A 66,296-nucleotide genomic window follows, 5' to 3' on the forward strand; every position below is an offset into this window, starting at 1 on the left:
GCTCGGCCGGGCTCACCTCTCTCACCCTAAATGACCAGGCTTCACCTGGGACCAGGTCGCGGCCCGTTCTCCAGGCAGGGAAACTGAGGCCCTGGCGGGAGAGGCCCCGTTCAAGTTTGGAGCCCTGGGCTTGGAGGGGCTCAGCAAGACAGGCCGCTTCCCCCTGAGGGACGGGAGGGGATGCGCCCAGGGGGGCTGCGGGGGACGGCCCAGGGGCCCGGCCATCCCAGCCCTTCCTCCTGCCTCCAGGTGGGCCTCAAGCTCAGGTGGGGAGGGTCTGTCCCCACCCGTCCCCCAGGTGAGGGCTTCAGGTGCCTCACACGGGAGCAGCGGCCCAGGCCCATCTCCTTGCACAAGAACTGCAGGCCTGCGAGACCGCGCTGGGGGCAGTGGAGTCAGGTGAGGCTTGGGCTCATCGGAGCTGCATCAGCCTCAGGCTCCGGCTCCCATCTCAGGGCAACACTGCAGACCCCGAGAGGGGGTGGGGCGGGGGGGCTTCCCAGGCGCACGGGGTCTCGGGGTAACCAGGGATGCGGCAAGAAGGGCCCGGCCAAGTGCCCAGGGACAACCGGGGAAGGCGCTGGGCAGCGGGGAGCGTGCTCTGACACTTGCCCTCCCTGGCGGAGGGCCCCTTCAACCAGAGCCCCGTGGTGACCCATTCCTGCTCCAGCTCCGGCGAGGCCACCAACCCCAACAGCACTGGGGCTGCCCACCCCGCCTACTGCTGCTTCCGTGACTTCTGCAGCCCCACGGGGGCCGCCAGGCTCAGCGCCAGAGCCCTGGCCACTCTGGGGCCCATACTCCTAGGCCACCTCTTCCTCTGAAGGGCCTGGCACTGGCGGCGGGCACACCTCCACAGCCCGGGCTCACTGGACCTCAGGTTATTCCCAGGACTCGGGCAGAGAACCGCACTGGACGCTCTCTGCACCCCACCCCCGTACCTGCAGAAAATAAATCAGTGGAGGCTGGAGATGACCCCTTTCCTTCCGGGGCTGAGACCACAGAACCGCCTTCAGGCAGCTGGGCGGAACTGGTGGTGTTCTGGCTCCTTTGTTCTCACCCAGGCCGTTCTGAACCGTTTCAGATGGGAAAACAGAGGCTTAGGCAAAGACATGAATCAGGACCCAGTCTCCCAGCATCTCAGACCAGGACCAGCTCCCCAACCCAAGGAAAACCTGCCTCCATTCCCAGAATATTCCCTGACACCCGTAGGCGTCATCCCTGCCCTCCCACCAGGGTGGGAAGGAAGCTGCCGTTGGAATCATTTTTTCCATCCAGCCCGGGCTGCTGCCACAGCAAGAAGAGGCTGGAGAAGGGCTCGTGGAGCTCAGCCAGCCTGCCCGCCGGGGCTGCACCTGGGCCCATGGGACAGCTGAGAGCAGAGACTGTGCACAGAATCTCAGGCTGGGCCAGCTCACCCCAGATGTCCAGGGCTGGCTCAGGGCTCCCAGTGGGCACAGTGTCCTCAGGGACTGACCACCCCGGGAGCTCAGTGTCTTGAGGCTCCAGGAGACCCAGCCTCAGGCTCCTGGTCCCCCGTCTCATGGCACACAGCTGTCCTGGCTGGGACCCCGCTCCAGCCCTGTCGTTGGCAGGCAGAAGCAGGAGCCAGGTTGGCCAAAGGGTGTCACTGCTCATGCTGTCATCAGGCCCCCTGGACTGGGCAATTTGCACCTTCCGCAGGATGGCCAGCCTTCCAGACCGCCCCTGCGGGGCCCTGTATTTGGAGGCCCGGGGCTAAGGCGACCGCCTCACTTCAGGGGCTTGGCAAAGGACATCACCACCCCTCAGTCTCACCAGCAGAGCAACAGGGAGGGCACCTCTGGGCTCTTCGGGGGTGCAAAGTGGGTGAGTGCCACCCAAGAAGGTGTCGGCAGGGCCAGCAGAGGGCACAAGCCCCTTGCCCCCCCCACCCCCCGGGCACCCGGGTCATGGGTCCTCCCCTGCTGGCACCCCCACCATGAGCTCGGCAAGGTGGCCTGAGAACGCCCACTGGCCAGCGCTCCCTGAGGGAGCTGGAGAGGCCACGGGGGCCTCGGGAGTGGCCACAGCGGGGATGGGGGACGGGGGCCGCTCACACCGTCTGTGAGCACGTGGGGCCTTAGAAGCAAGGAGGTGGCGCCAGATGGCCCCCCACCCCCTCCAGTCATGGGGAGCTGGTGGGTGGCAAAGAACTGCAAAGGGAGGGGAGATGCCCGCCGAGGGTCCCCAGGGGCTACTCACCCCCCCACCACCACTGGTAAAGAGGCCACCCTCGTCCATCACCTGAACATCAAATGCGGGACACAGATGGGTGTGGAACGTGCCACTGCCCACACCCCCAGAAGCTCCGGCTCCCGACGGCAGCCCACAGGCAGGTGACAGGCAGAGAAGTCACCTGGGGAGCATCGGCCTCACCTGGGACATGCCAGACGGCTCCTGGACAGTAGGGACTGGGGAGCCCCGTCAGCCTCAGCGGCGGAGTGGGGGATACGTGGCCAGAGAGGGGACCCAGGCCTGGCTGGTCCCTGGGGTCAGAGTGGGTCCTGCCAGGACCCTCTGCAGATGCACTTCCATCCTGGCCCTGACCTGCGCCCTCTGTGCGCGGCCCGCCCTCCAACCGCCGTTCAAGAGAGGCCCTTCCCCTGCCCCAGCAGCGGGGTGTCTCCCTGAAGTGGACAGAGAAGTCCCCGTGCCCCTGGCACACAGCCAGCCCAGATGCCCTCACTGCCTCACAGCCTTTCTCTCTCTCTCTCTCACACACACACACACACACACACACACACACACACACGGTGCCCAGTGGGCAGACCACACCAGGGGCCCTTGTCCAGCCTCCCCAGCCCCCACCCTGCTCCACAGGCCCAGGCAGCACCACCAGTGGGGCTGAGACACCTGTGCACACCCTTCGCTGTAGCCCCACCTGGGACTCTGTCCTGACGACACGCAGCTCAGACACCTGCTGTGAACCCCCAACGCCCCCAGCCCAGCCCCAAGTTGCCGAGCAAACGCCTCTCACAGGAAGAGGACGCATCTTCTGTGCACATGCCACGTGCCTCCACGTAGCCACCAGCTCAGAAAAGGTGCAAGGCACAGCCCGGCAGGCCCTGGGCCTCTCAGACCTGCTCAGGAGGCAAAAAGAGCCGAGGCTTCAGCCAACCACCGTGACGGCAAACTGCTGGCCTGCCTCCCACCTCCCCGGCCCCGCCACCCCACTGCTGGACGCCCGTGGCCTCCAAGCGCCCCTCTTCCCCGTATTTCAGCACAGGGGCCTCCTAGGTCCTTCACACGGCCCTGCCTTATGCCCAGGGGTCCCACCCCTGGCCCTCCTGGAGCGGCTGCAGAACAGCCCTAGGCTCACCCTGCCCCCTACCCATTAAGGCCCCCTGACCTCTGTCCACGTGGCACCCCCAGCCTGCCCAGTGACCCCAAGAGTCTGGGACCCAAACCCAGAGTCCGGGGCACGACCCCAGGCACCTGGTAGAGGGCTGCAGGGGACAGGAGCAGGGGCCGAAGGGGCTTGGGCAGGTCCTTTCCGGCCCTGGTCCCATGTTCGGTGGAATGGGGACAAGCCCTGCCCTGCCAGCATGGCCTCAAGTTTACCCAACAATCCCCCCTGACCCGCTGGAAAACAGCCCCGGGGAACCCGGGCTTCAGAAACCAGGACTCCCCAACACCTTCGCATCGAAGACCCTTTAATCTTGGGCTTTCTTTAAATAGACAGAAACACCGCAGCTTCCCCAAGGCGGCTGTAACACAGGCGACGGCGCGGGGGCAGCGACAAATCAGGGGTGAGCTGTACTCCTGGCTCCTGCTGGCAGGGGGAGCCCGGATGGGGCGACGAGGGGGCAGTTCCTGGCCCTAGCTACTCTGGTCTGCCCACGGGCTGTGGGGGGCAGCAGCAAGCGCGCGGGCAGGCGGCACCCCCCCCCACACACACACACAGACGCATGCACGCTCACACGCGCATGCACACGCGCCCACAAGCAAACAGCAATCTCACAGGCAGAGCCCTGGCCTTGGTCCCCAGCCTCCAGGGACTGGGCCCCTCGCTTGGCCCGCAGCCCCTGCCTCTCCCCAGGGTGAGGACTAGGCAGCCCTGGGAGGCCTCGCCCCGCTGTCCCAGCAGGGGCGTGACCCCATCAGGCAGCCTCAAGAGCAACTGCCAGGACAGAGCCGCTCAAGCAAAGCCAAGAAGACCCCTCCCCAGCCTCAGCCCCTTGAGGGAGGCAGCTCTTAGAGCAGGAAGCAAGAAAATCAGCAGCAAGCAGGACGCCAGGCAAGGCCAGCCCGCGACAGGCTGACAGCCAAGGGCGACAGGCTCAGAGAGGGCAGCCCCCACCCAGGTCACAGAGCAGGGCATGTGGGCACTGAGGGGTGCGGATGGGTGGCACCCAGGCAGAACCCCACTCCCACGGGACACCCCCAGCTGCAGGAGCTGGCCCCCTCCACGAGCCCCCCATGCGGGCCGCCCTGCCCTGGCCCTGCCCGCGGGCCCACCCCTCCTGAGTGCCCTTCAGTGGATGTGCCCTGACCCACCTTCAACTGCAGCCAGAGGAGCCGCACACAAATGCTGACCCTTCCTGGCTCCCTGTGCCCGGATCAGACCCCAGACCCCAGCCCTGCCCCCAGGACAGCTCTGACCTCACCCCCACAGCGGCTTGGGCTTCAAGCTCCGGTGCTCAGGGTAACTCGAGCTGGTTCCCTGCTCTGCGTTTGCTCCCGACTCAAGCCTGGCTTCACCTGCAGGGCAGGCCGCCACCAGCACCCCCCAACCCCCGCAGCTGGCTCACCAGGGCCCTGGGCCACCCAGTTTGCCCATCATCACCACCCTGAGGGCAGAGCTGGTCTGGGTACCTGTGCTACCCCCATCCCCTGCTTGGCATGGGGTGGGGCAGAGAGGGGCATCAGTAAGGGGGCCAGGGGGGGAGGGTCCTGAGCTGTGAAGGAGCTGGGCTGGGCTTGTCGCAAGGCCACTTCAGCTCGGAGAGAGCCCAGCCCGGGCAGCCCATCCCGCACTCGCTGCCCCCTGGCAAGCAGGGAAGCGGGCAAGTGCCCCCAGGTCAAGGCTGCTGGGCAGGGCAGGTGGGCCACCGTGGTCACTGGTCCTTGCCGACGTCACTGAGCCCACTCTCGGCCCGGAGCAGCTGGCTGCTGGCCTCATTGTAGGCGATCCAGTGCTGCAGATCTTCCGGCAGCTCAGGGGGCTCCACCTGTGCGGGGAGAGGGGGGTGAGACTCCCACGGGCCACCCGCTGCCTTGGAGGGGGCAGCCGGGGTTGCTGTCTTCCCACCTCTGGGCCTCTGCCCAGGCCATTCCCAGCTCCAGGGCCCCCTCCTCCCCTGCCGGGGGCCGCCCTATCCCAGCTCTCAGGACACCCACCTGCCTCCACCAGGCCTGTCTCCCCCACAGGGCCACGCCTGAGCCCTGTGCGTGTCCCCAGAACCTGGGCCAAAGCCTCCGAGGCCAGGTGGCCATAAGCGCTGTCAAACCCAGGGCAGGGGGCAGAGGCACAGAGGAGGCAGGCGAGCAGCTCTGCTCGGGGAACCCCTCTCTTTCTCAGGGCACCCATGGGAGCTGGAGTCCACTTCCTAGGTCAGTCTGGGCCTGACCACCGCATTCCTAAGCCCACCTGCAGCCACGCCGCCCCCCTCCCTGCAGATGCGGTCTCGGCTTTGTGATGGGGGGGCAGCTGAGAGGCTGGGCCAAGCTGGGGGGTCAGAGGCCTCGCGCCTGGGCTTTGGGGGCTCTCGGGGATGAGGGGAGTCCCAGGAAGTGCCCACCCACCCCAGAGCAGCCGGGAGGTGGGCAGAGGCGCTCCCCACCGGGCCACAGGGCAAGCATGGACAGAGCTGGGCCCAGCCTGGCTCTGGGAGCGCCCTCCTTCCAGCCCAGCTGTCGTGACCAGGTCCAACCTTGGCGGCAGCCCAGCTCTCCCCACAAGGCCACACTGTCCCACGCCAGCCTCCAGCGTGCAGGCCCCTGGGCGCCGGACTCAGCCTCTCCCACGCCAAACCCAGGGCTGCACCCAGGACACTCCGGACCCAGGGGCTCAGGCTGGCCTACTCCTGGCCATGCCCTGGTCCTCCCAGCTGTGGCGGGCGTCCTGGGGCATCCTCGGGTGCCTCTCACGGGACCTCACCCATCAGCCCACACCTGACCACATGGCACTCTCCCCGCCAGGAAAGCGGCCTTGCTCCCTCTCCTCCGCCTTCTGGCAGCAGCTCTCACAGCCTGGGGCCCGCTGTGCAGCCTCAGGCAGTTCCCAGCACCTCCCTGAGCCTCTGAAATAAAGGAAGGGCTCACCCCCACCACTCAGGTGAGGCTGCGTCCCTCCTCTGGGCCTGTCCAGGGGTCAGAGAGAGCAGTGGCCTGTCCCTCACAAGGGCACCTAGGGGTCCGGCAGATCCTGGCTCCAGCAGGGAGGTCCCAGGCTCGTTCCGAGGAACCCACCAGCCTCAGGAGCTGCCCTGACAACCATCACCGCAGCAGCATCCCCAGGGCCCAGTTGCCATGCTGCAGAAGCAGCTGTCCTGTGCCGGGAGAAGCAGGCCCTGGGGAGGGGCCTTAAGCCCCGGGTAGATGCCACAGCCTTCTGCTCTCCAACTGGGAGAGGCACAGGGCCTGCGGCTCTGCAGGGCTCGGCTCACCCCACCCCAACCCAGGTGGTGGGGACCCAGCACCTCAGCTCTAAGCCAGGGGCTCGGGTCCTGGACAACCTGCAACCTCCTCTCACCGACACCCTCCCCGCTCCATCCTACATCCAGAAGCAAGGACCAGTGAGGCTGCTCTGCCCTCCAAGCCTCCAGACTTAGACTCCTTGGGAGATGCCTGCTCTGGGCTTCCCTGTTCCGGAAAAGGTGGGGGGGGGGGGCGCAGAGCCTTGAGGGGCCAGGTTAGTAAGAGAGGGCAAGAGAGGAACATTTGGGGTCCAACTGCTACGAGTTGATTGGGGACCCTGAGCGATCCCTAGAAAAATGGCATCGATGAAGAAGGCTCTGGGTCCAAAAGACAGGGCTGAGTGTTCCGAGGCGGGCCGGGGGAACCCCAAGGAGGGGTAGGCAGCGGGCCTTCCCCAGGGTTGCGGGCCGGGGCCAGGGATCCCAGGGGTCCAGCGGGAGGAGGGCACTCGGAGAAGGGGAACGCTCACCCTGTGCTTGCACAGGTGCTGCACAACGCGCTCCGGCGAGGTGCCCAGCACGTGCTGGCGGGAGCGCAGCAGCGCGCACACGAAGCCGTCGCGCAGGCTGATGAAACGCGCCTCCAGGTAGAAAGCGCGGTCGTCCCAGCCCAGCAAGCGGGTGCGCACCTCGAACGGCTCGAGCAGGCGCAGAGAGCGGCGGTAGCGCGCACACGACGCGGCCAGCACGGCGCGCGCCCCGAGGGCGCGCAGCGCTCCGAGCACACCGCAGCGGGCCAGATGAGCGGCGCGCGCCACGTCGGCCTCACGCAGGTAGCGCGCGTTGTTCATGTGCAGCAGCAGGTCCAAGTCCGAGGGCAGCACGCGGCCCGCATAGCTCTGCTCAGCCAGCAGGTCACGGACGCGAGGCTGCAGCAGGCGCGCTCGCAGGACGGCGCACGGCACGCGCACCAGGTACCAGCCATCCAGCAGCGCGAAGTAGGCGAGCGACAGGGCCAGCACCGCCACGAGTAGCCCCAGCATCGCCTCGGCAGCGGTGGCGGCAGCGGAATGCGGCGGAACCCTCGGCGCTGGTGCGGACTGTGAGCGCGGAGCTGAAGCCCGCTACGCCGGTGCCTGCGCCCAGCCGGCCCGCCTGGGAACCGCTGAGCGCCTCGCTGCCGGAGCGAACCACCTCCGGAAGCCGGCTGAGGGAGGATCTGCCAGAGGCCGCTGGTACCGCAAGCCGGAGCCCCGCCCGTCCTCCCCCGTCCCCGCTCTCAGTGGTCCGTTCCATCCCTCGCCGCCGGCGCCGCCCAGCTTTCCCCGGAGCGGGCGGGGTACAGGGCGGAGCGGCGCGGGCGACACAGCGGCATCTGGCGGCCACGCCCCGCGCCGCAGATGCGGGAGCGTCGCGGGTCTCGGGCAGCGTCGCCCCTTCGCCAGGAGATCCAGTCCCTCGCGCCTTTCGCTGGCAATTGAAGACTGAGACTGGCCCCGGAGATTACGCCTCCGATGTGGGATGGGCAAAGTCTGTAGCGTTTTCCTGGCCCAGGCGCTGGGATTTGCAGGAGAAACGGACACAGCCCGGTCCCCAGCCACGCTGCTTGGAGGCTACCGGACACCACCCCTTCTCTGCTCCAGAACCTCCAGGGGCTCCCTGCTTCTGCAGGGGGACAGCTCCGTAAGCGGTGGATTCAGGGAGCATCACAGTCTGGCCCCAATACCCTTTGTCAGTCTCCGTCTGTAACCTCATTAACCCTCTGCCCACATTCTCCCCTTCCCTCCTGAAGGTCCTGGTAACCCCAAGTTCATTTCCATGCCCTTTGCCCCTTTAGACGGAGAGGGCGGCGCTAGTGAGTGTAGATGACTCAGCAATGGACTCAGAGCTGTCTGGCCTTAGGCACTGGGGACTCCAAGCCAAGTTCCTCTTCTGCGGGAGGCCCAGAGATGGCCAGGCCCACTCTCTCTGCTGGCCCCCAGGGCTCCCCAACAGCAGCGTTTTGCCAGTGACCCTGGAGGCTGCCTCCTTAGGTCTGTACTGGAGTCCCCGGATGGGTGGGTTTAAAGCGCTCCCCAGGGATTGCTGCCGTCTGGGCTCAGAGAACGGACTGGCAGCAGCTGGACTGAGGCAGCTGGGCTTCAGTCCAGTCCACACCTGGCCTGGGCTTGGGTGGCGGGGTTCCTGAAGGTCCCCTGGAAGAAGGAGCTCCTGGGGCAGCCTCCCGCAGCTCGGTCACTGTCAGGCAGAGGCTGAGTTTTCTGCGTTTCTGGCTTTGCTTCCGGTTTTCCTGGGTCCCTGGATCTGATTGGACACTCCCAGGGACAGGGAGCTCACTCCCTATCAGGACAGGTCCAGCGGCTCCCTCCTTATCGGGACAGGTCCAGCCCTAGGAAGTTCTAGCAGTAAGAAGGCCCTTCCCGCACACGGCTCACACTTGTCTCAGAAGTGATCTCCCTGCCCCGGCTCGTCTCTGAGCTGTCTGTCCCGGGGTGGGCTAGCTTTTCAGTGCAACGGAAACACCTCTGACTCAAACCCAGCCTAAACCCAGACCGGGACGTGAACCCATGGTTTTCTAATTAGAATCGCTCACCTGGCGTCTGGACTTAGGCTCAGGTTCTTTGTGTCTCAGCCCAGAAGGACTTCAGCGAGAGACAAAGTGATAGGCAAGAAACAGATTTATTAAGATGGGACGCCTGTGAGAGATGCAGGCGGGCGGGCGCGGAGGCTCTGCCTCCGGGATGGGGCACACTGCATTTTTATAACCCCAGGAAGTGGAGGGGGAGACTGCATCGTCCCCGTCCCCGTTCTTTGAGTCCATGTCGGCTTCCATCACTGGCTCCTCCTTCGTATCCGGTGAGGGAGTATTTGACCCTATGAGGGCGAACGAGGCCTGGCACGGGACCTATTCGAATCAGCGGGAGGGTGGTAACAGATGCTGAAATCTGTTGACTCATCTCAGGTTTCTGTACAAGGAGCGTCTCCGGCTTTGGAAGGTCTCCTTTCCCTTCAATTCCTGTCCCGGGCCCTAAGGATCTTTATCTTGCTGAACTTGAACGCAGGCCTGATTTTATGTTTCTCTTAATGGACTGAGGCGTGTCTTGTGCTGTGATGTACGGTTTTAGAGTTAAGCAAGGCTGCTTCGTTCTGCTGGCTTTCTGACAGTGCTCTCCCAAAGCTCCCTGGATTTCCCGCTCCGTCTGTGGTCCCGGCTGGGCCTCCTCCAACTACCTGTGAAACTATCCTACCCCATCCCTTCGGCACGATGAAAAAAGTGGCGTGTCCTGGGAGTTCCCGCTGTGGCCCGGCGGTAACAAACCCAACTAGCATCCGTGAGGATGTGGGTTCTATCCTGGCCCTGCTCAGTGGGTTAAAGATCCAGCGTTGCCACTCAGATCTGGCGTGGCTGTGGCTCTGGCACAGGCCGGCAGCTGCAGCTCCAGTTGGACCCCTAGCCTGGGAACCTCCATATGCCGTGGGTGCGGCCCTAAGAAGAAAAAGAAAAAAAGAATGATGTAATGACACATCCTTGGAGCCCCCCGTGGCTGCTGCTCTGAGAACACAGGCTTCTCGTCACCCGCCTTGTCCTGTCCCCCAGGGCAGGGGCCTGGTTCTGCAGGTGTCAGTGCAGGTTGGGAAATGGGGAACCAGCCGGGACCTTCCACGGCCGCTGCCTGCAGCCTCCTCACACCCACACCTGAGCTTCCTCTGAGCTGCTTCTGCCCAGCACGTGTTCGCACTGCACATGCTGTTCCCTCCGCCAGGGCCCCTCTCCGCCCATCTTCCCCTCCCCTGACCCCGGACTGGCTGGACCCCCGGGCCCCGGTCTCTCTGTGCTTTGACACAGATGCCAGCCGTAGCCGGGCAGCGCCGTCGCCCGTGGAGCTTGCAGTCAGGAGGCCGGTGCCTGGTCTGCCTTGCTGTTTGCCCAACCCCAGGGCCAGCAGATGCCCGGTGCACAGAGGGTGCTCAGAAGGCGCAGATGCAGCAGGGAGCACGCCATCTCTGCCCCACCGCCCGCCTGCTTCGGTCCCACACGATGGATGCACATCTTGCAGTGGGCCACTGGCGTTTCCTGCCGCTGGTGGGGGTGCCCTCCCTTGGCTCTGGCTTGCAGGATCCAAGCCCTCGGAACCAAGGAGGGTGCAGGAGCAGTGGAGGGGCACTCCCGGTCCCCTTGGCACCTCAAGGACTCTAGTGTCTGGGCAGTGCCAGGCGTTCCTGCCAGAGGCAGGCCTACAGCCTAAGTTCTAGTGGCCACTGCTTGGGGTCAAGGCTCCAGAGCAAAGAGGAGCACGTGGAGTGGCCAGAGAGTGGTCGGCACCGGTACCATCCCCGCCCCACCCAAGATCTGCCCCAGACCCCAGCAGCGCCCCGAGATGGGCTCAGATCCTGGCGGCAGCAGCTCTGCGGGCTCTTCTGGCCCAGCCCGAGCACACCTCGGTCACCACCACGTTGCCGTGAAGGGGCAGAAGCGGGGTGCTGAGGGTGCAGGCCCATTGTCCTCAGTGCCGGCCCAAGGTGCACCTGAACCTCAGGTCTATAAAAAGGGGGTGGTGGCCCGAGCCGAGGGTGACTCTCCCACAGCCCAGGGGCAGGAAGCCAGTGGTGCCTAGTTCCCCAGATGACTCTGGAGGAGACTAAACCCATTGCGCCCCCACTGGGGCTCTTCTCTGGGTGCCGTCTGGGCCGGGCCCTGAGGTCACGTGATGTTCAGGCAGCGGCCCGTCCTGGTCCAGGAGCAGGGCGGCCAGGCCAGAGGTGGTGGGTGAGGAGCAGTCGGCTCTGGGGCAGGGGTGGGGCTCGGGTGCTGGTACGGGGACTCCGTCTTCCCAGGGTCACCACCCTGGACACAGGGGTGCGTGGGGCTCGCTGGGCCCCTGGCCTGGGCTTCACGACCCTCCCCCCTACCAGGTTCCAGTCCTGCCTCACCCACCACCACCCAGTGTCTGGCAGGGGCGGGAGGGCCGTCCTGAGCCGGGAGCAGGGCCTCGACCCCTGGGGTCCGCCCCGGACACACGGTGTGAAGGGGGCACCCTCGCGAGGGGAAGGGCTGTGCCGTCAGGGTCGGGGGGGCCAGCCGACCCTGGGGAGACCCTTTTATAGTTTGACTGCAGGTGTGCAGCCCTTAAGAGACTGAAACAGCCACCCAAGGGTCTGAGCCCCTCCCGCCCAGAAACGCCTCCACGCCTTGAAGTCTCTGGGTCCGTCCTTATGGCAGAGAGGGGTCCCAGTGAGCATCGAGGCTCAGAGAGGTTGGGCAACACGTGCGAGGCCACACAGCAGGAGCCAGGCGGCCCAGAGATGAGGCCCTCCCTTCCAGGGGTCGGCCGTTTGCTCCCGCCCAGGCCGTAGATCCCCCCACGTGGCCGCACGGCCACAGCCACAGACGTGGGCGCAGGTGCCGACCCCACCCAGCCCTGGAGCCCAGCGCTGACTTCAGCCTGGGGGACACGCAAGGCCAGAGGCTGTGTCTGCAGCCAGGCTCGTGGGCCTTTATTGAGGACCTGCTGTGTGGTGGGGCTGCTACCCCAGGACCCCCGGACATGAGAAAATGGTCTCCCCTCCCATGTTCATCGCTTGGGGCTCCCAGGACCTCGTACCCCTGTGGCCCCAATTCTGCTCAGAGGGGTTCACCCCTGGCTTTTGGGGGCCCTCCTGAGAGGTGCTCCATGCCGGGTGCGGGGGAGCCCACGCAGGGCCCAGCTCAGCGGTGGAGAGGGTGGGCAGGAAGGGCTTCCTGGAGGAAGAGGTGCCTGAGCGAGGGTTAAGGGGTGGGTCGGAGTACTGAACAGTGGAGACAGCTGCCACCCAGGGCCCAGGGGTCTGAGGGGCCGTCTGCGGGGCGTTCCCGCATCACCAGCGCCCAGAAGGCCGGGCAGGGGGGCTGGCAGCCAGGGAGTGCTGGAAAGGGCAGATGGGCATCGCCGACCTGAGGCAGGCCCAGGAGTGTGAGCAAGGGGCACAGCGGGGTCCTCCTGGGTCCTACAGCTGGTGGGGGCCCCCAAGCAGCAGCCCGCCAAGAGCGGTGAGCAGCGCCAGGGCGCCGGCGGCGGCGGGCTGCAGGGCATGGGCCCCGCTGGCGTTGCACAGGTCGGTGGAGCAGCACGTGATGTTCCTCTTGCCCACGTAGTAGTTCTCTGAGTCCTCCACGCAGTGCGCGCTGCAGCCCTTGCTAATGACGGTCAGGAGACCGACAGCACCTATGGGAGGGGCAGGGACCTCGGGGCTGGGATGCGTCCGGAGACTCGCCCAGCTGGCCGCGCCCCAGCTCCCATGGCCCCCACCTGTCCCTGCTCTAACCCCACCTCTGGAGTCAGCCTGGGTCGACCTCAAGACTACAAGCAGGGTGAGGGCAGGGCCTGGCCTTCTCTACAATGGCTGAGTGAATGCAGGGCTGGATGGACGAGTGACGGATGGGGAGCCCGGGGCTGATGGATGGACGAGTGATGGATGGAGGGTGGGTGGGTGGATAAGGAGTCGGGGCTGGGGGACGGATGAGGGATGGGGTGGATGCGGGGGTGCTGGGGGGATGGATGGATGGGGGATAAGGGGTGGGGGCATGCATGGAGGGATGTGTGGGTGGGGGGCTGGATGGATGAAGGATGGGTGGGGGCATAAGGGGTGGGAGGACGAGCACTGTACTGTGTGGACAGGGGGAAAGCAGGCGGGCGGACGGGTGGGCAGAAGGATGAACAGTTCTATTGAAGGGACTGATCTCAGGCTCTCTTGAGTCCCGGCCAAAGGGGGGAAGGGGCACGGAGTTGAGGGGACGGTGCAGGGGGCAGGGCAAGGCGCAGGGAGGCCTGCAGGGGCAGCAGGGCCACTCACGGATGCGTTCGGTCCAGCACTCCGTCTCGGAGCGGCTGCAGTTCTGCACGTGCAGGCAGTCCTCGTTGCTGACCTCGGCCTGGCAGGAGTAGCACTGCAGGGCGGTGCCTGCGGGGGGCAGGGGGCTCAGAGGCTGCCCAGCCTGCCCTCCCATAGAGCGGGGCGGGGGTGGGGAAGCACCTCATTTTCTCATCTGTCTGCCACACGCAGCAGGGAGCTCTGTCTGGTGGCTTCCGCACCCCTGGGGCCTCCAGGGAGGGCGCTACGCCTGAGCCAGTTGCTTGTAAGGGCCTGTCACAATGCCCCAGAGGGACGGGCGCCGGGCAGGTGAAGGCGGGTGGACAGGATCCTTCCTGGAATTGCCTGTGCCCCCGGGCCACCCTGCCTCCCTGGGTTGGGAGCCTGTAGATGAGCCCCCGGCCGGACCTGCTCTGTCCTGGTGGCGGGGGTGGGGGGGGCCCAGCTGTCATGATGCAGGGTCTCCTCCAGGCCAAACAACAACGAAGCTGGGATCCACGCCATCCCAGTGCCAACAGGCTCTGTGTGGCCAACCCTGGGCCCTGGCCCCGCCCACACTGGCCAGCCCCAGTGGCCTCCGGGCCAGAAGAGGACCTCGAGGCCCTGAGAGCTTTACTGGCCACCCAGGGATGGTGGGCTGGGGGAGACCAAGCCAGGCCCGAGTACAGATGGGAACAGTGCAGGCTGCACCCTCCCCCGGGGACCCGCGCTGCCCTCGCCGCCCACCTTGGAGGCTGGTGCTGGGCCTGGGGAGCAGGACCCAGTCATTCTTCCCTCCACGGCCCTTCTTCCCTGTGCCCTGTGTCCCCGCAGGCTCTCTGCACACCCTTGTCCGCCTGCCTCTCCAGCAGCCAGCCTGGCCCCACTGGAGGGACAGTTAGAAACAGACCCAGGGCCCTGGCTGCGCCGAGAGCAGCGGGGCTCCTCCTTCCCGCCGCTGCCCCCTCCTCCTCTCTCTCTGCCTCTCTGCACCCCCCCCCCAGGGGTCCACAGCCCAGCCCGCTCCCCTGGCCCTATCCCGTGGCTGGCGGAGGTCTCACCTGGCGGCAGGGCCAAGCCAGCAGCTAACAGGGCGAGGAGGACAGGCTTCATGGTCACAGGCAGGCAGCGGGCAGCTGACCTCGGGTGGTTTTATACTGCTCTGCTGGGGCGGGGGAGGTGGCTGCCCACGGTCGACACTAAGCGACAAGGGCCGGGGTGGGGCAGATTCCAAATGTCCAGCAGCCGCCAGGCCACACCCTCCTCTCCCTTTGTCCTCTTTCTGCTTCTGGAAGACAGAGCCTGCCCGTGGGCAGGGGCCACACTTCCCAACCGTGGCCAGGTCTCAGCCGGGCCGGGGTGAGGCCCAGGCCCCCATCTCCAAGCGCCCCAGACTCCATCACTCCTTCGCGCACCTCGGCTCGAAGACCAAAAGGCTTAAGGTCCCACGGAGGTGACAGGCCTTGATCAGTGTGGCAGACAATTAGCAGAGCTCGGCCCTGGGCTGGACACTGTCCACCCGGACCCCAGACCCACTCTCCACCCGGCTGTGTCCATAAGGACCCTATAAAGGCTTCCGCCGGCCAGGACCTGAGCTGGGGAGGTTCAGAGGTCAGCCACCTCTCTGCCTCACCCTGACGGCTGGGCCGAGGTGGCAGGGGCTCCCTTTCCTGACGAGCCCCTCCCATCACGCAGGCTCCCGCCAGCCTCTGGTAACCGCCTCTGCCCCTCGTCCCTCGGTTCCTGGGCAGGGGGTCGTCCCTGTTTTCTCTCTCAACCTGACCCTCCCTCTGTCAGCAGCCTCCCTGGGCTTCTGGAGGGTCTGGCCGGGAGCTGGCGGGCACAGGCCACACCTGCTGCCTGCTGGCCCCAGCGCGGCTCTGGAGCTGACAGTCCCTCTCCCGCGGGAGGACGCCGATCAGGCCCTGCGGACGGCCTCAGCGCCTGGATTTACCCCTGGAAGCTGGTCCAGGGTGTGTCAGACACTGGGAGGATGTTGCCAAGGAGTGAGGCAGGGGCCAGGGGCTCCAGCTGGGCGGGCCCGGGAGCAGGATGACAGGGCAGGGTGGGCTGGGGTGGCTGGAGATCCGGGGTCCCCCCACCAGGCCCCTACTCCTCCCACCAGGCCAGGCTCCGTTCCTCGGATCCCAGGGCCCAGAGTCGAGGGGAACACGCTTGAGGTCACACAGGGGTGGGGGTGGCTCCTCACCCGCACCCCTTCCTTGCCTGCTGCCCACCTGGAACTTTCTCTCAGAAGAGGCCCAGCCCCCAGCCCCTCGGCTCCAGAGCCTCACGTGGAAAGTAAAACATTTATGATTTCACTGTTTCCATGTGGGGCTGTCTGTCTGCCCCTCATCACCAGGGCTGGGGTGCCCTGGACTGGGGCCCTTCTTATCTGTTTGTGTTCAGGGCTCTTAGCACCTAGCACCAGGCTGGAACATTCATTCTTTAAATATTGACAGGTGCTTAAATGTTTGTCGATCTGATTTGATATGAAGTGATTCCTGGAGTCTGTAGGTCTCAAACAGGGGTGTTTCTGTGCCAGGGGATACGTGGCTGTGCCCAAAGACATTTTCCGTTGTTCTAACCGGGGGTGCTCCTGGCTCCCAGGGGTGCAGCCCAAGACTGCTGCTCAGCACTGTGCAGGGCACAGGGAGCCTTGGCAGGGCTGTGGGCTGAGTCTGGCCGAACCGACCAGAGCCAGGGGAAGAGGCTGCTCCAGGCCGTGGTGGGGGGAGGGGACCAAGTCGGCAGGACCCGTCTCCAGACTAAATAGCCCCTGACCTCTGCTTTGCCGGGGTGGGACCCACCACCCTTCCTTCTGATTTGTCCCCTTGTGATGGGAATGTTTGTCCCGGGCGGGTCCCACTTGTATCTGGGGGCACGTAGCTTGTCTGATTTCATGGATTCACAGTCACAGAGGAATTTGCCAGAACAACTCCTATCTCGACTCTCAACCACGTCTGGTAGAGATGAGACCTGGGCTTTTTTTTTTTTTTTTGGTCTTTTTGCCATTTCTTGGGCCGCTCCCGTGGCATATGGAGGTTCCCAGGCTAGGGGTCAAATCGGAGCTGTAGCTGCCAGCCTTCACCACAGCCACAGCCACACGGGATCCGAGCTGCGTCTGCGACCTACACCACAGCTCAAGGCAACACGGGATCGTTAACCCACTGAGCAAGGCCAGGGATCGAACCCGCAACCTCCTGGTTCCTAGTCGGATTCGTTAACCACTGCGCCACAACAGGAACTCCAGACCTGGGCTTTTGACGTTGGTGTTGGTGAGTTAAGGCGTTAGGGGTTGCTGGGATGAAAAGAGAGCGCCCTGCGTGTGAGAAGGAGACGGGAACCTGGAGCCGGGGGCTGTGCTCCGAATCGCCTCCTCCTCTGTCCACACGGCGAGGCCCTGCCCCCCAGCGGGTCTCAGAGACCTGGCCTCTGGGAAGTAATCGGGGTTTGATGAGGTCGTGAAGTTGGGGACCCATGATGGGACTTGGTGACCCTGTAAGACGGGCACCAGCTCTCCCTCCACACGTGGGGGTGCAGTGAGGGAGCCGTGTGCACAGCGGGAAGCCGTCCTCGGGGGTCCCTGACCTCAGACCGCCAGCACCCAGAGCTGTGAGAAAAAATGACTTGTCTACGCGACCCGACTGACTATTTTGCTGTGGCGGCCCAGGTGGAGACAGACGGTCCAGTGGTCACAGCTCAAATACGGACGCCCGAGAGACAGCTCTCAAGTGCCGTGCTGATCACAGTGACATCTGACTCGGCCCCAAGCGGAGCTCTCACTGGGATCAAGTCCGAGCCCCGTCCCCGGTCCCACACTGAGCCCACATCCGGGTCCCTCTCTGAGCCCCGTCCCCTGCCGTTCATGCTTTGGGCACACACTGGCACAGTCCCCCCTGAGCCCACTGAGCCGGGGCCCTTTGGCGGCCCTGCTTTCCGGGAAGGCCTGACACAGAGAGCAGCCCCTGCAGTCTCCGCTGGGCGGCCAGGCTGAGGGTGTGGCTGAGCTGTGACTCACCCTTAGCCCCTTCCTTTCCTCTGCCCTGCAGCCACCCCTGGGACTCCAGACTTTCCTGTTCCTTCGTGGCCCCCACCAGTTGCGTTCCCTGGAGATCCTGCCTGTTCACATAGCTCGGGAGTTTCCCTGATCTCCCCAGAAGGGGAAGCCGGGGCAGGAGGACCAGTGGGGGCGGGGGCGGTTCTGGGGAGGCAGGGTGGGCAGCAGCAGACCCCGCCTCACAGGGTTACAGGGCACAGTGGCTTGCTGGGGCTGCCGCACGGCCCCACCCACGCTTGAATGGACATCATTTTTGGATAACCCACTATTTTATGCAGAAGAATTTTTTGCTTTTTGGTCTTTTGAGGGCTGCAGTCCAGGCATGTGTAAGTTCCCAGGCTTGGGGTCGAATTGGAGCTACAGCTGCCGGCCTATGCTGAGGCCACAGCAACGCCAGATCTGAGCCACGTCTGTGACCTACACCACGGCTCATGGCAACGCTGGATCCTTAACCCACTGAGGGAGGCCAGGGATCGAACTTGCATCCTCATGGTTACAAGTCAGGTTCATTACCACTGAACCACCACGGGAGCTCCCAGAGCAATTTTTTAAAAGGAAGATGGGATGTCAGTTGCAAAACCACAGCCGGGAACCCCTTTCACGTTGGGAGACACTTTCCTGTGATTGGTCAGTTGCTGTCTGGGGGCCTGAGCCTGTGCGTTGGGGCAGCACTTGGGGGTGGGGGCAGTGCCAGGCTTCATGACGCCCCAGGGGATGTTCTGCCTTCCCTCCTCCCTCCCTGGTCCCTCCTCTCTGCCAGAGGGGACTCAGTCCTTGAGACAAGGCCCGTGGGTCTGAGCATGATGGTGGGAGCATCTAGGGGAGCCCCTGGCAGGTTCTGGGGGATGCCTATGATCCTGTACCCACGAGGTGGCAGCAGAGTGTCACAAAGAGAGGGCGCGGTGGCGTTCCCATCCCTACAGTGGTGAGCACGGAGACGGAGAAAGGCTAGGCAGGAGGGGTGTGAGCTGAGATTTAGAAATGCTGGGCTCGAGGGGCCTGTTAGAAGCCTTTGTGGGAACGCTGGGTAGGGCTTGGGCGTCTAGAGTTTGCGGTCGAGGTCCCGGCAGGAGACATGAATTTGCGAGCTGCCTGACTTGGCTGGTTTGCAGAGCCATGAGGCTGGAGGTGATCCCAGGAGTGGGTGTGGACAGAGACAAGAGCTCATGTGTGAAGCTGGCAGGCTGGGAATCGGCAGGGGAGGCTGAGGAAGGAGGACCAGGGAGCGTCCTGGGAGCCCAGGGTAGAAAGTGAACCGAAGGGGAGGGAGCTAGTGAAATCTATCTCAGTTCCCCGTTGCTGCTGTAAAGGACTGTAAACTTGGCTTAAAGCACCGCGCATTTATTATCTCATATTTCTGGAGGTCAGCAGTCTGACGTGAGTCTGATGGAGCCTGATGTATTTTATTTTATTTTATTTTTTTAAATAATGGGTTTTGTTGTTGTTGTTTTGTTTTGTTTTTTTTTTTGTATTTTCTAGGGCCACACCCTCGGCATATGGAGGTTCCCAGGTTAGGAGGAGAATCGGAGCTACAGGTGCCAGCCTACATGACAGCCACAGCAACGCAGGATCCTTAACCCACTGAGCGAGGCCAGGGATCGCACCCGCAACCTCACGGTTCCTAGTCGGATTATGTTAACCACTGCGCCTCGACGGGAACTCCGCGTCTGATGTATTTTAATGAAGATGTCAGCAGAGCCGGTTCCTTTCTGCATGGCTCCTTGCTTCTTCCAGCTCCCAGAGGTCCTGCATCCCTTGGCTCTGGGCCCCTTCCTCCATCTTCAAGGCCCACACTCCACCCTGTGTCAGCCGTCACATCTCCCTCCGCCTCCATCATCACATCCTTCTCCCGCTTCTGTGCCCCTTCCTCCTCTGAGGACCCTGAGCCCATCCTGATAATCAGAACCCTCGCCCCTCCCAAGAATTGTAACTTAATTGCATCTGCGAAGTCTCTGTTGCCACGTGAGGTGACCCAGTCACGGGTCCTGGGGACTCGGGCCTGGACGCCCTTGGCTGGGGGAGGGGGCCCTTCTCAGCCCATTACAGGCCTCCTCCAGTCTCTAAAGATTCAGATTGGCCCACAAGCAAAATACACTCAGCCCATCCCAAGCCTCCAAGAGTCTCAACTCATTACAGCATCACTCAAGTCTGAGTCTCACCCAAGCCTCTTCAGCTCAGAAGTTTCAAGTCTCACGCTTCAAGGCATCTACGCAGGTGTGGATGCTGAGGCCCCAGAGGAACAGAGCGCGGGCCGTTGCGCCCCGCCTTCTCCCATCAGGAGCGCCGAGCCGACGCTGCCCTCGTGCCACCCTCGCCCAGGACAAGAGGCCCCGCTCCTTCGGCCCAGCGCTGGACCCATCCCCGAGCCGCAGCCCCTGGACGCCGCGGGCCCGGGAGCCACCGAGACGCCGAGTCGTCCGGGCGGCCTAGAGCGTCCCGGAAGTGGCCGGGGAGGCGGAGCGGCGCGGACCGACGGGGGCGGGGCGGCGCACTTCCGGCCAGCGGCGGCGGAGCGGGGCCGCAGGTGAGTGGGGTGCGGACCTGGGAGGTGGGGGCGGCCCTGCTCGGCCCGCAGCGCCCACGGGGCCGCTGCGCGCGCGGCCGAGGCCCGGGTTCGAGCTGCTGGTGCTGGAGCGTCCCCGGGGGCCCCGAAACGAGCTGGTCCCTCACAGCCCCCCTTCGAACCTGGCGGTGGCTTCCGCCCGAGGAAGGACCGGCCTCGGAGCTGCCTTCCCCCGGAAGGCGCCGGCCTGAGGCTTCGCTGCTTTCTTTTCTCATTGGTTTTTGCCCTTCTGCCCCAGACGTGTCTCTGGCAGAGGAGCGCTCTCGAAACAAGCCTCTCCCCTGACCTGAGGCTTCTTCCAGCTTCGGGCTGCCTCGCCCCGGGGGCCCCGCATCTGCGCCCGCGAGGGAGGGGGTTTGCCTGGGTAGCTAACTGCCTTCCCTCCAGGACATTCTCGGGGCGCACCCCCATGTTTCCACACCCTCACCGATCCCTCTTGCCCCTCGAGACTTAGTCCAGCTCTTCTTCGGGCCAGGATACTTGCTTCTTCAAGTATTGATCGACGCCCCCCCCAACCCCCGCCCCGCCCGCTACACACTACTGGCTGCTCCCAAAGAAAGGTGATTTCTCAGCCGCCCCCCTGCCCCCCTCAATTCCTCAGGCTCTTCTCCAAAGACTTGCAATTCCTCGCTTGCAGGAAGGGGCAGAAGGGTCCCCTCCCCCGCCCCCCTCTTCTCTCCTGCCCCAACTGCCCCCTTCTGCCCTCCCCCTCGGGCACAGGTGGTATTGGTGATAAGCGTCTGAATTTTTCTTGCTGCGTTATGTTATCTTTTGGTTTAAGAAGTTGTTTCAGAAGAAATACCTGAATTTCATTTTTAAAGGAGGGTCTAGGCTTACCAGGGGGCCGGCGTGTGTTCAGCTCCCTTGTATTAGGCTGCACTGGTCAGGCGGGAGAAGCGTCCACAGTGAGCTGGTTTCTGGTGCTGAGGCTCCTCCTGGTGCTTTTTCTGGGCCCTCCTGTTGTGGTTACACTCAGTCCGTCACAAGTGACTGGGGGGGGGGGTTCACCGTATTTCCTCCTGGCTTTTGCATTTGGGCATTAAAAGTCTCTTGAAGGAGGGATTTGGCCTTTAGTGCCCCCTGCTCCCCACAGGGCCCGGCAGTGCACTGTCGCATCGTCACCCAGTAGATAGGATGAAAAGCGGTCCCTGAAGGACCAGCATCCCCACTTTGCAGACCGGGAGACTGAGTCAGAAGAGGGAGAAGACGGGCCTCGAGCTGGCTGCTGACAGGCCTGGAATACGGATGTTCGTTTCTGTCAAGCAGTGGCCTCAAGGGCTCCCTGTTAGTGTCCCACGTGTGAATAGTCCTGCCGCCTCGCCAGCGCCGCCTCGCCAGCCGCGGTGTAAGGGCTTCGGAGGGAGGTGCGGCCGGGAGTCCCTGCCAGCAGTGTGTCTGTGAGCGCGCCTGCCTCTCCGACGTGCGGTGGTGGGCGCGGTAGGCTGCCTCCCGGACCATCAGCCCCTCCCCAGGGAAGGGACAAGCTGGCCGGGAGGGAGAGGACAAGCCTCACTGCACAGGCAGACCAGCCGTGGCCAGTTTGGGCTGGAGGATGTTAGCATTTTGCTGGGCGGAGTGTGGCGCGGCCACGCGGAGTCCTGCAAGTCTGGGGACAGCTTGGGGAAACTGTCCCAAAGGGGTGGGCTTGTCAGCCGGGGGGTGGGGGGGACCAGGACGACGCAGATCTTCTGAGGATGGAGGATCGGCGCTGATGAGGGTCGCTTAGACCCGGGCTCTGCTGTAGGCCCTGTCCTTCATGCTATCTTAGCAGCTCTAAGCAAGGTCGGCGTGAACGTGGACTTTGCTGCTGGCCCCGCGGCGCCGGGAGACACTTCTCAGGCTTTTGTCGCCTGGGTGAAGAACTCATTCGTAGAGCCTCCTAGACCAAGGCTTCCTAGGAAGCCCCGCTCTGGCCTGGCTCTTCGCTGTGTCCTGTGTGTGCGTTGTTTGCATGCTCCCTGGTGACTGTGTGTGACCAGAGGCGTCTCAGCCTCTGAGCATGTGGCTGTGGGGACCAGTTGTCGAGAGACTGGCAGTTCCTCCCAGACCTGTTTTTCTGGAAGCACCTTGGGGCCTGCTGTTGGAGAGGGTTTGAGGGGCCTTGTTTCAGCAGAGGTTGGCGGGCTCCTCAGCCCTGGAAGTCTAGGTGGAGCGCAGCACCGCCATCCCCTGCCCGGCCGCTCTGGAGGGAGCCGGGGGTTTGTGCGGGTGGTTAGGGCAGGTGGCCCGGTGAGCAGTTTGAGCAAGAACGGTGGGAGGTGGCTCTGCCGTCACCCAGCACTTGCAACTTCCTGGCTTCGTTCAGTGGCCTTGCCCTTGGTGTTCTCCCGGGAGGCCAGGCTGTCCTGAGATAGCCACTTGGAATTTGGAGCCGTGGCAAGGGACTCAGAGGTCACTTGTGGAGGCTGGGACGTCCCCCAGTGCCGGCCTCTTCTCTGCATTGCCTGCCGGCCAGCTCACAGGTTCATGTCTCTGTGTCGCTTTGCCACCTCCCCCCTCCCCGTGTGTCTGAAGCACCAGGGACCCGCTCCCAGTGGCCCAGGCGCATGCTCTGTAACGTTTTTCTTTCTCCCCTTTCTGCTTTCCAGCTCCTCGGGCACCACGGGTGCGAGAGAGGCCTGATGGCTCAGATGGTGAAACCTCGCTTAGCCGACGACCAGCTCCCGGGGCCTCTCGACTTTCTGGTTCGAGTTTGAGGGGAGGGGCTGCCACCGTCCCTGCAGAGAGGCCGGAGGTTCCAGCCGCGGGCGAGGGGGGGAGGTCAGGGCGGAGGGCCGCTGGTCCCGTCGCGCAGAGAAGGCTTGGAGCCTGGAGGAGCCGCAGGGAGGGCAGGAGGGCCCTCGGCTCGTGGCGGCCGCACGTCCGCAGGACGGGGGCGGGCAGGGGAGGGCGAGGCGGGGACCAGCCCCCGCCGAGGCGCCAGCGCCCTCAGCCGGGCCAGGCCCCCCCATGGCCGCGAAGCAGGCTGCCGGGAGGAGCCCCGGGGAGAAGCGCAAGCGCGTGGTGCTGACCCTGAAGGAGAAGATGGACGTCTGCCGGCGCCTGGAGAAGGGCGAGAGCCGCAGGGCGCTCATGCAGGAGTACAACGTGGGCATGTCCACGCTCTACGACATCCGCGCCCACAAGGCCCAGCTGCTGCGCTTCTTCGCCAGCTCCGACTCGGACAAGGCGCTGGCGCAGCGGCGCACGCTGCACACGCCCAAGCTCGAGCACCTGGACCGCGTGCTCTATGAGTGGTTCCTGGTGAAGCGCGCCGAGGGCGTGCCCGTCTCGGGCCCCATGCTCATCGAGAAGGCCAAGGACTTCTACGAGCAGATGCAGCTCACCGAGCCCTGTGTGTTTTCTGGCGGGTGGCTCTGGCGGTTTAAGGCCAGACACGGCATCAAGAAGCTGGACGCGTCCACCGAGAAGCAGGCGGCCGACCACCAGGCAGCCGAGCAGTTCTGCGGGTTCTTCCGCAGCCTCGCCGCCGAGCACGGCCTGTCCCCGGAGCAGGTCTACAGCGCCGACGAGGCCGGCCTCTTCTGGCGCTGCCTGCCGGGGCCGGGCGCGGAGGGCGGCGCGGGGCCCGGCCTCAGGCAGGGCAAGGACAGGCTGACGGTCCTCCTGTGCGCCAACGCCACGGGCTCCCACCGGATCAAGCCCTTGGTGGTGGGGAAGCGCGGCGGCCCCCGGGCTGCCAAGGGCATCCAGCCCCTGCCGGCCGCGTACCGGGCGCAGGGCAACGCCTGGGTGGACAAGGAGATCTTCTCCGACTGGTTCCGCCACATCTTCGTTCCCGCCGTGAAGGAGCGCTTCCGAGCCCTGGCTCTGCCCGAGGGCAGCAAAGCCATCCTCCTGCTGGACAGCTCCCGGGCCCACCCGCGCGAGTCCGAGCTGGTCTCCGAGAACGTGTTCACTGTCCTGCTGCCCGCCAGCGTCGCCCCCCTCCTCCAGCCGCTGGACCAGGGCATTCGGAGGGACTTCATGAAAAACTTCGTCAACCCGCCTGGCCCGCTGCAGGCCTTCCACTCGCGCTACAGCGTGACCGACGCGGTGCTCAGCGTGGCCTGTGCCTGGAACGCCGTGCCGGGCGCCGTCTTCAGCCGGGCCTGGAGGAAGCTGTGGCCCGAGGCCTCGCTCGTTGAAGGCTCGTCCTCAGAGGAGGAGCCCGACCGCCTCAGCACGAAGCCTCCCGAGGAGCCCTTGGCGCGCCTCCCCGGGCCTGGGGGAGGCGCCGCCTCCTACCCCGCTGGCGGCCTGCCCGGGAGCACGGGGCCCGCGGAGGAGGGTGACGAGGCGGCCTGGGAGCAGGCGGCCACGGCCTTCGACGCCGTGGTCCGCTTTGCCGAGGGGCAGCCCTGCTTCACGGCGCAGGAGGTGGGGCAGCTGCGCGCGCTACGCTCCGTGTTCGTCAGGCAGCGGCAGGTGCAGCGGCAGCGCGGGGCCCTGGCGGCCGCTGTTAAGCTCGAGGCGCCCCCAGAGCACTGCCCGTTGCCTGGCTCGTCCACGGCGGGCGAGGACTGAGCCCCCTGGGCCCGACCTGCTGTCTCGGGGCCACGTTGCTCAGTCCGGCCGGTCCCGTGGAGGCTTTGCCGTGTTGCCTGTCCTGCCGCGTGGGTGCGAGGAGGTCTTCCTGAGGGGCCCGCCCAGACCGGCCGGGCACCAGAGCCACCAGGGGCCGAACCCAGGCCTCGTGTTCGCCGGCCGAGCCTTGCCGTGTCCAGGGGAGATGTCCGTTTGTCCAGGCGGGAGAAGCCACCTTCAGCTGACCTGCCGCCACCGGTCGGGACTGCCACCTCCCGAGGCCCAGTGCTGCCCCCCACCCCGCGCCCTCGCTCTGCTGGTCTGGGGCCGGCCCTGGTTCTCGCAGGTCCCCAGGGCAGAACTCAGTCAGGAACGAGAGTCCGCGCTGCCCTGCCGCGGCTTTACAAGCCGCGTGTCCCCGTCTCGGTCATGACCCCACTGACAGCACGAGTCTGCGAGGCCCTCCACGTCGCAAGCAGACCCCATTCCTCGGGCTCGAACCCATGAGCTGCGTGCCGACTCCGCCTCACGGTGGAATTGACCCCTTAAAGCCAGCGGGAGCATGCTACCTGGGTGCCTGTCACCCGTGTGGGACCACAGGGCACTGCCAGGGTTTTTAGCGTCTTGACCCTGAGTCCAGCGTACGGTCTGCTGTCCCTTGTCCCCCAGATTTTCGCATCTCCAGCCTCTGCGGTAATAAACCTGGACCAGCCCTTCAGAAGCGAGTCTTGGCTTATGTAACGAAACAGCGAACCAGCTGCTCGGGGGTCTGGCAGTGCTGAGCTTGTCTTTTCAGCCCAGAGCTGCGTGTGGGGAAGCCTGGCCATGCCAGCCAGTGCAGGCGGACGGCTACTTTTCCTGCGGGCTCCTGGCCTCTCGCTGCCGCCGGGGCCCTGGCACAGAGCCGCGGTGGTCGCCTTCTTCGAATGCCCGTGAAATGAGTGGGTTTTTCTGTGTTCTTTTCACTGCTTTGCCTTGAATTCCGTCCCCTTCTTGAAGTCGTGTCACGGCAGCTGAATCAGCACAGTTTGCATTCCTGTTTGCTGTTGTCCCCAGAGCCCCCTGTTCCCCTGAGAGCCGGGGGGCGGCAAGGGCTTGGGTCACCATGGGTTGCTTGGCAATCTTACATCTTTCCGGGCACTGTAGGGACGGCCGTGGCCACGGTGGCTCCACGCCGTGGGCTGGTGTGTTTTTCTGCTTTAAGCGCGTGGGAAGATGTGAAACCAACACAGGTCGTCTCCAGTTCTGTTGCTGGTTCTTTGGGCCACGTCGCCGCCGTGCTGCGCGTCTGGGCTCACGCGTGGGCACCGTGTGCTTTCGTGCCTTTGGGACCGTGTGCGCCCCCTGTGCCCTAGAGGTGCAGCTGCGAGAGGCGTGTTGGGGTGCGATGTCGGGGTCGGGCCAGGCTGCCCTGGCTACAGCGGTGACCGCGTGGAGACGGAAGAGACGCTGAGCCGCCCCCTCCCCGCAGTCAGCCCCTCACCCCAGTGAGGTTTCTTGGGCGCGAACAGAAGGGCAGGCGAGGTGCAGTGCTCACCATCCAGTTTCTTCTAGGCGCCCGTGGTTGGAATGTTTTAGCCTCAGAGTCTTTTTTCCCAAGCAGCCTCAGGGGCCCCACTGGCCCGGGTGTGAAGTCAGAGCCTGGAGGCATATCCGCCTCCCTCCTTTGCTCTCTGCCGGGGGCGCCCGGCCCTCCCCTTGAGCACCGGCCCAGGCCCCTGTAGCTCCCCCCGCAGCCTGCAGTGGCCATGGGGGCCAGTCCCACTGGAGAGCCTCCCCCCACACCCCTGACGGCCACCATCCTGGACGTGCGCACCCCCCCCCCCCAGCGCAGCACCAGTGCACTCGTCCAGGGCTCCGGAGGCCTCCTGGGCCTGTGGTCTTCCCGGTGCTCAGAACAATTCAGCAGCCCCGGGACTGGGAGGAAGCTGCCCCCAGGCTCACGGGGTCGCCAGCTGTGCGGGGGGGATCTTGGCCTCTCCACCCCACAGCGTGAGGAGTCCAGCGGCCCCGGTGCTGGACGGGCTGCAGGTGCCTGCTGCTGCCCACGAATGAAGGAAAGCTATTTCCTGGGCACTGCTGCCCCGCTGGGATCCCAGGGGAGGAGACCAGGTCGGAACAGGCAGTCCTGCCGGGAGCACCCTCCCGAGTGCGGCCAGGCGGAGCCGGCCTTGGGGTTGTGTAGGAGGAGTTCGGGCCTCGGCTGGGAGGTCCCAGCTGCAGAAGGCTGATCCCACTTACATGGGTCAGTAGTTCCTGTTGGGGGCCGGAGGGGGCAGGGGGTGTTGCAGGAAAGATGGTGCAGGGGAAGCAGGTGAGGCCCGGGGCCGGGCGCCTCAGTGCATTGTTTCCACGTAAGTATCATTGGCCCATCTGATGAACGGGGTGGGGGGGCATGGGGGAGGTGGCCGGGGAGGAGGGTAGAGGATGGAGGGATGAGAAAAGGACGGCAGGCAGTTGCAGGCCCTGCTTGGGCCTCTTCCAGTCAGTCTTACGCTGTCAGCAGGCAGAGCCTTTTGGAGGCGGCTTGGGGCCACGGTGTCTCTGGAGGGGTTGGGGTTGGAGGCAGGGATGCTCGCTGCTTCTGTTCCCGGGAGGCTGTGGCTCAGGCAGCGGAAGTTCAAGCAAGCAGGACCCACCCGCACTGCCTCCTCCGAGGGCCATCTGAGCAGCTCCGGGCAGGAGGCGTCCACGGGCACCAGCTCCCGTGCGTCTTCTTGGCGCGTAGATGTGCGTGTGCTTCCCGTGCCGTTCAGCACATGGAGCACTGTGTTATCACATGCCTGCCGTGCGCTGGGCCCTGTGCTCAGACAAAGCCCCATCCTGTTTCCAGGGAGCACAGGTCTCCCGGGAAGGTCAGCTGGGGAGGCCAAAGCTCCGATGGGGACGGGGAAGGCGGCTCGGGGTGGGGGTGTGAGCAGGTCCAGGAGGGCAGTAAAGAGGCCAGCGTCTCCGGTCTGCTTCAGTCCAGCCAGCAAGTCCAGGAGGGTGATCCAGGGTGGGTGGTGCCATTTGTCACCTGGGCTCCCATCACGCGTTTGAAGACAGCTGCTGCAGCCCCCACAGCCGTCTGCTTCCAGCCTGCAGGGAGCAGGAGGCGCGCCTCTTCCTTTGCTGCTTCCGTCCTTGGGCGGGGCCCAGACAAGGCACCCCAGTGGCAGGGGACTGCAGGGCCAGTGTGGCCTTGAGAACGGGAGCGCGTGCTGGGGGGTGCTTAGCTGTGAAAGCCGGCCAGGCCTCCTGCCCCCACACCCCAGCAGTCATCCTGGGTCACAGCCACCATCACTTGTGAGGACACGGGGGCAGTTTGACGGGGAGAGCCCAGGATGTGGAGCCTGGGCCTCAGCTCACTGGGCGGGGGTTCCACCCCGAGAGGCAAGCCTGGGACCCCAGCACCAGAGCTGTGCCCAGAGGGTTTTCCCAGGGGAGAAGTGGCTGTGGGACAGAGAGCTCCGGGTCCTTCTGCCAAGGAAGTAACTTGATTCGCGGCAGAGTGTGGACAAGTCCAAGCCTACAGGTGCTCTCGGAAGCCAGGCGTGTGGAGAAAGGCCGGGCGGGTGGGGTTGGGGTGGACAGCTGCTAGATTTACTGGAGACACAAGCTGGACTGAGCCGCCGACAGGTCCGGAAAAACTGCCAGCTCTGTTCTCAGCATCCTCCCTCAGAGGAGCCAGCTGGATTGGGTTGGTCTGAGAAGCGGTTTGTTATGCAAACCACAGTCAGCCAACAATGAATGGAACTTAACAGCTGGGCGCGTGCAGAGACCACAACCCCTGGCATCTGGGGGGCTCTGGGCCACCCAGGGCCACACCCCCGAGATGCAGCCTCAGGGCTCAGTTGGGCTGCAGGGGGGCTGCTAAGATGATCCAGCCAAACAGTAAACAAAGCAAACAAGATGGTAACGAGTTCCAGTGCGAGGGGACCAGTACCTAGAACTGGCCCAACATACTAATTACCTCAAAGGACCGGCCTCCAACCAGAAATCACAGACCAGCAAAGAAGCAGGAACATAGGGCCACACATCATATCGTTACAAAAAAGCAGGTAGCAGCCACTGCCTGTGAGAGTGAGATGGATTTAACAAGACCAGACCCAAATTGGCCCCTATAAATAGGGTAAAAGAACTAAAGGAAGCCGTGGTTCCAAAAGGGGGAAAGAGGGAGATGCAGGGATGGCGTGTCAAGTAGAGCGTGTCAATAAAAAGGTTGAAGTTACTTTAAAAAGCAGCTTCTGGCGTTGAAGACTACAGTAATTACGAGATGAAAAATTCACGGGAAGGTTTCAGCAGTAGGTGTGAACTAGCAGAGAAAGAATGACGTTAATGCAAATTCAAAGAAGGGGCCAAGGGAGAAAGTGGGAGACCCCGCTGAGCACACCACACACACGTGATGGGCGCTCCGGGAGGGAGGGAGAGAGCAGGGGACAGAAAAATACTCCGAGAAACGGACTGAACATTTCCCGAGGTTCCAGAAAACATTCATCTACAAGTCCAGCAGGCTCATGAACGCCAAGGAAGACAAATACAAAAGAATCCACAAACAAACTCTCCTGTAAACGGCAAGAGAAAAATGACCCATTGTCACGAAAGACACCCAATAAGATTAGCAGTTGACTTCACGTCAGGAAGAGTGGAGGCCACTGGCAGGGGGTCGGGGGATGGGGGTGACTCCACGTTGTCAGAAAAAAGCCAAGAATCCCATACCCAGCAAAGCCGTCTCTCAAAATGGAAGTGAATTAAAGATGCTTCAGATACACAAAAACTGAAAGAACTTGTTGCTAGTGGCCTTGCCTTACAAAAAGTACTGAAGCGCTTTAGGCTGAAAGCAGGTGACCCCAGATGGTAATCCAAATCCACAATTAAAAAAAAAAAAAAGGGAAGTTCCCGTTGTGGCTCAGCGGTTCACGAATCCGACTAGGAACCATGAGGTTGCGGGTTCGATCCCTTCACTTGCTCAGTGGGTTAATGATCCGGCGTTGCCGTGAGCTGTGGTGTAGGTCGCCAACGTGGCTCGGATCTGGTGTGGCTGTGGCGTAGGCCGGCGGCTGCAGCTCCGATTCAACCCCTCGCCTGGGAGCCGCCGTGTGCCGCAGGTGCAGCCCTAAAAAGTAAAACAAACCAACCAACAGACCAGGAGCAGTAACGGTAGTGACGTCATGATGCGAGCCAGCGCGTGCACAGTTCTTAACTGGTCTCAAACAGCTGGGTGAGACGGCGTGGCTGTGACGATTGACAGTGTGTGGCAGGACCCTGTAGAAATAGCCGAGGAGGTGGGTGGGAGCAGGAATCCTGGGCTAAGGCAGCAGTTCCAGGTGGTAACTTGAATCTCCAGAAATGAAGGTTCTGGAAACAATCGGAAAGTTAATATAACAAAAGTTGTAAATACATAGCCTTTCATCTGTCAGCTGCTTTAAAAGGCAGAGGGTTCCGTGAAGCGGACACTAACCCCGTGGTGTTGGGTTTGTGGCCGTCCCGCTGTGAGGTGTGTACGGTGGAAACGGGCGGAGCCAGTGAGTGCCCGTCCCAGGCGCTTCTCACTGGAGGTGTGTGTGTCAGCCTGACCCCGCTGCACCCTGCCCGGCCTGGGCCCACTACAGACGCGGGGCTGAGGCCCAGAAGCCGTGCGCAGCATCCGAGGTGCTGTACTGCCAGCCCAGCTGCCGCCTCCGGGAACCTCTCAACCTGTGAAAATAAGCAGCAGCTCGATCCTGGCCCCTTTGACCTGACACCCAAGCGCCTCATCCTCAGGCCTCCTCTGGGTTCCGGGCGGCTGGTCCCCTCATCCCACTGGAGCATCTGGCCGGGGCGGCCACAGAGTCTCCCGAGGAGCCAGGGGACAGCCGTGCTCGCCGCGGCGGATGGAGGCTGAGCAGGACTGCACAGTTATCCAGACTCTCCCGTCTCAGTAATCTTGCCTTCGGGTTACATCCCTGTTTTGGGGCTAAAACATTTCATTCGATGGTGTGGACCGGGCTGCTCCTACGAGCGCCCCCACCCAGGGCAGGTGCGCTGCCCACGCCCCCTCCATCCGGGGGCCCAGCACCCTGCCTTCACTCTTGCGTCAGCAGACACTGGCCCCCACGCCACCTTTGGGGGTTTCAGGTGGAGCCTCAGCCCAGGGCCTGAGGAGACCCCCTCCCCCCCAGCCCCAGAAAGGAGCTTCAGAGGTGAGGGGCCCCCTCTGGCTCTGGGCACGGAGGGCTGGCTCTCCACGGTGCGCCAGGACCCTCCCCACCGCAGAGGCGGTCCTGCCTCCTCCCCAGCCCCAGCCCTGGCTGACACCCCGTCCTGGGACCCTGGGTGTCCACCCCGGTGACCACCCCTCTAGGTGGGGCTGGGTCCGGGTTCACACTGGTGCCTGTCCTGAGCCGGGCTTGGAGGTCAGCAGGCGCCCAGGACAGCCCCACAGGCCTACACTGAGGCTCCGTTCAGAGCCTGTGGTTGTGGCTGTGGCCATTTATTGGGGCTTTATCGAGGACCTCCAGGTCCTGGGGGCTGCCTGGCCGGTGGGACAGAGGTGACTAGGATGAGGTCTCCGCCCTCATTGTGGCCAGAGGACAGGTAGCTCTGAAGCCACTGGGCAGGGGCAGGGGACTGCCAGACCCCCTCCAGTGGGGCCAGGGGCAGGCTGCCGTTTCAGGGCCTGGCTTCCTCCTGTTGCAGTTGGTTGAGAGACGCCCCGAGGCCACAGCCCCCTCGTTTAGGCAGCTGCCAGCTGGGCTGCTCCTGTCCCGGGTGTGGCTCAGCTCACTGTCCTCCTGGGTCAGCACCTCCCAGACGCTCTCCCGGCCTCGGGGGCATCTGGCTGTGCTGCATCAGCCTGGACCCTGCCCTGAGGGGACTGTGGGTTCTGCTGTGCCTGGGTGGTCCCGCCAGGCGCCTCTGTCCAGGCACCGCCATCCATGGTGCCTTTCACTTTCAAGGGACTGGATCTGGACACTGTGACCCACGGGGCCGCCTTGCTGAGGCCCACTCGTCACATGCGGTCCCGGCCCCTGGTCGAGCAGATGGGCCCTTGCCTGAGTGTCGGGAACCGCTTTCAGGGCCTGGCGTCGCCCAGACGGGGGCAGGTGTCAGCGGCTCTGGGGGCCCCTAGGCCAGTACTGCCCAGTGCCAGCTGGTCAGGAAGGGTGCGGTGGCCGGTGGACACCATCAGGGCGGCCGCAGAGCACCCTACCAGTGGAGGGCTGGGGCCTCCATGCCCGCAGGCTGGCGGCGGAGGCCCAGCGGTGGCCGGTGATGCCAGCAGACCCGGCTCGGGGGGGGCTGATGCCTTTGGTGAATGGTTTCCCAGGACAAAGCAGGGCAACTGCAGCCCCGGTGGGGGGGGGCACTGGAGGCGAGTGTCTGCATCCCCCCACAGCTGGCCCAGTGCCTTGGCTGGGATGCGAGACACCCCTGTGGGAGGCTGAGCCAGGGGGACCCCCTCAAGGCCTCCTTGGTATAGGGGGGCCCCCAGGGGGGTGCTCCCTCCCCCAGGGGCCGGCCTCTCCAGGGAACAAGGAGCAGGAGAGCGCAGATGCCGGGCGGGAGGGGCTGGGGCCCTGTCTGGGTCTCTCCTCCGTGTCCTGGCCCCAGGTCACCCAGAGGGAGGCCTATACCCCAGGGTGCCTGGGCCATGAGGCTGGGGTAGCTGTGGGAGGGGCATCTGGGGCCAGGAGGTGGCGGCAGTTGGCTCAGGGCCTCCAGGCTGGGCTGGGCCACCTCCCTCAGCCACCCCAATACACCAGCCCCCCGGGGACAGAGGCCCTGCCAGCCTGCACATCTGCTCGGTGACCGACGTGTCCTGGCCTGAGGTCCAGGGTGGGTGCTGGACACTGGAGGGGTGGGGCCGGAGCCTGTGGTTGTCCTTGAGCGGTGGCCAGCCTGTACCTGCAGGGGGGAGCTCTGCTGGGCACCCTCTGTGGCCTGGAGCATCTGGGCCAGGATGGGCCTGCGCAGAGGGTCCACCCCAGCCCTCAGTGCCCTTAGAATTGCCCGGGGCTCAGAGATCAGGGACAGTGGGGCCTGGCAGGCAGGGCGGGGGTGGGCCTGGCATCCCGCAGCGTAGCCACTGGGTGCCGCCCATGGGGCCTTCCCCCAGGGGAGTGGGCTCTTCTGGTCTCTTCCTCCAGGGCCCCCCTTCCTCCACCCTCTGGCCCCTGCCCCTGTGGCCCTTCCTGCCCGACCTCGGTTCCACAGAGCAGTTCAGGTCCCAAAGGCTGGAGGCCCTGCTGCCTTGAAGGGCAAGGCGGGGTGTGGGCTTTAGAGGTGTCAGGCCCTGGGGTGACAGAGCCTGGGCACTGAGGAAGCTCTGCTCTCCCCACCGGGGGAGAGGAGCCCGCTGCCCCAGGGCCAGCCTGTGACCCTGTGACTCACACGGGGCCGAGCTTGGGAAGAGGCCGCGTGGCTGGTGGGGCCCTGACCCCAGCAGGGGCAATGCGGGAGGCAGGTTCCAGGGCCTGCCCTCGGCCACCCGGCCTGGGCTCCCGCCTGCGCCTCTGCCAGGCCCTCCACACATCCGTCTTCCCCTTTGGAACGGGTCCTTTTGCTCCTCCGACGGGCCATCCGTTTTAAGAAAGTCTCCCCCCCACCCCCGCCCCCGCAGGCCCAGAGCGCGAGGCTTCCGCTTGGCTCAGGAATGCTTGTCACCTGCTGCTTCGGGGGTGGTGGGGGGACATCCGGAGAGCTCAGTGGTGGCTCCAAAAACGAGGCCGTTGGCTGGCCTTGCGCTGCATTGCTTAGTTTATCAGACATCAAACAACGCGGGGGGCCAGGGGCAGGGCACCAGGTCAGGGGAGCTGGCAGAGGGAGGAGGAGCTGGGAGGCTAGGGCAGGGGGCCCGACCCTCTGTAGGACACTTGGGCCAGGCTCTCACTTCCACTACTCGGCCCTCAGCCCCTCAGCCAGGTGCCAGCCTCCTCTCACTTTGTCTCTAAAAGGGGGATGTCCCCAGCCGCTCCCGCCCCTGGGACCCCCAGCTCCCAGGCTGTCGCTCTGGCTGTGGGGCTCACGGAGGGTCTGCCCGCCCCACGGGCCTCCAAGGACTCTGCCTGTGCAGCGAGACCTACGTCCACCACCCTGGGGACAGAACCTGCGTGTGTACACGCACGCGCGCGCACACACACGTGCGGGCACGCACTCATGCACCCCCTACTGCAGCTGAAACAATTAAGTCAATAACACAGTCTCTGTGTTTATGCTGCTCAAAGTAGCCCGTTAAGTGAATGGCCATTGGCCTTAGGCGTCTTCTTCTCCGGCCTCCGTGTCTTCTGTCCCAGCTCGGAGAGTGGGGGGCGGTCACCGGGGTTCCCCGGGTCAGAGCGAAGGTGGGTCGGGGGCCAGGACCTGCTGGCTGGGCTCTCTGTGGCCTCCGATCGGAGTCTGGGGCCCTCCGTCGCAAGCCACAGTCCCGCGGCGCTGTGCAGGGCTGCCGGAGCACCGGGGCCGCCAGGGCTGGGCGAGGGCGTGGGACCTGCCACTCCAGGGCTCGGAGGGAGGAGAGGTTCCGGAAGCAGTGCTGGTGGTTGTGCAGCATTGTGAATATAATCCGTGCCCCTGCACCGCACACTTAAAGTGGGTGAAATGATGAATTTTAGTGTGCGTGTGACCACAATTTTAAAAAAGTTACACAAGGAGTTGCTGGTTGGGACCTGCAGACTCTGGGCAGAGGGCTCAGAGCCTCAGAGGAGAGGCCACCAGGAAGCTCCAGGAGGGACAAAGGTGGGTGATGTCACCGGAGTCCCCGGGGCACTGCGGCCTGAGAAATCCGCACCGGGCAGGGGGCACGCCGCTGGCTGGCCCTCTCGTCCCCCCACAGCTGCGCAGCGCCCGGATGCCCGGGAGATGCAGGGCAGTGCTCCGGGCGGAGCTTGCAGGAAGGACGGGCGGGCGCCAGGCTGGGCGGGGAGCCTGGGGCCTTGGTCCATCTCTCAGCAGACGCTCGCCAAGCGCCCGCTGCGGCCGAGGCAGGGACACATTCCGATGCCCCGTCTGGGGGGGATTCAGGCCTGGGGAAACTGGGAGGGGCTGGGAGGTCGGACCCCTGGGTTGGGTAGGGCCACGGTCTGGTCTGCGTGCTCGGGCCAGCTGCGTGGGGTTAGGGAGTGCAGGCCAGGCTGGCCCACCACCTCCCCCGTGTCCCTTCATCAACTTCCTTGAGCCTGGCCATGTGACTGGTCATCAGTCACCCTCTTCTCTGCCCGCCCCCCAATCCCGGGGTCCAGGCTGAGGAGTTTCTCCCGCTTCGTTACTGGACTTTGATTCGGTCCAGTGGGCAGGCAGGACCCCGGGGCCCAAGGGACGGGCAGCCAGCCTCGGACCCAGACAGCCGGTCTCTCTGCACAGCCCCACCTGGGTGCCCCCACCCAAGGGCAGCCCACCCTATGGGCGGGGGGGAGGGCCGGGAGCAGGGGGACAACAGGCAGAAGACGCCCCGAGGCGGGATTCGTTGTGGTTGCTTCAGGGCCTGAGACAGCACCTGGCTCGCCACAGTAGGTGCTCGGGACAGGGAGCTTATGGGGGGGGCATTCCTGTCACCTCGTCGCCATCACGCCTTCCCTCTGCCTGGCCCCTGGGGGCCACCTTGAAGGAAGTGGTGCCCAGGGCTCCTGCCATCCTCTGCCATGTGGCCTGCAGTCCAGGCCTGGGACCCCATGGCTCAGTCACCTGGGGCTCACGGGGGCTTGAGGGGGAAGCACCCACGAATCCCCCAGAGGGGACGGGGAGCCGACAGGCCCAGGGTCCTGGTGAGCTGCTGGCAGTGTCAGGGGTGTCTCAGCCGGGAGGGTGGAGCTGAGGATGCCAGTCCCGCCCTCCCTTGTCACCTCCCCTTGCCACGGCGCTGACACCAGTGCTTGACGCTCCAACACCCTGCTCCTTCACGCGTGCTGTTCCCTCTGTCCGGTGCCCCCTTCTGTTCCTCCTCCTGTTGACAGCGTTGGCTGAGCGCCTGCCTGTGCCAGGACCTCGCCGCCAGCTGGGGGCAGAGGAGGAGGCCCCCCCAAGCCACGGGCCAGAGTGTGGTGGCGCGGGACCCTGGGGGCATGCAGCGGGGTGGAAAGGTGTGTCCCTGCCTTGGTCCTTGCCTCTCCTCGCTGACCCTGAGATGGGCCAGGCGAGGCCCTGGCACTTGTCCGGAACACTTATGGGGAGCTGCTGTGACAGGTTTCCTGGGGCGGTGTCTGCCTCGCGGCCACAGCACAGAGGGCACATCTCCTGGCAGTCTCGAGGCCGGGACCACGGGAGGCCGCCAGGAACCAACACGGGCAGTGCAGGCCCGCGTGCCCTCTGGATCTGAAAACACCAGCTGAAAGGACGCTTGCGAGTCACCCGGGCAACCGACGGTGGCCGGGCCTCTGCCCCCACCAGGAACGCGGTGCGCTAGGGTGTGTGGGCGTGTTTTCCAAAAGCCCTTGTGTCAGACATACGATGGGTCCCGGGTCGAAGCGTTGGCTCAGAGATGGGGGAGGGGAGGGGGACGGGCCTGGGGGGCAAGGGAGGGCCATGTGGTCCCCTCGTGGTCTCCCAGCTCCGGCCCCATAGGAAAAAAGCTCTTCAAAAAGGCCCGAGGGGGCCGCCTCCACCATCCACTGCTGCGGGCTGAGCTCCCACAGGCCCCGTGCACGCCCCCTGCCCTGCACACCTGGGCGTCCTCCTGCTCGACCGTGACTGTGACCGTGACCGTGGTGCGCTGGGCCCCAGACACAAGGGCCTGCTTCTGCTGCAGAGGAGGCCGGCGAGCTACCTGGGTCCCGAGTCAGCGCTGCAGGTGGTCAGCGTGCCTGAGCCCTCCTGCCACTCCTGAGGGCAGTGATGGGGGAGGGGAGAAGCTGGTGGGGTGGGGAGCTGTGCTGGGCCGCCCCTGGCCAGCGGGAGACTTGGTGTGGCGGGGGGCAGAGCCCTGGGACAAGCAGAGCCTAGGATGGGGGCCTGTGGGCCGGCGGGCCGGAGGGTCTGCTCTAGGCTGGGTGCTGGACCGCGTGGCCCTGGTCCTCTCCCAGCCTCCCGACCTGTCCCGCGCCCTCTCCCAGCCCCGGCTGACAGCCCCTCCTGTGTGCACGCACCCTCCGCCCCTGCACCGCCTCCCTGACTGTGGCTCCCTCTGTGCCCTTCAGAGCCTGAGGAGCAGGGCCTGGCCGAGGTCACACGGCTCCGTGGGCAGTACTGGCCCGAGGACTCTGGGAGAAACCAGATGTTTCCAGATTTCCCTGCCTGAGACCGAGGAGCAGGTCACCCACTGCCCGTTACCCGAGACCGAGGACAGCAGCCAGAGCAGCTGCCTGGGCCTCCGTCTCAGCTAGAGCTCGTGGCCCTGGGCTCCCCCGCCCTCCGGCCACCTCGCCACCTGAGCGGGCCTGCTGGGCGCACGGCCTCCCAGGTGGACAGGCCAGTCCAGGCAGGTGGGTGCGGGGACCGTGCCTACGGTTTCCCTGTTCACGGAGGGTCCCGAGGCCCACGCTGGACCAGAGACTTCCTGCTGGGTGGTGCCTGCCATATGCCCGCCCCTCCAGGCCTTGGGAAGGAAAGGATTCCTGGGCAGTGCCCGAAGGGTGGGTTGGAGACCCCGGGCTCAGAGGGGGAACTGCCACATCCCGCTGAGAGACTCAGCAGGTACAAAAGCCTGTCGCCCTGGCCCCGGCCGGGGACGAGTCCCACTTCCCTGCTGTGAGTAGCGCCAGTGGGAAGGGAGCCAGAGGCACGAAGGGTGGGGCCCGAGGGGTCTGGGTGTCCCTGGCTGCTCCCACCCGCCCTCAGCAGAGGCCCAGCTGTGAGGTGTGGTTGTCACCCCTCTGTCACACCCTCTCCAGGATGGTCTCCCAGCCTGGGGATAAGGGTGTGTGAGTGAGCGTGTCTCCCCCACCCCCCGGGCCCCCGCAGACCCTTCCGGACCAGGGGCTCTGTGTTCTGTCCGTGGGGGCGGCACAGTGCCCTCTGCTGGATTCATGAGGAGTGCAGGCGGCCCCAACCAAGACCTCTGGGTTGGAAGGTTCCTGATCAGCCTGCAGTCAGGGATCTGCTGCGCCCAGCGTGGGTGAGCCCTGACCCTGGTCACCCCCTGAGCCGACCCTGACCCTGACCTTGGGCCCACTCTGAACCCTGACCCTGGCCCCCGCGTCTGCTTAGTTCAGGAGGAGGGCAAGACCAGCGAGCCCGGGGTCCGTGTGGGTTTCGCTCATATCCCTTTGCCGGCCTCCCCCTCCCCCTCGTGTGACTCAGTGACTCTGTGGCCTCCGCACTCCCCCTCCCCGCCTCTGCCCCAAGCCCAGTGCAGTGCAGGTCCAGGCCACGGTGACAGTGGTGCCGGGGGTGGAGGGGGACGAGGAGCTGACTCACTGCACAGTGTGGGGGTGAGTGTCAGAGCAGGGCTCCGCCAAGTGCAGACTCCAGCTGGTCCAGGGGCTCCTGGGGGAACATCAGGGCTGCGCCCCCGTCACCCAGCAGGCGGGCACACACAGGGACCAGAGCTGAGACCCCTCCGAGGCCAGTTCCGCCCTCAGAGACCACAGGGCCGGGGGCCTAGCAGCCACCTGCCCTGCCTCGGCCCCCTCCCACCCAGGCCCCGGGCTCTGGGTCCTCCCAGTCCCCCCCTGGGGCTGGTGGCTGTAAGTCCCGGGGTGGAGCGGAGCCCAGAGAGCCTGCTGCTGGCTTCCGGCAGGGCGGGGGAGCCCTGTGCTCATTCAGACCCAGCCCCCACCTCCAGGGCTGTGGTCACATGCCAGCGGAGCCCAGGGCTGGGTGTCACAGACAATGGGCCAAGAAAGCTCCTGGGGGACACTGGGGGGCAGAAGAGACCTGCGTCCTGGAGAGGGCAGGACGGTGGTCCAGAGGGCAGGACGGGCCGTGCCGGTGGGGCGCCCCTCTGCCAGGCGCTGGCAACCTGACTCCAGTGGGGAAGCTTCAAACGTCAGGGGCTGGGGCGCAGGTGACGAGCAGGCCCTGTGCCCTTGTCCTACAGGGCTGCCACATCAGCTCAGGCCTCCAAAACTGAGACAGGGGCCACCACGAGGGCACGACCGCCATCCCCTGGAGGAGATGGGTCCTGAGTTCTAGGTCTGGACCTGGCAGCAGCCCCCACCAAGCCTCGGAGGGGGCCCTGCTCCCCATTTCCAGTCAGGACCCCAAGGAGCAAGGAGAAGGTGGCCCAGGCTCAGGGTCCTGACCCCTGTACCCCCGCCCCTCGCCCCATGAGCAGCAGGCTGCAGCCTGGCCAAGAGCAAGTGAGAAGCTGAGGCCTCACCCACGGAGGATGGAGAAGGCGGGCGAGACGGGGCCGAGGGAGCCGGGAGGGCGGTGTACGGAGGAGCCCGCTGGTTCAGGAAGTCACTGGGGCCCAAGGATGCTCCTCTGAGGAGGAGGCGCAGCTGCGGGGTCTCCAGCGAGTGGGCGCCTGTTCCAGTTTTATTCATAAAGCGGAGGTGAGGTCACTGCTGCTCCCCGTGAGCGAGCCACTCCGCTGGCCGGATCTTCCTAAGTAGGAGAAGGGGTCCAGGCGGCCCTGGCAGCTCCGCAGCGGATCGCACGAGGCCTCGAGCCGCCACCGTCCACTGGCCGAGGGCAGGCGCCTGGGCTCCCCGCCATCCCGGAAGGCAGGCCAGCAGGCGGTGTGGTGACCTCTGCACTGAGGCTCAGGCCCGGTGGTCCTCGGCCCCCAGACATGTGCAGCTGGGCACGAGGCCGGCCACGCAGCCTGGGAGGAGATCATGGGGCCGCCCGCCCACCTTCTGCCAGGCAGGAGTGGGGCACCATCTCTGCCACTGTTGGGGAGGGGGCAGGCGCAAGAGAGACACTGACCAGCTGGCAGGATCGTGTCCGCGGTGCTGGGGTCACCTCCTGGGGTCGGAGGGTGTCCTGCATCAGGGGATCTGGAGCCGGCCTTGGCGGTGGGGCCTCAGGGCCACGCATGGCCTTGGCCCATGGGGCTTTCCCGGCAGGAGCCCCACCCGGGGCTGTGCCTCGGAGGGTCACAGCCATCTCAGCAGCTGCCACATTTAACGTTTGGAGCACTCGGTGCCGGCCTGCCCGGTTCAGCGCCCGTCCCTCGGCTTCCGTGGCCCCACTGTCGCCTCCACTGGGCACCGTGCTGGTGCCCAGTCATTGTTCGGCTGCTTCTCACCCAGAGGATGGAAGAGGGGCTGTCAGAACACAAAAAGGGAATTCGGGCAAATGCTTTGACCTTCACGCCCCCCTCAGCTCCACTTCTCACAGGAAGGGGCCTCTTTAGTGGCGGAAGTGTCCTCCAGCTTGTCTGCAGGACTGGGGCCGGAAGCTGCGCTCTGGTGAGGCAGGCGCGGTGCTCCTTGAGCCCTGCCCTGGATCCGCGAACGGCCACCGCGGCGGCTGCATCTGATCCTTCCAATAAAGCAGAATCTTCCAGAGACTGGACAAGGCTTTGCCTGACTGCTGGGTCAGCCAAGCTGCCATCCCGATTCCCACGGCCCTCGGAGACTCTCTGCACCCCCTGCCCTGGCGGGGCTTGGACGTTAAGGCCGCGTCTCCAGTCAGGAAGGGGGTTCAAGTGCTGCGGCGGCCATAACGAGCACGAGTGGAATTTGAGCCCCCATCGGTCCCCCCCAAAGCCCTCCCTCTTCACCAGTGAAGGGCACTGCCAGCCAGAGGGCAAAGCCTGGGCCGGGGTGGTGCTGTGGCTAAGAGTGGTGGCGGTGTTGACGCCAGGGCTGACGGTGGAGCCCTGCCATCCCCGTGCTGGTGTCGGTGATGATGGTGGGGATGCCACGGTCCTGGGGGCAGAGAGTGAGCGTGGCAGCAAACAGTGACAGTGGCGACGGCTGTGACGCTGCGCTGGAGGTGGCGACAGGAGTGACGGCGGGGGGAGGCCATAGTTTGATGATGGGAGTGAGGCAGGCGTGGTGAGGCTGCTGCTGGTGGGGACGGTGGCGGTGGTGACGGTGGGGAGGTCACGGTGAGATGACAGCGGCGGCGGCAGCGGATGGACACACCGAGAGCGGAGTTGGCTGTGATGTGGCTGTTTGTATCCCCCCTCACCCCTGAATTTAAATGTTGAAATCCTCTCCCCTAAGTGATGGTATCCAGAGCTCTGCAAGGTGAGCAGGGCAGGAGGGTGGAGCCTTCACGCGTGGGATTAAGGCGCTTAAAAAAGAGACCCCAGAGACCCCGCGGCCCCCTGTCACAGGCGGACACAGAGAGGTCTTACGTCTGCAGCCAGGAAGGGGGCTTCCACCAGATCCCAGACACGCTGGCACCTGACCTTGGACTTCCCGAGCTGCGAGCCGAACGCCTGTTGCTGAAGCCGCCTGGTCTGCGGTCTTTTGTGGGCCGATGCGTGGGGGCGGTGATGACGGAGGTGATGGGGGGGGCGGTGTGACAAGGATATAACCCAACTCGCAAGTGGGACACCTGGAATTCAGAGTCCGAACCGTGGGCTTTATCTGAGGCGAGGGCCTCTTCCTGAGGGTGGCGCCCAGGACCACAGGGGACGTGTGAGGCCAGGCCCGCCTGGGCGGGGTCTCCAGGTGCCATCTCCCCTGTCCCTGTGTGCCCTCCCCTTGCGGGGGGAGGCACAGATCCTATGGGCTCCTGATATGGCATTTTATTTTTATTTAGAAAAATGCCACGCCTGCCCGGTTCAGGGAAATGGCTTAGGCTGTAAATCCAGGGCTGTCTCCAGTTGGCTCCGGGAGGGGCTGGCAGCAGGCTGCTCCTGCCTGCGCTGCGGGCACTGGGCTGAAAGGGGCTGGTGAACGGGCTCTGGGGATGGGTGGCTTGGATGGGTCCTGGGGCTGCTGTGGGTGGGAAGCAGGGCCAGGGGGCGGGCAGGGGGCTGGGAAGCCTGACTCTGCAGGGGCGAGGCCGGGGGTCTGGGGTGTTGGAGCGCCTTCCCCCAGGCCCAGCCCAGACCCAGGTCTGAGGGAGCCAAGCCCCTGGCCCCACCTGTGGGGACTCATGGGGTCCTGGGGACAGCCTGGCTCTGGGATGGGTGGGGCCATCAGGGCAGAGGGTCGGGGAGCGCCTCCAGGGTGAGGGCTGGTTCACACACCGTGGGTCTGTGTCTCCCATTAGCACCCCGCCAGGAATGGGGGGGTCCTGGGCCCTTACAGGCACAGACCTGGGGGCCTGAGAGCCTCTTGGGCTGCAGGGGTCTGTGGAAAGGGAGGGGCTGTGCCGGGGGGGGGGTGGCGAAGATGGAATGGGTGGGGGCAGCCCCCAGGACCCTATACTCTCTCCTTGACCTCAGGGTTGGGGTCAAAACACCAGCCCCAGAGGCCACATCCTCACCTGCTCTTTTTCCTCGCCTTTCCTCCCCCAGCTCCAAACCACACGCCTCCCGGGGGACAAGGACAGAGCCAACAGTGACCACCTTCTGCAGGGAGGGCAGAGGGGCCGGGGGTGGGGGCGCCAGCCCGGCTCAGAGACTGGAGCAGGAGAGAGCAAGGGAGGGTGGCGGGGGTGGCAGGAAAGTGTCACGGGCCTTGGAGGCACGTGGTCGACCACAGGGAGAGGGGGCGGAGGGCCGGGCAGGGCGGGGGCTGGGAGAGTGGGACCCCTTGGGAGTGCCCTGGAGCCCACCTCTCCCTCCGCCGGAGACCCGAGGGGTCCCAGAGTCCCCCCTCCAGATGGGGGCACGGACAGTGCTTCCAGGGCAAACCCTGTCCACAGGGTGGTCATGGGCAGAAGCCAGCGTGTCAGCGGAGGGACAGGCCTGTTCCCAGAGCCTGGGGCAGTGCCAACTCCGGGCCGGATGGCCCTGCCCTTCCTCACTCTGAGCCCCAGCCTAGCCAGAGCCCGCAGCCTGCTGCGATGGCTGAGAAGGGCACCTGTCCTCTGCTGTGCCACCCCCACTGTGCCCTGGCCCCGATGCCCGGTCTGTGTGGCGAGTGGGGGGGAGCAAGCGTGTGTCTGGAGAAAACCATGAAGAGGGTGGTGGGGGCACCCGTTGCAATTGGGGCTGCACACCCCGCTCCTCTGCCACCTCAGTTCCTGAGTCTTGGCAGCTCAGAGCTGAGGCCGCCTGGGCTCCACCGGGAGAGGGAGTCACACTCATTCGCTGGTCCCAAGCACATCCCTCGCCCTCTGCCAAATAGGTGACAAAGATCACCTGTCCAGCTGTCCCAAGCTGCGGGGAGACGCTTGGCATGGCGGGGCCCCTTCTCCCGCATGCCATCTGTTGACCCTCCGGAGAGATCCCAGAACAGCCCTTGGACACCCCAGGACACCCAGCCCCTGGACCAGGAAGGCGGCCCTAGCTGGGACCAGCGGCATAAGTGGCGGAGTCCAGGACAAAACAGAAGCACAGGCCTGGGTTTGGAGTTAGTAAGAATGGCAGCAGCGGGTGAGCATAGAGCCGGAGAGACAGATGCCCATGGAGGCAGCCCTGTGGGGATAGCCTGTGGTGGCCAGGGACGCATTGAGCTGAGATCTGGGGACCAGGCAGCAGTGGCCCAGCAGACACTGGTCACCTGATGGCCAAAGACCATCATGGGCCATACCTGGCATCTGGGAGGAGGGTGGCAGGTCAGAAGGTACCCACGTTCTGGAGTGGGGAGTGTGGGGGGGTGCCAGCCTGGGACCACAGAGGAGTCTGTGGCTGGGCAGGGCCTTGGGCTCAGGAGCCCAGGAGAGAGGCCTCAGCTGGACCAGGTGGCCTGTGGGAGTGGACGAGATGCTGGGGTAGGGGGCAGGCAGCTTGGAGGGCAGGGGCTCAGCCCCCAGCCCCAAGGCAGGGGAGGAAGAGGCAGCAGAGGGAATGGAGGAGGGACCCCGGCCGTCTGGTGAGCTGGCCGCCACCATTTCCCGTGGGTGGGGGCAGAGTTGGGCACAGAGCCTACCTCCCCGCCTGCCGCCCGCCCGCCCGCGTGGGGAAGCTCCTCGCCCGTCACGCCGAGCTATTCTCAGCCCGTCTCCTTTTATGGCTCCGGAAGTGAGCCGTGCAGGCTGGCGCACTGCGCTCGCTCACTCAGAGATGTAAATGGAAACGCAGGGAACAGCAGGACAGCAGCCGCCACCCCCTCCCTGGCACGGGTGTCCTGAACCCCCAGCTCCCAGCTCTGGGGGCGTTGGCAGGGGCCAGCTGGCAGCAAACCCCCATCCTGGCAGAGGGGCCGGCCACCCTTGGGGGTCCCGAGCACCAATCTGGGGGCTGCTGGGCATCCTAGGAGGCAGTGGGGGCCGGCTCGCAGCCTGGCTGGTCCTGGGGCAGAGAGGAGGGTCGGCCACCCGCTCCAGCCCCACAGGCGGGCGGGTGAGTCCTTCTCACGCTCCTCCCACGTGGGCGGCCACTGGGACCGGGCTCTCCCCTCATCCCGACCCTCACACCAGCCCTTTGCTTCCCCTGCGCACAGCTCAGCCCAGCTCACCCTCTGGCTGTCCCGGCCCCGCAGGCCCCTCCGGGCTCTGGCCTCAGCACACGGGGGTGTGGGGTCCACTCTGACCAGATGGGGTCTCCTTGGGGCGGGAAGCAGGGGGCTCTTGTCCACTCCACATGCCCAGAGCCAGTTCAGGGCCTGGCAGCCAGCGGGCAGGAGCACGCCCTGGCTGGACGAAGGTCAGGAGGTGCCCACGGCCACACTCGCACACACACCACACCCCTAACACTCTCCAACACACACTCATAAACTGGCACACACAGGAGGATGCCGTCCAGGGAGGGCAAGGCTCACAGAAGACTTGGTTGACATGGCACTGGGAGGCTGGGAAGCCTTCCTGGAGGAGGTGACCCTGGGCTCAGATGCTGACACCACGTGAGCCATGCTGAGCTTTTATCTTAGGTTCTCAAACTGGGTAAGGGGTTGCGGGTGGCAGGGCGGCAAGGACATTCCTGTGGTGGGAACAGCATGCTCTGAGGCCCAGCCCACTCCTCCTCAGCACCCCCACTGCCGTTAGCTCCCCGTTGTGTGGTGAGGATGGTGGGGCCAGAGAGGTTAAGTGATCTGCAGGAGGCCACACAGCAAGTGCCTGGCGGAGAAGTGGGGGAGATGGCAGGTGCCTGACTCCCGTCCAGGGCTCTGAGGACGCTCAGACCCGGCCAGCGCACCTGCCGAGCGGAGGGGACGAGATCCACATGCTGTGTGGCCGATCCCCCGGCCAGAGGCACGCACAGGGGTGTCCACCAGCCCCAGCCCCCGGCCGGTGTTCCTGCCCCGCACACCTGCCTCCTGGCCCCCACCCCAAGCCCCAACTCCTGCCGCCACCATGGCCTCCCCCCCACCCCCGTCTGCCTTGCCGATTCCCCAGCCAGCGCCCTGGGAGCTGCGCTGCTTCTTGAAACACTTGAGCGTCTGAGCAGAGGCTCGGCCTGCTGGGGTCTGCAGTGCTGAGCCGGGGGAGGGGCGGCAGCGGGCAGCACGCCCAGGGCCGCACCCAGCCCGGTGTCCCCCGGGGACAGTGTGGGGGTCATGGTGTTGGCTCCAGTCTATAGGGTGTTCTCTACCCCCCTGCACCCCACATGGCCCAGTGCCTGCCAGTCAGGCTCCCAAACTGTTCTTTGATTGACTGACTCACCTCACACTGAGCAGGGCAGAGACGGCTGTACCCACTTTACGGGTGGCGAAACTGAGGCTGGGGTGGGGGAGCTGGGGGGATGCACCCACGGTCGCCGTCAGCTGTGCTCTCGGATGCCACCGGAGGCTGGCAGCCTGTCCCCATACCCTCTCAGCATCCTTTCCTGGCCCTGGCTTCCTGGCTGAGGGGCCTGGACCAGCCGCAGGCCCTCTCGGGGGCCCTGCTTTCCTCCGCCAGGGCTGGGGTGGGCTCTCCATCTGCCCAGTGCCCACGACCATGACCCCAGGGCCCGGCCTCCTGGCCTGGAGGGCGCAAGGAGGAGGCAGTGCCAGGATCGTCGGAAAAATACAAAACTTCCCTTGGAGGCAGGACCAGGAGGCAGGAGGCAGGAGGGAGGGAGGAGGGGGGTCTGGTGTGTGGGGGCCCGGAACCAACAGGCTGCCTGTTCCGGGGACAGGACGCAGCACACGCCCTGCCAAACTGGAGAGAGGAAGCCTGGAAGGAGGGGAAATGAAATGGGAAGAAAATGTCCCCGCAGGGCCCGGCGCGCGGAGTCCCCCACCCCCACTCCCCACGGGGCCCGGCGCCCTGCTGCTCGCCCGAGACCTCTCCCTGCTCTGCTTGGGGCTCCAGGGGTCCTTCAGAGGCCACTCTGCTGCAGCACCTGCATCAGACAGATGTGGCAGAGGGACCTGTGTCACCTGCCGGCTCAGGGGCTGGGGAGGCCCCGCTTTGCAGAACCTTGGTGACAGGAGACCTCCAGCCCTGGCACCTCGCCCTCTCTCGGCCCCTCCATCTCTCACTTCAGTGCCCTCCTCCCCGTCTCAGCCCTCAGCCCTCACCCCGTCCCTGTTCCCCCGGGGCCCAGGGCCACTGCCGGCGGCCTCAGAGGTGGGATGGTGGCTGGACATGGGCAGTGGCAGGGGCATGGCCCGCGGGGACCCTGTGTCCTCCCAGCTGCCTGGGCTCAGCCCGGCCACTTCCCCACATCACCGGGGCCTGTGCGTGTCCCCAGACCCGTGCTGCCTCGGGAGGCAGAGCAGGAAGCAGTGAGGAAGCCCCCCTGAAAGGCCACAGGGCGGGGGTCCTGACCACTTCCCCCCTCCCAGGTCCCAGAAGGGACACTGACCAAAGGCTGGCAGCAGGACGAGTCGGGGGAGGTCCTCAGGCGGGTACCAGGACAGGCAGGACAGCTGGCACTCAGCCCTGCTGGACACCGGGCGGGCACTGTCATGCATGGCACAGATGGAAAGCTGAGGCTCAGGTGGGCAACTGCCAAGTGTTTCACAACCCGAAAGGGAGGGACGTGGGCCCCTTGCTTCGTCTGTTCTGTGACTCACCCGAATGGGTGCGCTCCAGGCCAGGCCCCGCTCCAGGATCCGGCGTCTCAGCTGTGAGGGTGCAGACAGGGCCCAGGTGCCAGAGCTGCCCCCAGCTTTAACCGCCTTGTCCCTGCCGAGTGAGGAGGAGGCAGCCGCTGGGGTGGCCTGGGTTTAGGCAGAAGGGAGAAGTGGCCCAGTGCAGGGAGCCCGGGGCAGGGCGAGGGGCCAGGAGCAGGCTGCGGCCGAAGTGGGCAGATCCGCAGCATTGGGCCGCCGGGGCCGGGATGGCCAGGCGGCTCACCACCAGGAAATGCCAGCCAACAGCCTGGAACGTGGGCAGCTCCTTGCGGGCACATGGCCGGCTCAGTCCTCTGGGGGGGGGCAGCAGAGATGGGATGAGGCCATGTGACCCAGGATGGCCCCACAGGGGGCAGGACAGGCAGTGGGTGCATGGGGAGGGTGGGCTCCCGATCAGAGGGCAGAGCCGAGCAGGAAGGGCGAGACTGAGGGGCAGACCCCGCTCTTTCTCCAGAGGTGGTGCCACGGGGTCCCCCAGGAAGTGGCACTGATCAGGGGATGCTGCACATGGAGAGGTGTGAGGTGTGTGAGCTCGCGGGCGGCGGGCTCTGCCCCTAAGGAGTTGCGTGCACGAGCCGGGTGCTAAGTGGTGCCAACCGCCAACACCAGGTGGGACCCTGCATGGTCAGGATGGCGGCGAGGCTGCTGGGAGGCCACTGGGCTGTGGCCCAGGCCCTGCTCTGGAGGCAGGTGAACTCTGGCTCCCAGAACACACTCTAGCCCCCAGAAGGGGTGCAAGGGAGGAGGCCTGGGGCCTGGATGGCCTGCCCTGCCCTGCTGAGGGGCCCCCCTGCCATCTGGGGCCCAGGCAGTGGGGGCCAGGGGCCAGCCCTGACGGGTCTGCCGAGGCAGGTGTAAGCTCTGGGGGGAAGGCGGAAGGTGGGTGCTGCCGGGCGAGAGGGGCTGCCTGGGGAGGCTGGAGGCCAGGCTCTGTTTGGGGAAAAGTAGGGTTCCCTGAGGCTGTGCATTTGTGGGGAGACCCCATCCTGAAAGAAGATCTTAGCAGCACGTGAGCAGCACTGGGGGTCTGGGAGCCTGGAGCCTAAGGGCAGAGGGTCAGAAGCTCGGAATGGGGGCTGCTTGGATCCCTGCGGTCGCCCCCCCCCCAGCCCCTCCTTCTAAGGCAGGCGAGCCCTCTGGAGCTGTCCGGCCTGAGGAGCAGCAGACCAGCTGGGCTCTGAGAGTTGGGGGGCCGACGTTGCCCCCTCCTTGCAGAGGTCCAGCTCCCCGCTCCACCTGCCCCTCCACAGCCAGCCGCGCTGAGCCGTCCTGCTCTGGGTGAGGCTGGGGGCTGAAGGCCCCCCCTCTGTGCCATCGCCCCTGCTTGCGGGGGAGGGGGCGTGGAGGAGCAGGGTGGGGGCGGCCCCCCCAGCCTAGGGAGCTGGCCAGCCCTCTTTTCCGGAGGCGGAAGAAGGAGCCTAAGGCTGCAATGCGGGGGTTTGCAGAGGGCTTCTGGGGCGATAATTGGGCAGCGATTAAGTGTTCCCTGAGCAGCGGCTGTGGCCTGTCACCTGTCACCACAGCCCTGGCAGTGCAGGCTGCCTTCTGCCGGGCTGTGCCCTCCACGTGCACAGGGTCCCGATGGTCTGGGTCGACCCGGAGCCCGCAGAGAGCCTCTCCCGCCCCCGCCCCCCACCAACAGCAATGCCCCCTTCCAGTCTGCCCAGGCCGCCCAGCAGGTCAGGGGACCTGGGCCTGCCTGGCCGTGCCCTCGGGGGCCACGGCCTGGTGGGGGGGAGGGGTGGCCCCTGGTCACTCACAGAATGGCTCTGGCACTCCCACTGCACAAATACACACATACACACACACACACACACACACACACACACACGAGCACACACGAGCACAAGTGTGGCCCTGTCCAGCCCGCTCCTGGCACGCCTTTCCTGACCAGGGGCCCTCAGACGCAGGCCTGCACTCAGCCCAGACCTGGTGGCAGGCTCTCGGCTGCACTTAGGCCCTGAGGTGACCGGCCCCACTCACCGCTGCACAGACACCTTACAAATGGGCACACGCTGCCTGCGGCCACCTCCTGCTTGGGATTCCTTTCTCGCAGCTTCTTTGTGGGCTCCCCCTCCCCGCTCTGGCTGCCCCTCCACCCTCCCCTCTCTGCCCACCCACTTGCCTTTAATTAGAAATGCCAGGAGAGCGACTTGGGGGGAGTTTTTACCAGAAAGGCATCCCCCCCCCAGGGGTGAAAGCTCACAGAGGAAGAGGAGGGAACAGATGGGCTCCGGGGGTGCTCCCGGGAGGGAGGGGGGCCTCTAAGGGGCTGGGAGCGGGGATTCCAGAGCGTGTGGGAGCGGCCTTGTGTGTGGGGGTGACACCGGGGGAGGCTGGGTGGGGGGAGGGATGAGTATTGCGGGCCGGGGTGGGGATGAGTGTTCCAGGAGAGGTTTGAGTGGGGGGGGGTGAGTGTGCAGTGCGAGCGTGTGAGTGTGAGTAGGGCTAAGGCATCTCCACTGGCCTTGGCTGAGTGTGGCTGTGGGCAGTGGCACCTACAGAACAGCCCAGGCCCCAGGGACCCACACCCATTCGTCACGGGGACCCAGGAGGCTGTCCCTTCCCCAGCGCTGTTGCCAGGGAGGCAGGAGGGGCCTCCCTCCGAGGGAATCTCAGCTTCCGGAGCCCCGCTCCTTATATGGTGTTCTGCTTCTCTCTGCCTCTGCCACTGCACCAGGCTGCCAGCACCCACCTTCTCCCCCTCCTCCTGTTCCCCCCACCCCATCCTATTGGAAGTCTTGGAGCTTCTGAAGGGTTCCCGCTGCGGCCTGGGGGTTCAGGGCCTGTGCCCTGCAGTGGGTGGCAGGACCCCTCCATCTCCCCCACCGCCCATGAGAGCAATTTCCAGATTCCCCTGGTGGCATTGAGCAGAGAGGTCCCCGGCCCCAGCAAAGACTGGGGAGTGGGGGCACCAGGCAGTCCTGTCCAGCTATTGTCACATGGTGGCACACACCCAGACCAATGCCAGGGGCCCTGGGGCGGGGTGGCGGGGTGGTGGGGTGGGACGCATCCCTCACACAGGGCACAGGACCAGCCCCCCAGGGCCTGAACTCAAGGGCCCCTGGGGCAGGGACAGACAGCAGCTCGAGGCCGCACACCTGGGAACACACCTGACACTTGGGAGTGTGTGTGTTGTGTGTGTGTGTGCACAGGCGTGTGTGCACACGAAGACTCCTTGGAGTCTTTGGCTCAGGGAAAGAGGGTCCGAGTGTTGGGTCGTCGCCAGGTCTCGTCTGTGGCCCAGCTTCCTGCCAACGCCGACCGGGCAGGGGCAGGGTCTGCGGGGCGGGCGGTCAGGGGTTCAGCACCACCCGCCCCCCTGCGAGCAGAGCGCGGCCACAGGAGGAAGCCGCCCGACCCTGAGGCCCTGGGGAGGGGCTTCCTCCTTACCTTTGGGTGGGGGCAGCGGAACGCCCGGCCGCAGGCCCCTCCGGGCAGGGCACACCGGGTCGCCCGCCGGGCCGCCGGCCGGGGGGCGGGGCCCGTCCCCAGCTCGGTCCCTTGGGTCCGCGGGGCTGAATGAGTCCGGGGAGGGGGCGGTGAGAGCGAGCGGGCGCATTAGTCACCCCGGCCGCCGAGTGTGCGGGGGGTGGGTCCTCGCTCCGCCGGGGAGCGCGCGTGGGCGCGGGGAGGCGGGCCGGCAGCCGGCGGGGAGGGGGGCGCGGGCGGGGAGCCTGCGCCTGGACCAATGGGAGCCGGGGCTCGGCGACGGGGCCGCCCACGGGCCTCTCCGGCGGCATAAAAGGCCCGGCTGCCGAGGCTGGGCGCAGAGCTCCGGAGCTTCCTCCTCCCGAGCCAGCCCTGCCGCCGCCGAGCCGGACCCTCCGGGACGCAGGCGCTCGTCCGCGGGACCCACCGCCGCCGGCAGCTCCGCCAGCCAGTCCCCAGCAGCCCCTCGTCGGCTCCAGAAGGACTGGGCAGCCCCCGCCTCCCGCCTGTCCGAGCGCCGCGGCCACCTGCGAGCAGATGGAGCTGGACCACAGGACGACTGGCGGCCTCCACGCCTACCCCGGGCCCCGCGGCGCGCCAGCGGCCAAGCCCAACGTGATCCTGCAGATCGGTAAGTGCCGAGCGGAGATGCTGGAGCACGTGCGGAGGACCCACCGGCACCTGCTGGCCGAGGTGTCCAAGCAGGTGGAGCGGGAGCTGAAGGGGCTGCACCGGTCGGTGGGCAAGCTGGAGAGCAACCTGGACGGCTACGTGCCCACCGGCGACTCGCAGCGCTGGAAGAAGTCCATCAAGGCCTGCCTGTGCCGCTGCCAGGAGACCATCGCCAACCTGGAGCGCTGGGTCAAGCGGGAGATGCACGTGTGGCGCGAGGTCTTCTACCGGCTGGAGAGGTGGGCCGACCGCCTGGAGTCTTCGGGCGGCAAGTACCCGGTGGGCAGCGATCCCGCCCGCCACACCGTCTCCGTGGGTGTCGGGGGTCCCGAGAGCTACTGCCCGGAGGCTGACAACTATGACTACACCGTCAGCCCCTATGCCATCACCCCGCCGCCGGCTGCGGGCGAGCTGCCCGGGCAGGAGGCCGTGGAGGCCCAGCAGTACCCGCCCTGGGGGCCGGGAGAGGAGGGGCAGTCGAGCCCTGGCGTGGACACGCAGATCTTCGAGGACCCGAGGGAGTTCCTCAGCCACCTGGAGGAGTACCTGCGACAGGTGGGCGGCTCCGAGGAGTACTGGCTGTCTCAGATCCAGAACCACATGAACGGACCGGCCAAGAAGTGGTGGGAATACAAGCAGGGCTCGGTGAAGAACTGGGTGGAGTTCAAGAAGGAATTCCTGCAGTACAGCGAGGGCGCGCTGTCCCGAGAGGCCATCCAGCGGGAGCTGGACCTGCCGCAGAAGCAGGGAGAGCCGCTGGACCAGTTCCTGTGGCGCAAGCGGGACCTGTACCAGACGCTGTATGTGGACGCCGAGGAGGAGGAGATTATCCAGTACGTGGTGGGCACCCTGCAGCCCAAACTCAAGCGTTTCCTGCGCCCCCCGCTGCCCAAGACCCTGGAGCAGCTCATCCAGAAGGGCATGGAGGTGCAGGACGGCCTGGAGCAGGCGGCCGAGCCCGCCGGCCCCCGTCTGCCCGCTGAGGAGGAGAGGGAGGCCCTCACGCCGGCCCTCACCAACGAGTCCGTAGCCAGTGACCGGACCCAGCCCGAGTAGAGGGTGCCGGGCCCCCCTCCCCCGCCCGCCCACCGTGGCCTTTGCCCACCAGGACTTCCGAGCGGGCTGACCCCCACAGGGGGCGCCCTCGTCTTCACCCAGCTGGGCGCCCACCTTAGCCTCCTAGCCTGGCTTGAACAGACATGTGTCGTCCAGATGTGGGCAGTGTCCCCAAAACAGCAAAGGACCCCCTTTCCCTGGAGGGCCCTGCCCCTCACCCTCTCTCCGTCTGTCTTCCCTGACTCCGAGCCGGTGACCCCCCTCCATACTCTCAGGCCATGCCAGCTTCCTCATTCTGCTCCATGCCCCGGCCTCCTGGGCACCCGGAAACCAAGTGTCCCGATGACCCAGGCCAATAGGCACCGAGCTCAAGGGAAGCTCCAGAGCAGACGCTCAGGCAGAACCAGTGCCCCGGGAGCCTGGGCTTCGGGGATTCCACCTCTCCTGGCAGTCTCCGCGCAGCCGGCTGGCACCCCTGCTGCCGCCCAGGGCGGCTGGCCAGCCTCGGGCAGCCTGGCTCCCTTGTCCTGGAGGAGAGCCGAAGCTGAAAATGCAGCAGCAGCAGTGGCAGCCACAGACCTGGCATCCTGGTGCCTCCTGGCCCCTCAGGTGAGCCTCTGCCCCATGGCACCACCACCAGGGGGCACCGTAGAGCCAGGAGGGCCACTTTCCAGGGGAGCCCGCGAGGCTCAGAGGCTGCCCTGAAAGTTAACAGCTTGGGGATGGGGTGGGCGGGAGGCATGGCGGGGGAGGCGGGGAGGGCGCAGGGACCCTGGGGACCAGGGACCGGGGCTGGGCTGGGAGGCAGGGCCAGGGGAGTTTGCTGAGCCAGCTCTCACAGGGACGGTGTTTTCTCTCTCGCCCCAGCGCCAGTGACTCACGCCAGCCTGGAGAGGGACCGAGCCCCGCTCCATGTCTCACCCGTGGCAGGTGGAAGGTCCCACAGGGCCCGAGTCCTCAAACCGGCTGAGGCAGCAGCCGGCCCTCGGAGCCAGGAGAGTGACAACAGGTAGGGCAGCCCCAGGCCTCCCACCTGAGACCCTGTCCCTCAGCTGTCCTCATCAGCCACCCTCGAGACCCTCCCCAGACCCCTCCCCCAGGCCTCCGGGACCCCGGGAGTCCCGCCCCGGGAGGGCCGCCCCTTTAGGTCCTCGGCAGGAGCTTCGGGCGGAGCATCTCCGGGCCTGCACCCGCCCCTGACCATCGGGTCTCCTTCCTTTCAGGTCTCTAGGCTCCTGCAGAGCCTTCGCTGCTGCGCCAGGCGCCGCCCTCTTCTCCCGCCGCAAGCTGCCTGCCCGGGAGAAGTCCGAGGCCACGAGAGGCGGGCGCCCCGCAGGGAGCTGGTGGCAAAGATGAGCCAGCGTGAGGGCCAGGGCCTGCCACATGCCCGCCCCGCCGGCCCCCACTGCCCGCCCCCAAGGCCCCTGCTGCTGGAGTTGAGTCGGCTACCCCGGCCCCGGTCTCGCTCCAGCCCCGGAACCCCAGCCCGCTGCGCGGCCATCCTCTCCTGCCAGAGCTTTCCACGAGGCCGGGGGCTGAGGCCGCAGCCCCTGCCCCTGCCCGGTGGCCCCGAGCCCAGCCCCAGGAGGCCCCGGAGCCTTTGCTCCTGGGGCCCACATGGGCGCCCTGCGGTGTCGCCCAGGCCCAGACCCCCGCCTCCCCTGGCACCAACACCCTGGTGCTGGCCGGCCGCTTGTGGCTGCAGCCTGAGCAGGCCCAGGTTGAGGGTTCGCCTTTCTGCCTGTCTACTGGGTGTTCCCAGATTTGGGGGACTATCTGCAGGTAACTCTGCCAGCTGCTCCATCCCATGCCCTGCCAGCCCCCCAGATTTTATTTTTGCACATAAGCCATAACCCATACTCCTAGGCTGGCACAGGCTGCAGGGAGGCCCCGGGGCCTCAAGAGGGTGTGGCCAACTCCCTGTCCCCCCACAGATCAAGCCTCGAGTGTCAGGCCAGGCTGTGTTCACCCCTGCCACCTTACTGAAGACAGACTCTTTTTGTAAGATTTTGTTAATAAAACACTGAAACTTCTTGGTGTGTCTGTGCCGCTGTTTTCCTGCGGGCTGCAGCCGGTGGGGGGAGGCTGGAGGGGCCTGCGGAGGGAGGCAGCCGCTGGAACACAAGGAGTAGAGACTGAGGGTCAGCCAGGGACAGCCAGCAGCAGCGGGACAGACTGGGATGGGCCGCCGGTCCTGCCTCCCCAAAAACCCTCCCACCTAAGCCTGCCGGGGACAGCGGGGTGCTGAGAGCTCTCCTGCTGTCAGGACTCGGCCACACACAGACTTGAGGGCTTCGGGGGCGCATCTCAGGCCTAGAGACCGCGGCAAGGTCCCTGCTGGGAGGGGACCCTGGTGCGTCCTGGCTGCAAGGGCATAGCCTTGGTCTCTCTGGGCTTCAGATTCCTCATCGGTAAAAGGGCCGAACCGGAGTTCCCGTCGTGGCGCCGTGGTTGGTGAATCCAACTGGGAACCAAGGGGTTGCGGGTTCCATCCCTGGCCTTGCTCAGTGGGTTGGGGATCTGGCATTGCCGTGAGCTGTGGTGTGGGTTGCACACACGGCTCAGATCCCGCATTGCTGTGGCTCTGGTGTAGGCCTGAAAGGCCAGTCGAGTGAAAATCCGCCTCGTCCAGACTCGGAAGAGGCGACACCCCAAATCACTCACGAGAAGCGGTCTTGATGCAAACAGCAAGAGGATTTTTATTCCAAGCGCGCTGGGGCCCACAGTCGTATGCCACACAGGGGTAGAGGACTGCGGCCCCGAGTGTGAAGTCGGGACAGCTTTTATGGGGTTCACAACAAAGCCCGCGCTTTACAAACCAATCATTTCAAAATATCACAAACCAGCCAATTTAAAACTTCGAGAGCCCGCGCTTCGTGGACCAATTAATTTTAAGTTGTTCTGGAGTTACGTGTTTGTGCCTGTCCCTGGGCGGGGGAGACATATTGTCGCCAAGATATATTTATCAGGATTTTTAACATTTTATGGCGCAACCGATCTTACTGGGGTCGGTTAGGCGATTAACTTCTCTTCTTTTTATCTTATGCAAGCAGCTTTACAGAAGCCAAACTAGCAGTTAGGAACCCTTTTCCCTGTTATCTCAAGCAGTTTTAAGAAGTTTCATGTATAGAGGCACATACTCAGGGGCCTGTTTTTCCCCTTCCACATAGTTTTGTACAGAACAGAAAGTAAGCCCTAAAACAGCAAAAAGTATGATCTTTTACCTATAGGGAACAGGGTCTGGAATTCGAGGGCATTTAGAGCTTCTTATTAACTTCCTGGGTTCTGGGAGGGTCAGGTTGCATTTTCATCCTTTCAGGCCAATGGCTACAGCTCTGATTGGACCCCTAGCCTGGGAACCTCCATGTGCCGCGGGAGCGGCTCAAGAAAAGGCAAATAAATAAATAAATAAATAAAAGGGGCGAACCTTGGCTAAAACAGGCCAGGCCCAGGCTCTCCATGTGAGGGCCATGGATGTGGCGTGGGTGGGCGGCCCTACCTGCTGCCCTCGTGAGGGATGCCGGACCCCTGAGAGAAGGAGAGAAGGCCTGGAGGGGCTGGGACCCCACACCAGCCAGTGCGGAATGAGAAGCAGGCTCAGGAGCTTTGGCGGGAGTGGCCGACTCGACTGCGGCCAGGCCAGAAGTCTCGGGCACGAGCGGAGCAGCCCCCGCACAGGTGGGTCTTTTTCTTCAGTGAAGGCTCAGCTCTGTGGGCGGGCCTTTCAACTGATGAAGCCAGGCCCACCCAGATTCGCTCGGGCCGACTTTAATGTGTCAGGCACACCCACACGAGAGCTTCAGAGCCGCAGCTAGGCGAGCGTCCGGTCCCAAGTGCCTGGGGACGGTGCTCTAGCCAGGCTGCGGTGTGACTGTTCCCATCACAACCGCCCGCTCATCCAAGGGTGCTTGTCGCCAACTTCGCCCTGCGAAGGGGCTGCTCTGCTCGATGGGAGGCCGGGCTGGGTGGCACTGGCTCAGCCCCGCCTGGGTGGGGCTTCTGGGACACAGGGGGCCACCTGGGGAGGCAGGAAACGGGCAGGAGCAGAGAGAACCACCTGCTGCCAGGAAAGTCGTCACCCTCGACGCAGAGACGGCAGAGTGTGACGCTCCCCGGTGGAAGGCCGCCTCTTCCCTGTTCCTTTCCTTTATTTCTTTTAAATAATGAAAGTGCTGACAAGAGCGGGGAAGGAAATTGACAGGAACAGGAGGCTGGGCACCATGGTGATGCCTGAGAGTCAGTAATTTCTCCGGGAGAATCACTACAGCTCACATCAAAAGCCAGGAGCTGGAGAAGCGTTTCCTTTTAATAAAAAGTCACTTTCTGTAATTGGATGGCTGTGAAACAGGCAATCCGAGCACTTGGGGTAATTGAGGTGCAGCGCTGGGGCTTTGTGTCCCAAGACAAGGAGCCGGAAGGTGGAGTGGGGGGGATGCGTGGGGTGGGGGCCGGATCCCAGCAGACGGGTGAACTCCCAGCCCAAGCCCCAGGATGGGGCGCTCCCTGCTCCAGGCCTCTCGGCCCCTCCCAGTCCAGCCCATCCAGATCTCAGGTCTCACAGACCACCCCCCACCTCCTCCTGAGACCTGGGGAGGGGCAGAGCTGGGGCAGGGCCACCAGGAAGCCTCAAGGGGCTCACCCTACGCACCCAGCCTGGAGGGTCTTCTGAGCCCGGGGGGGCTTGGGCTGTGAACTCGAGTCTGCGCACAGAGCTGGTGTGAGGGCGCAAGGGCTGGGCGCCGGCCAGCACCAAGCCACAGGGCTCAGCCGGGGTCCCCGCCCGACAGGCCTTCAAGGCCAGTCAGGGTGCTCTTACCACAGGCAGCTTGACCGGCCACCCCAGGTCCCGTAACAGACTGTACCTTGGGGGTGGAGGGGGCGCAAGGTCAAGGGCTTGCCCACCCGAGGGATCAGGGGCTCCCCTCACTGCGGGGGCAGTGACCCCTGGCCTGGACCACGGCCCTGGGCCCCACACAGGCTCTGCCTTCTCTCTGCCTCAAGGAGCCCAGGCCCAGCCCTCTGGGCCTCTGCTCCCTGGGGTCACCTAAGGCACAGCCCGCGGGCCACTCCCCACGGGGAGGCTCCGGGTGCCCCAGGTACGCCCTGCCCAGGGGACTGGGGCAAGTCCGGCTTGAACCCCAGTCCTCAGGGCACTGGGCCCCCAGTCTCTCCGCGCAGGCCCCGCCCCCTCCTGGGACAGCTGTGGTTCGTCCTCGCCCCGGAAGCTGCCCTCCTCCTGGCCAGGGAGACCCCCAGTGCCAGTGCTGGGGAGCAGCACCCAGCTCTGCCAGCACAGAGGAGGCACGGAGGAGCTGCTGGGGCTCCCCCATGACGCGCCTCCCACAACAGCCCCCCAGTGGCCCCCCCACGACAGGCCTGTCCTCCCAAGGTCAAAACCAAGGCTAGGGAGCCGCGGGACCTGCCCGGGGTCACAGCGAACCCGCCAGCCTCCTGCCCCTCACGCCGCCGTCTCCTGGAAGATGCTTGAAATAATGGCTTTTCTTCAAAGGGGTGTTTCTGATCCCACCTGCATCTGATGCTGAGATCCAAGCTGGCTCTGCCCAGGGCCTGCTGCACCAAAGCCTCCTCTCTGCCCGTCGGGGACCGAGGAAGAGGCAGGACTGAGTTTGCAGTGGCTCTGCCAGGGGTCAGAGGCCCATCTAGGGGAGGACATTGTGCTTCCAGGTCCCCCTGACCCCGTCCCCACTGAACCTGTCCCCCTGACACTGTCCCCCTGATACTGTTCCCCTGACCCTGTCCCCACTGACCCCATCCCCACTGACGCTGTCCCACTGACCCTCCCCCTTGGCCACTCGTGACCCCTGTTTCTGACTGGCCCGAATTACAAGAACCCCTGCGTCTCTTCTTCTCTTCCGGTCCGGCCAGGGGCCCCGCAGACCTGCCAGCACCCCCCAGGGGCTCTCCCACGCCCGCACCAAGCTCCCAGCTGGCGCCCTATTTCCGCAGCAGCTGGGCAGGTGGGCGACAGACATTACCCTGTTTCCTCCAGGAAGGAGGCCAGGCAGCGCCCAAGCCCAGCCCACCCTTCTGGCCCCCCAGTCCCCACTCCTCTCTGTGATGGAGCCGCAGCACTGGCACGGCCTCTCCTACGGGCGGGGAAGCGGAGGCCCAAGAGAGGCAGGGCGTCCCAGCCGCACCAAGTTGCCTCCTCTGCCTCTCTGCCGGCCTTGGGCTGAGCCCATGGGCTGAGGAGGCTGGCAGGCAGAGGCCTTCCTTCCACAGCCCACCTCTGGGTGCCACCGGCCTTCTGCCACCCGAATGGGCATCACTCTGTCCATCCAAGCCAGCCGCCCTCTTAGCCACTCCAAAAACCTCTGCAGAAGGCCCAAGGGCCCCAGGGCCGCCTCCAGGCCACCTGGAGCTCCAGAGAGATCAGCTGGCCTGGGGCTGGAGCTGAGCCAGAGCCCAGGGCTGCCAAGTGGCCGGTGGCCCGCCTTTCTAGACGGGAAGCCATGGCAGGAGTTGCTCTCTTCAAGCCCCCACCCTGGCTGGCCAGTCCTGCTCTCCTCTGCACGCACGTGTCCACCCGAAGCTGCATTGCCACCCCCAGTCCAGGGCTCCCTGGCGCTCTCGATGGCCCCATCCCAGCTGGGATTCTAGGAAGGCCTAGCCTCCCCGCATGGCCCGCCCGCCCTGCCTGCTCAGCCCCACAAGCTGGCTGGCGCTCCGTGTCTCTTCTGTAACTTCCACAGATGACCCATTCGGGCAGCGCGGATGAGCGGCCTGGGAGGGGCGCGCCTCCCCATCTCCCCCAGGCCAGGTCGCTGCCCCTCTCGCTTCCTTCCCGTTGCTGTTCTCACGTACCTGCTCCCCTGGGAGGCGTCACCACACAGGGCAGCCCGCTGGGGTTGGCTTCAGCATTTGGTTTGTGTTGTTTTTCTCCTGATTTCTGGAATAAAAAGATCTTTAAGGAATCAAATTGCTGACGGGGAAGGTCCTGGGCCCAGCACGTCCCCGGCAGCCTCTGGATGACGCCCACACCCCAAGCCAGCCTCCAGGGCCCGCAGGGGCGGGTGCTGCCCAGCCCCAGCTCCCGTGCCCCCTCCTACACCCGCCCCTCTCCCTCTGCCTCTGCCTCCTCTCTCTCTAGCCCCCTGGTCCCCCCGCATCCCACCAGGCACTGTCCTTCCAGAATCCCTTAGAAGCAAACCTCCTCCATCATTCTCTCCCACTGCCTGGCTCTCGTTAGCGGGTTCCTGCCACCCACCTCTGGCCACTGGGCGCTGCAGCAGAACGCTCCTCCCCCTGACCCGCTCTCTTTGTCCCTGGATCTCGGGGCAGAGCCCCCACCTCAGGGACCTCAGAGCACAGCCCCAGAGAGGGCTGGGGCCTCCAGGTGGCCGTCCCCGAGTCCCTTCCCAGGTCCAGGGCTGAGCTCTGGGCTTGGCTGTGATTCCAGGGACGAAGCCTGGAGGCAGCTGGGACTCAGCTGGAAAGGGCGGGGTTGGGTGCGGCCACAGTCCCGTCTCTGAGCCACAGCCCGCACAGAGTGCACCAAGCCGGGGAAGGGAGCAAAGCCTTGCCTGGAGGCGAGCAGCCTCCCAAGGAGGAGAGAGCGCCCCCCACCCCAAGGGAAACCAAACAGCTTAACCAAGAGGCTCAAACCAGGGACATGGGTCCCTCTGACACCACCCTTGGCTGCTCTTCTGATTGTCCCACTGGGGGACCCGAAGCTGCCCATGGTCCTCCCACCGCCACGGCTTCTGCAGGGAACGGCCACTGTCAGCCCAACTCCTATGCATCCTCCAAAGCCCTGCTCTGGTCCTCTCCTCCGTGGCGCCCTCCCTGCACCCCCCCCTTGGTGTCACCTCCAGGACGCTCCCCAGCCCTCCTGGTCCTGGGGGCTGCCTGGTGCTCCCTGAGGATGGAGGCCCCCACGCCAGCCCGGCAAGCCCTCCTCGTCCTCTTCATGCCAGGGGACGCCCCTCCCTCACAGGGACCTGGGCTCTGTGCTCCTGCTGCTGGCTTGTCTGGCATCTTCCGTGCCAGGAGTCTGGGCTGTGAAGGAGGCTATTTTTAGCCTGATATCCCGTAATTATCTTGTCTCTGTTTCGCCCTGGCACTTGGTACGTTTCTGTTGGAAAATGCTCATCCGTCTCTGCATTCAGGGGACATGGGGACGAAGAGGACTGTTTGGAGGGGGCGAGGCGTCCGCTGTGGTGTCTGAGACGCCTCCTTTCATCAGGCTGTTCCGTCCACTGCGGGAGACGTTGGCCCCCATTTAACAAAGGCCAGGAGGGCCTTAAAGGAACTTCTGACACCTTCCAGTCAGAGGGGACTGGGGGTTGGAGGGTGGCTGCGGGTCCAGACCGTGGGCTCCCCCGTCCCCCGACAGCCTCGAGTGGCCTGGGAGAGGAGAGGCTGTGGAGCCGTGTGTGCAATGAATTCTCACCAGGGAGACCTCAGACCCGGCCTGGGAGCAGGCACACGGCTCCCCTCTGACCCCCAGATGAAGCGAGCGTTTGTGGTCCCCTAGACCCCTGCACCGCCTGGAGCCCAGTCCCTGGTGAGAAGGAAGCCTGTGTCCCTGCCCTCCTTGGAGCCTGTGAGGAGACCCCACCTGGGCTTCGCTCCTTCAGCACCTGCAGGAGGTCCCGTTGCCGTGCGGGCTTCCCCGCAGGAACAGATGGGACGTGGGAACCTGCACTGCAGGCCGGGCTGGGATTCTAAGGCCTTCCCTGGGCTGGGGGCAGGCACCCAGGGGAGGCAGGACACGGAGTGAGGCTTCTCCACCGGGGGAGGGGGCAGGTGACCCACCAGGACCTGGAGCCACCCAGGACTCCAGGTCCTGACCCCCAGACCACAACGCATCCCCTGAATCTAATTCCCGAGTTTGTTCGGTACTCCTGCTCCCAAGCTTCCTTGGGCCCCCTTGGCGGGTCTTCGAGGGCCTCCACCTGTTCTGCCCCTTTCCCCCACCGGTGGCAGCCCACACCTGGGACTCTGACACGCTGCCCAGTGGCTTTGCTTGGCCACGCCTTCCCCCACTGCTCCCACCACCGACCCCATCCTTCCATCATTTGCAGGTGGGTACCTGGGCCGCCTCCTCCAGGAAGGCCCCCAGGATGCTCGCCCCAGCAAATCAGTCACCCCCAACGAGTCACCCGCATCACAGCCTTGCTCTCGTCCTGCCGTTTTCCCCCAGCAGAGAGCGGAAGGCCTCCAAGGCTGGCGCTCCAGGCCCCCTCCCTCCCCTCAGGATGCTCCTCCCACCCACCAATCTGGCTGCCCCCACAGCGAACGGTCACCCTGCTCGGGCCTGGCCTCTGGCAGCAATGCTCTTCTGCCATCAGCACTGGCCAGGGCATGTTTGTGTGAGCGATGGGCAGAAGTGCCCGCAGCCCAGGTTATTTCTCCCCGATGCTCGACTTTTAAAGTTGTTTATTTGGTGTCTCTGCCCTCCCCCTCCATCTAGGCGTTGCTATGGGAACGGGGCTGTGGTACCCGGAGCATACTTGATGGACAGATTTCAGGGGCACCTGTGTGTGTCATGTGTATGTGTCTCTGTGTCCGTGTGTGTGTGGGGGGGGTCTGTGTGTTGAGGGGTAGGGTAGGTAGGGGCCTGAGGGTTCATGATAAGGACCAGGAGGCCCAGAGAGGGGAGGGGGTTCTTAGAAACCCCTCCTTGTGGTGTCCCTGAGTCCCACCAAGGGCACAGCCCCATCACTTCCACCCCCTTTACTGACACCCCCCCCGCCCCCCGCCACCGTTGCCACCACCCTGACCCTGGCCGATGAGCCTGGGAGTCCCTCTGGGAAGGCCCTGTCCTCCTGCTCATCTCCTTCCCCTTTCACCCCCCAGCTTTGGCCTCTGGGGGGAGCTGGACGGCCCGGCTGAATCCGGCCATCTCCTCTGGGCTTGGTGACAGTGCTGTGCCCGGCTCCCCTGCTGTACCAGAGGTGACAGGAGCTGCAGGCCACAGGAGTGTCCGACTCACTGCTGGGAAGCTGGCTCGGCTCCCCACGGACTCCCTGGGAACCAGTCCTTGAGGCCACCTTGGCCACCCCCCACCCCACCCCGCCGTCCCCAACCCCCCACCACAGCAGCACTGGCTCGGGGCCTTCGTCAATTCTCCAGAGCCTTCCAGGCTCCCTTGGGACAAAGACCACTGGACGCAGGGGAGCTGAGGGGAGCGGGGCTCGCAGCCAAGGTGAGGGCGGGCGGGAGACACCGGGCTCTGTGCCCGCAGCTCTGACAGCAGCCCCCGCCTGTCATCCGGCCTCCCGCCCACCTGGGAGCTCCGTGCCTGGAGTTCCGATGAGCCGAGCTGCGTGGGTGGGGAAGGAGAGGGGAGCCTGGGAGCTGGGCCTTCCTGAGCCAGGGCTGCGGGGCCGCTCTCCTCCCGCCTCCGCCACCCTCCCCACCTGCCCGGCCAGTGAGGGGGGGTGCCCTGAGGGTGGGATGCAGGCCACGGGGGCTGCTGTGGGGGCTGAAGAGCCTGAAAGTAGGCAGAGGTCTCATACCACGGCAGGGCCCTAGGCCTCAGCAGGACAGGCTCGCAGGACAGGGCCGTGCCGCCACCCCAGACGGGGCAGGGCCGTGCCTCCCTGTGGGGCGCCATCCGTCAAGGTCCCCCCCCCAACTCAGCACACCTGTCTAGAGGCTCTATCTGGATCACACCTGCCCAGGGGCTGGAGTACTTCCCGCACTGGCTAAGATTTTGGATCTATTGTGTTAAAAAATGTGATTAAAATGAATTCATCTCTTTATTTTTTATCGTGGCTACCAGAAAATGTTCAGTCACATTTGTGCCCCCCTCTTTTCTCTGCTTGATGCTGTCGCCCTGCCCAGGGGAGGGAGGACAAGGGCATCACAAAAGGCTGCCGGGAGCCCTGGGCAAGGGCAGGGCCTGGGGAAGGCCAAGAGGCATCCCTGGGGCTGTGCCTTGCCCGCCTGTCCACCCAGGAGCCCTGGGCCAGAGCTCCCATGGGGGAGGGGCATCCAGAGCCTCCCCCGCCAGGGCAGTTATAGCTGGCAAGTGACAGGGACACCAAGGGCAGGGGGCATGGGGTGCAGGCCACCCCCTCTCCCCACAGTGGTGGCTTCCAGCACCTGAGGCCAACGCCACACTTACCTGGGATGGAGGCACGAGGCTAGAGGGCCTGGCAGCCTGGTGCCCCGCTTGCCGCACTGTGGATGCCCAGCCTGGCTCTGTCTGCAGGCTCGAATTGTCACACGCTCCCTCCCTCCTGGAACGGCCTCCACAGTGTGCCCTCCCCACTCAGGCCCCAGTCCCCCCAGGGGTCAGTGTCCCCCCTCGGGGCCTCTCAGCCGCAGGAGGTGTTCCTCCCTCAGGGCCACCTTGGCCTGAGCTGGGGTGGCAGAGGCCGGTTCCAGAGCTTAGCCAGAGGCTGACCCGGCTGGATTCCTTTGGGTGCAGAAGGGTGGCATCGGGATTTCAGGCAGGTGGGGGGCGTGGTCCTACCCCTCCCCACAGAAACCACACGACCCCACGCCTCTGGCCTGGGCACCGCCCCCCCACCGGTCCTTCTGCCCCCTGGGGTCCTGTGGCCTTTTTGTTCCCGAGGCCCGTCTTGCCCAGGCTTGGCCCAGAGGACCAGGAGGGACCCAGCCAAGGATGCCCGCAGCCTCTGCCTGGATGGCGATGCCTTGGTCCAAAGAGATGCCCTGGCATCTGAAGGGCTAGATCCTGGCAGAGGGCTCCGGGCACCTATCACAGAGCGGACCCTCGCTCACGGCCTCCTCTGTCCCGGGCCTTTGGACACCCGGCCTGCTGTGGGGCTCTGTCACCTGTCCTCTGGGCGACTTCTTAACCCAGATGCTTGCCCCCAAGATGCCAGCTGTTCAGAGCACCCAGCCTTGGGCTGCCCCAGCCCCACCCTTGCTCTGCAGGGACCACCTCCCACTGTGCCACAGAGGTGGCCCAACGTCTGGGTGGGCTCTGCCTGCCCCGACGTGAAGCTACTTACAACTGGCCAGTTGTGGAAACCACCCCACATGAGAAATCTGGGGCTGCAGCGCCCCGTGACGCTTGCTGCACCTCTTTGTCACCTCATGTCAGCATTTCCTCCTGGGTGAAACTCTCGGCCTGGTTGTCGAAACCCTGGTTGTTGAAACCCTTGGACTGGTTGTTGAAACCCTTGGACTGGTTGTTGAAACCCTTGGACTGGTGCTTGAAACCCTTGGACTAGTGCTTGAAACCCTTGGACTGGTGCTTGAAACCCTTGGACTGGTGGTTGAAACCCTTGGACTGGTGCTTGAAACCCTTGGACTGGTGGTTGAAACCCTTGGACTGGTGCTTGAAACCCTTGGACTGGTGGTTGAAACCCTGGGACTGGTGGTTGAAACCCTTGGACTGGTTGTTGAAACCCTGGGACTGGTTGAAACCCTCGATTAGGTCCCCCCCAGGGAGGGAAATAAGAGCTTTGACCCACGTGCATCTCGTCCTTGGCCAGAGAACTAGAATACTGGCTTCCTTCACACACAGAGACCTGGTCTGTTTGATCTCAAGCCTTCCTGGAGCCCCACCCTCAGGCGCCTCAGGCCAGGTCAGGGTTGGGGGGTCGCAGCCCCCGTTCCTGCTCCTCTCCCATCTCTCGTCCCAGACACACGAGAAGCCCGGGCTCGGCCCTGCTGGCTGCTGTCCTCACAGCTCTGGGGTGTGAGCCACAGGCTTTGGGCTCCCTGGACAGGTGGGGGCCCCACTCCTGACCTTACTGGACTCCAGCAGCCCCATCCCCAAGTCTCCAGCTCTGGTCCCGGCAGCCTTTCTGCGATGAGCCAGCCTTCCCAGCTTGTTCGAAGGCCCCTCCTGCGGGTCCCTGCTCTTCCTGGAGAGATGAAATTAGGCCTATTTCTGGATTCAAGGCTGGCTCAAGATTTACAAATCACGTGATTTACAAATCAAGTGATGGGGAGGTCCCGTCGTGGCGCAGCGGAAACGCATCCGAGAAGTGTCCATGAGGACGAGGGTTCGATCCTAGGCCTCGCTCAGTGGGTTAAGGATCCGGCGTTGCCAGGAACTGTGCTGTAGGTCGCAGACACAGCTCAGATCTGGCGTTGCTGTGGCTGTGGTGCAGGCTGGTGGCTGGAGCTCTGATTCGGCCTCTGGCCCAGGAGCCTCCATAAGCCGTGGGTGCGGCCCTATAGAAAGACAATAAATAAGTAAGTAAAAATCAAGTGATGCAGTCCACTAATACACGAGCCAAAAAAGTAAAATCGCGAGATCCTATCAACCGATGTGATAAGGTGGAGCAGATTCGATAGTCAATTCATCATTTAAAAGCAAAGCTCAGAAACAAATGTCCTGTTTGCCGATGACACGACTGTCTGCGTACAAGATGCCAGGGAATCTGCAGAAACATCTAGAGCTGAGAAGTGAGTTCAACGAGGTTGCAGGACACAAGGTCAACGCACAAGCAAGCGTCTATTCCCAGGAGTCAGCAGCGACCCCACCCCCCACCCCCGTGCCATTCCCCGGCTGGCGAGACGGTGGTTCCTCAACCTTGGAGGTAAAAGTGGCCGCAAAAAGTCCTTTGCAGGCCTAGGTTTAGGGAAGCCGGGGCAGCTTCTCCCAAGGTGCGCTGGTCCTTGCCACCTGCGGATGGAGGGACGAGCCAGCCTCAAAGAGGCAGCCAAGGGGAAGACGAAGGAATCAGGTGACGGTCCAGCGCCAGGAGATGGAGGCTGCCCCGCCCGCCCCTGGCGGAAACGCCCCCTGCCGCACCCACCAGGGCCCCCCCCCGAAGCCCCTCCCACAGCCGTCGCCTCCCGCGGTCACCAGGGCAGCTCTTGAAGGAGCAACACGGTACCAACCCTGCCACGGGCAGGGACCTGCGGGTTATCTGTGCCAGGCAAGGAGCGTCACTGCCCCCACGTGTGAACGATGGCACTGCCCTGAATTTTGTGTCCGGGGCGCCCGCCTCGCAGGTGCTGCGGCTGAGGTCAAGGGCCGGAGGATGTACTTCCAGTGTCCACACTGCTGGGGGGTGCCCAGCCCCCAGGAGGTCCTCTTACTGTCACCGTCACTGACCCCGTGCCGTCACATCGCCCTGTGCCTCTGTGGGAGGCTGTAGCTCAGAGGTGACTTGGGGGAGGCAGCCTCCCTCTCCTGGGGCTGGACAGTCACCTGATTCCTTCATTTTCTCCTTGGCTGCCTCCTCACCATCAAGTGAGTGGACAGGCCACAGTGGCAAACGCAGTATGGGGGGGTCTCCAAATGCCACGTGGACGAAGTGCCCAGGAAGGGAGTGAGAATGAGGTCAGGCAGAGATGTGGGTGAAGAAGGGGGTCTCTGAAGAATCATCAGGAATAATAACTTCCACTCTCCAGGTTTCGCCAGCTACCAGCCCGACATCCACACCCTCGCCCGCCTTCCTCACTGAAGCCCTGAGGTACCCCTTCCCAGGGCCCCACCCCAGAATCTTTAGCCACATGACCCATTTCTTGCCAATGAGGCATAAGAAGTCCCTGGATAGGGCTTCCAAGAAAGCTCTTGTTTTCATCTGACCCGGGCCCTTTCACCTTTTCGGCTGCCTGGAATGGTGATGTGATGGTTGGAAGCAAAGCAACCATCTTGGAGGCAAGAAGACATTTTTTTCATTTTAGGATGAAAAAAAGCAAGTTCCTTGGTGGAACGTGGAGCTTCCAAACCAGCCCTGGGCTGCTCGTTTTAGACTTCTGATTCTATGAGAAGAATATCCACTTCTTTGAGCCACTACGATTGGGTTGGGGTTGGCCTCTTG

At 64.9% G+C, this 66,296-nt stretch overlaps 5 protein-coding genes across 10 annotated transcripts; 2 read left to right on the forward strand and 3 right to left on the reverse strand.

The window, feature by feature from the left end:
- On the reverse strand, nt 3,658–8,304 carry THEM6 (thioesterase superfamily member 6). Its single transcript, XM_021088784.1, has 2 exons — nt 7,130–8,304; nt 3,658–5,192 (listed from the first exon to the last, which is right to left on the reverse strand). Exons 1-2 carry the CDS (start codon nt 7,640–7,642, stop codon nt 5,079–5,081), a joined length of 627 nt encoding a protein of 208 aa, XP_020944443.1. The 5' UTR covers nt 7,643–8,304; the 3' UTR covers nt 3,658–5,078.
- Nucleotides 8,498–25,797, forward strand: JRK (Jrk helix-turn-helix protein). 6 transcript variants are annotated; one of them, XM_021088779.1, is made up of 3 exons: nt 19,955–20,011; nt 21,144–21,349; nt 22,639–25,797. In XM_021088779.1, the coding sequence occupies exon 3, from the start codon at nt 23,000–23,002 to the stop codon at nt 24,554–24,556; it is 1,557 nt and encodes a 518-aa protein (XP_020944438.1). In that variant the 5' UTR covers nt 19,955–20,011; nt 21,144–21,349; nt 22,639–22,999; the 3' UTR covers nt 24,557–25,797. The 6 variants fall into 6 exon arrangements, with proteins under 6 accessions (XP_020944441.1, XP_020944436.1, XP_020944438.1 ...); XM_021088782.1 differs by lacking the exons at nt 19,955–20,011; nt 21,144–21,349 and adding an exon at nt 8,498–8,632; XM_021088777.1 differs by lacking the exon at nt 21,144–21,349 and having other exon boundaries at nt 19,940–20,011.
- PSCA (prostate stem cell antigen) lies at nt 12,072–16,445 on the reverse strand. The gene is made up of 3 exons (XM_021088785.1): nt 14,489–16,445; nt 13,431–13,538; nt 12,072–12,802 (listed from the first exon to the last, which is right to left on the reverse strand). Exons 1-3 carry the CDS (start codon nt 14,538–14,540, stop codon nt 12,585–12,587), a joined length of 378 nt encoding a protein of 125 aa, XP_020944444.1. The 5' UTR covers nt 14,541–16,445; the 3' UTR covers nt 12,072–12,584.
- LOC110260401 (translation initiation factor IF-2-like) lies at nt 44,661–50,153 on the reverse strand. Its single transcript, XM_021090361.1, has 3 exons — nt 49,804–50,153; nt 46,351–46,462; nt 44,661–45,505 (listed from the first exon to the last, which is right to left on the reverse strand). Exons 1-3 carry the CDS (start codon nt 50,151–50,153, stop codon nt 45,161–45,163), a joined length of 807 nt encoding a protein of 268 aa, XP_020946020.1. The 3' UTR covers nt 44,661–45,160.
- ARC (activity regulated cytoskeleton associated protein) lies at nt 50,186–53,603 on the forward strand. The gene is made up of 3 exons (XM_021088786.1): nt 50,186–52,179; nt 52,438–52,579; nt 52,794–53,603. The coding sequence occupies exon 1, from the start codon at nt 50,380–50,382 to the stop codon at nt 51,568–51,570; it is 1,191 nt and encodes a 396-aa protein (XP_020944445.1). The 5' UTR covers nt 50,186–50,379; the 3' UTR covers nt 51,571–52,179; nt 52,438–52,579; nt 52,794–53,603.

Source organism: Sus scrofa, chromosome 4 (genome assembly GCF_000003025.6).
Source record: "Sus scrofa isolate TJ Tabasco breed Duroc chromosome 4, Sscrofa11.1, whole genome shotgun sequence".
NCBI lineage: Eukaryota > Metazoa > Chordata > Mammalia > Artiodactyla > Suidae > Sus > Sus scrofa.

What these genes read in the sequence shown, in the direction of transcription:
- THEM6 (XM_021088784.1), bottom strand. Translation starts at nt 7,642, where the DNA reads ATGCTGGGGCTACTCGTGGCGGTGCTGGCCCTGTCGCTCGCCTACTTC. An exon ending in AGCACCTGTGCAAGCACAGG is followed by an intron (nt 5,193 to 7,129) that starts GTGAGCGTTCCC and finishes CTCCCCGCACAG; the next exon opens with GTGGAGCCCCCTGAGCTGCC.
- PSCA (XM_021088785.1), bottom strand. Translation starts at nt 14,540, where the DNA reads ATGAAGCCTGTCCTCCTCGCCCTGTTAGCTGCTGGCTTGGCCCTGCCG. An exon ending in TGGCTTGGCCCTGCCGCCAG is followed by an intron (nt 13,539 to 14,488) that starts GTGAGACCTCCG and finishes TGCCCCCCGCAG; the next exon opens with GCACCGCCCTGCAGTGCTAC. An exon ending in GTGCTGGACCGAACGCATCC is followed by an intron (nt 12,803 to 13,430) that starts GTGAGTGGCCCT and finishes CCCCTCCCATAG; the next exon opens with GTGCTGTCGGTCTCCTGACC.
- JRK (XM_021088782.1), top strand. Translation starts at nt 23,000, where the DNA reads ATGGCCGCGAAGCAGGCTGCCGGGAGGAGCCCCGGGGAGAAGCGCAAG.
- LOC110260401 (XM_021090361.1), bottom strand. Translation starts at nt 50,153, where the DNA reads ATGCCGCCGGAGAGGCCCGTGGGCGGCCCCGTCGCCGAGCCCCGGCTC. An exon ending in TCCGCTGCCCCCACCCAAAG is followed by an intron (nt 46,463 to 49,803) that starts GTAAGGAGGAAG and finishes CTCACTCGGCAG; the next exon opens with GGACAAGGCGGTTAAAGCTG. An exon ending in CCTGGAGCGCACCCATTCGG is followed by an intron (nt 45,506 to 46,350) that starts GTGAGTCACAGA and finishes CCCTCCTTCCAG; the next exon opens with GCTTCCTCTCTCCAGTTTGG.
- ARC (XM_021088786.1), top strand. Translation starts at nt 50,380, where the DNA reads ATGGAGCTGGACCACAGGACGACTGGCGGCCTCCACGCCTACCCCGGG.